Source organism: Cornus florida, unplaced genomic scaffold, assembly GCF_030987335.1.
Source record: "Cornus florida cultivar Cherokee Brave unplaced genomic scaffold, ASM3098733v1 CherokeeBrave_3.0.0_Hap2_Chr06, whole genome shotgun sequence".
Taxonomy (NCBI): Eukaryota; Viridiplantae; Streptophyta; class Magnoliopsida; order Cornales; family Cornaceae; genus Cornus; species Cornus florida.
In genome coordinates this window covers 96,943,741-97,015,829 of record NW_026775576.1, presented here as the reverse complement: position 1 = coordinate 97,015,829, position 72,089 = coordinate 96,943,741, and the positions used below count along the sequence as shown (strand labels likewise).

The following is a 72,089-nucleotide window of genomic DNA, read 5'->3' as shown; positions in this document are numbered from 1 at the left end:
GAAAGATTAAAGAGTTGAAAATTTTTAGAGGAAATATGATTAGACTTTAAAGGGAGAGAATGAGTGAGCTCTTTAATTTGTACAAGATTAGGAATTTAGGAGTTCTCTGTGCTTTAACTTAGTATTTGTTTATGACTTGTTTGGCTTGGGCCTATTTGGTTGGGCCTTTATTTTAAAATTATGGCTTAGATATTGGGCTTGTTTGAATGGGATAAAATTAGGGGGCTAATACTATTACTAATTTTTTCTTTTTTTAAAACATTGGGCTAAATATACCTATACTAATTTTTTTTTTTTTTTTTAGGGGGGCTCAAGCCCACCCAAGCCCCCCTTGGATCCGCTACTGAAATTGATTCACTTTCATACCTAAAAGACTAGAAAGCATATTTGTCACCCACTTGCCTTGGTGCTATGTACATAATAAATTTAAAATTATCTATTCCAGATATGTAGTATAAAAGAGTAACAAATAATAAAAAGGCAAAGTATAAAAAACCACCCTTGACTTGTAACCCTTTTCAATAAATCCTCTCGTCTATTTTTTTTACTAAAGAACCTCCCTCGACTTGTAACATTTTTTCAATAAATCTTCTTTGTCTAATTTTTTTTACCAAAGAACCCCCCTTAACTATCTAAAGGGGGTAAACTAGTTGATATTTAGATCAAAATGCACTTTTATTTAAATCTTAATTCTCTCGAATTTCAAAAATTCATATCTCACAAACCGTACAGTTAAAAATTGTAAATAATAGATGCATAACTTATGAAATAAGGATTCCAAAATTATAAGATTTGTACAACAAAATTTCATAACCAGAGAGAAATATGCAATCTAAAAATCTACTCCAACAATCTTCTTTTATTTTTTAAAAATAAAATACTCGGGTTATTTGCAAGGAAATTTTAAGAATTATTCATTTATATACGGAGCCAAATATATAAAAAAAATTAACCCCAATAGAGATCAAATATTCATTTTTATTTATTTTAAAATGGTAAGTCTATAAAAAGAACTAAAAGTATAATTCAAAAAGATTATAATAACCTATTATTGACCGTTGCATTTGCAGGATAATCCAAATATTGAATTACAATAGTCCCAAGGTCCTCAACTCTAGTGCTGCTCAATCTGGTTATTAATTGAACTTTTCTGAATACATATTACAGTATGATACACGCTATAAATAATGAAATACATGGTGTACACTTCACCATCATTATGACGGTGTTGACATATATTTTATTTGCAATAATTCCTAATTAACACATGTATTTATAGTGTAATCCAATAAGATTACAATAATCTCATATTAACAGTTGCATTTGTAGTTTTATCCAACTATTGAGTTATAACGGTTCAAAATTGATCGACTTTTCTGCCTTAAAATTTACAAAGCTTATTTGTTTCCCACCCAGCTACTTGACAATTAAACAAAGGACTTAGATCCTCAAAGTTAAAACTCCTCTAAATTATCATAAGTTGAATTTTCTATAAAATGAAATGTGTCATTTAAGACATATCTATGACTTATGTTAAATCACTTAAGTTAATTTAATAAAAGTTAGGAAACTACACCGTTTAAGATAGGCAAACCTTTACAATACCTTAACGACGTTAACTCTCTCTCTCCCCTCTTCTCTGCAATAAGATCGTTTGGTAACTCCAATTATTTTAGTAATTTATTATTATTATTATTATTTTGTGAGTCAAACAGCTTGTTATCAGGCTTTAAAATCGTTTTTTTACCCTAAATAAAAGAATGTCATCAATTTTCCACTTAATTATGATTTACACGGGTAATTCTATTCTTAAAATAATCCACGTTGTAAAGAAAATATATATATATATATATATATATATATATATATATATATATATTCTAGGCAGACTAGGTTCGATTCTCACAAGGCGTAAAAACGACTAAGGTTAAAATATATGTATGGTTTGCGAGTTATTGCACATACAATATTCAAAGTTTACAAACAATCCTAAAATTTAAAATATTTACTGTGTGAGTTGATTCTTCATTACAAAATAATAATAATAATAAATAAATGAACACCATATTATATGGTGTTCACTTATTTATTTGTTATTATTATAATAAATTACTAATATAAATAGAGTTACCAAGTAGAGTGGAGGAGAGAGAGAGTTAACTTCAAAATAGACTACATGTCTTGTCTACAAAAGAATCAAGGTGCCTTCATGCAACTATGATAATTTATACAATGTGAACATTCTAGCAAGTGTAATATACATAAAGAAATGCGTCCTAATGCCCATGGCCTCGACCGGACCGCAAAGATTGGTCTTTTTGAAACTCTTTGGACCAGTAGAATGAGCATTATTAGAGATTTCAATGCACCTCAGAGAGAATCTCAAAGTGTTTGGCAAAGGTTTAGTTCAAGGTGATTAGGAGATCCCTGAAGCTATAATATTTACATTTAACAAAAATGCTGGGGGCTTTTGATGGTCTACTCCACAGAGCGGGATAGACGCCATGATATCTCTTCTCATTTGTGAGGTTTATTACTTTTTCAAAAACTCTTGTTGTAACATGTCCCATGTAGTGATAAGTGCCTTGGAAGGATATAGAGACAGAGATCGCACCATGCAGTTCTGGTACCAATATGCAAGTTTTGGGGTATGATAAGCGCTGAATATTGCATATTCGAGCCTCTAAATACGCGGGGATACATGTGAGTCTGGTTTTTTGTAACTATGGTTACCCTTGAGTTGTGTGTGTTATAACTGGGGACAATTCCCACATATTCAAAAACACGAAGACATAATAATCGGCCCTAAATGATAAAATTTGTTCGGTCTTAAAGTATTAATTTAATGGAAAATGACCAGATAAGGGATCCCAAATTCGGAAGCGAAAGAAAGTGACAAGATCTCTAAATATGTACATTACCTCTAAGACACCAAAATGGCCTATTCATTTCGGCCGACCGAAGTAAAACTGCAATGAGAGCTTTATTTTGCTTAGAACTGCAAATGAAACAAGCTTTGTATTCAGTCAAATTGGAGCATGTTCAAGCATTTAAGACGAGAGATTCTAATCTTGTCACATAAAATCAATTACTCTATTATTAAAATGTAGGAGAGTTTGGAACAACAAGAGAGCATGATATTGAATCTTATCAGGTTCAGGAGCCATTTCAGCTAGCTGTGCCGATGGTGGCACGAGAGCAGGTGCTGGAGGTGGCTCGTGCTCACTCTCCGAAGAAGAAGTCCTTTCCCTTTGTTTCTTCCATTGTTCTTCATTTCTCCACTCGGTGCCTTCCATCCATTTTAAAAAGGAATAAGTTTAGCCCCAAGGGCAAAATGGTAATTTTTAGCAAGTTTTTGGTGTTAGAGCATAAAAATAATGTCAGTTGTTTAGGTCTATGGTATATTTAAATCGACAATGCGATAATTTTAAATTAATAACGCAACAACTAGGTTGATTTAATAATTATTGACCGAAATGAATGATGAATATGACCCCAATAAAATAAAAGAATATGGAACGGGGAAATGTTTCATGAGGCATGGGAATGGTTGAATGACTTGTTTAGGAATGTCTGGTTTTAAGCCAGAATTTTAAAATCGAACTTGCTGCTGAAGAGTAACAAGTTCTTCTTGAAGCTCTTCACCTAACTCTTTCTTATCTAGAGCCACGAGTTAAACTTATTCGAGTTCCACTCGACGTCACAAAGAGTGTTTTAATGAGTAAAAATTGAATCTTTGAATGAAAATACCTCAATCAAGGTACTAAAACTGTTATACCTATTTTTGTAGTTGGATTTTTTAAGCAAGGCTAGGTGCATTAGAAAGCGGACTTTGAACTCTTGACTTTAGACTAGGAATCTCTTGGACCAAATTCGACATAAAAGTCCGAAACATTATTCTTCATCCATTTTCTAAATACGGGTAAGTGCGAGAAAGTTGGTATGAGTGATAAGTCCCGATCGATCGAAGAAAGCTACAGTAAATTTGATTTCGAGGGTCACGTGCCATTTTAAGTGATCATATATGCTTTGTTGAGGTGTATATGGCAAAATTTTGTTTAGAAGCAATATTTTGCACATCTTTTTCCAAAACATATTTTGCACTTGAGTTTCACACGAGCAAAAAAGAATTATAAGAGTGTGAAATTTGGAAATCTGCTCCAATACTAAGTATAGGAAGAACAGAAACATCCTGACCCTCACTTGTCGGCCGCCGTGACGTCGACACTTCTTTCGGGCTTTTCTCCCTCGTCCGGATTCTGAATCAAGTAAACTATTTTTTGAACTTGACTATTTTTTTTTCGTCTATCGAACGGTGTCTTATAGGTATGCTTGACATCATCATCTTCAAAGAATAAATGGTTTTTCGACACATAAGATGCCTCATCCATATATTTCATTTTAAAGTTCTTAAAGATAAATTTTAGTTTCATATAATAAACGATTAAATTCATTTAAATCTAAACAATTGATCAAAATAATATATATATTTGTTAGGCGCTGAATGTTATACATTTTAACTCCTTAAATATCTGTATCAATAGTCACCTGAAGACGTCGTCACGTCTCTAGCCATTTGGCCCATTTTGGGTCCTAGTTTTTGAAATTGAAAACTTCGATCCACATGTGGTCTTGCTGACGTAGTATCATTAAAGGATAATTTTTTATATGACTCTAGGAAGTCTCACCAAGTAAAACACTCATGGAAGTAGGTTTGAAGTTAGGCTAGAAAGAGACTCTTTCGGTCATCATTGTTTCACCATGTTTGCATCGGGTGTGGGAATTTCAATTTTATTCTTCCATAGGGTCTCATTAATCATATATGAAGTGTGGCCAAGGGTCGTGTATCGACCAATACGGTGAACTATGTGTAATACCCCTAATTTTTAAAAGGATAGTCTCGGTATTTTGTTTAATTGTTTTCTGTTCATTAATTGTTTTTGGTTCATTAATTGTTTTGAATTATGTTTTAATATGTTTTAATTGGTTTTTTGTTATTTATTTGATTTCCTTGCCTTATTTGTGTTCTTTGAATTAATTAGTTGGTTTGTTTGTTTTCTTTGGGTTTAATTAATTTATGTGATTTGTTTACATTAATTATGTGTTTAATTGTAATGGTGTTATATTTAAATTGGTAAGTGTCTTGATTTAATAAGTAGGGTTTTACTTTTAATCAGTTTGTAAGCCGTCGTAGGTTTCTCAGTATGTTGGATGGGCCGGTTAGGTTTTCAGTTGGGGCTTAGGGTTTAGTAAAATCCTATAAATACATGTTAGATGTTTGGTTAGGATTTGAGAAACATAACAAAACCTATACGACTGTGGAGACAAAGGAAGAACAGAGAGGGTTCACGTTGGTTTTCATTGGAACTTTAGAGACGGCGTAGAGATTTTTGGACAAAGATCTCAAAGGCAAGTTCTAACCTTACTCTCTCCCTTATACTCGTGTTCTTTGCATACTCAATAGTTCCACGATGAATTACATGTTTAAAAAAATAAAAACGTTAGCTGTTTCATGTTCAGAGTTTCACTGAAACTGAATTTGTTTTAAAATTGTAAACTGTTTAAACTTTGAACTTTCTTGTTTAATTCTTGGTTTAATCCATATTAGTAGCATAATAAGGACTGAATTAAGGGTTGGAATCTTCTGGGATTAAGTTAAACTCTCTGAAAACCTATACTGTGAAGTATCGGAGGCGTAAACGGCGACCGGAGAGGAGAACACGAAGAAGAGGAGGGAGAGAGCCGGCTCCTATTGGATTGGAGCCGGCTCTCCTTGGACTGGAGGCGGCTCCAATGGTCTAGGAGCCGGCTCCAGGCCATTAGAGGCGGCTCCAATATTTTGGAGCCGGCTCCAGGTTGTTTGTTCGTGGGTTTTTGGTTCTGTTGGTTGTTTTTTCCACTTTTCAGTGGTTAGGCTTCCTAGTGATTGTTTTAATATGTTTTAGTGGAGAATGAATACTGTAATGGATGGTTTAGGAGTGGTCTAGAGTAAACATAAATATGCAAAGATCATATTAACATAGAATTGGACACAAAGCATTAATCATTAGGATTACATGGAGTTAATTACGAATGTCTTGTAGACTTGTGTGGATTTGGAGTTTCTAACTTCCAGATTATAATGTAAAATTTCTTGTGAGAGTTTGTGCACTGCTAATTGCAAATTCTTAGAGTATACCTACATACAAGGAATCTGTATTTTTGCTAAAGATTAATTGATGATTAAACTTAACATTTAATTCGTCAATTTTGTTGAATAGGAGCTTAACAGTATGATAAATTGTCTAGATTTATTATGCATGCCATGGAAATAAATATTATAACATTTGTTTAAGCTCTGTTAATTATGGATACCGGGAATAAACTTATATTTACAGACACAGTCCTGTGGGTGATCAGGTAACGGCTTATTGTTGGATTAATTAAGCATGTTTTTCTAGTATACTTTAATGTGCTTAGTTTGGAACTGTGGGTTTTGACACTGATACTGTTAGTACTTAATCAGTGGTTGGATTTATTAAAGCATGATGGTTAATATATTCTAACATGGTTAGGTTGGAATTGTTGGTTTTGGCATTTATAAATTATTTAAGTGCGTGGAATAGAGTAATTAATATTGATATTTATGTTTCCATTGTTAATCAATTTGTTGGGACTATTCAAGAACGGTTGGTACTTCATTCTGATATGCTTGATATGGACTCGTTGATATTGTTATGTACTTGTATATGCTTTATCAACTATCGGACGGATTGGATTGTATGTACCGGTATGGGACGGTGACATACTAGGTTTGGATTAGCTCAAATTGCTAAGTCCTACCTATTTTGGAGTAAGGGCACGGGTTATAAAATACAAGCCTCTTTATATATATAAGTCGGTACGGTTGAATACGCCGAGTGACTTACTGGATTTCTTGTGGATGGTTAGAAACGGAGTTTAGATATATTTTTATGTTACCGTGTCATGAGCTTGAGTCTCAGTGTCGACGGTTAGGGTGCGTATATGCAGTTGGATGTGTAGCTGACTGTGAAGGTTGAGGTATACCCTGTTTAGGTTTAGGTACTCATGCCCACTCAGGTGCGTATTGTGTGATGCCTTCTATCCAGGTTGAGACCCCCTTCATGGCCTAGCGAGAGTCCAGTAGTGTGGATATATTTATGTACGGATTATTAGTTATTGTTGAACTATTTAGTATGTACATGCGTATCGAGTCTCTGCTTGGATTGTAATAGGTTAGAACTTGTTCGTGGGCCTGACCCACTCCTATTTTTCAGGTGTACGTCAGTTCCAGGCTTGAGCTTGTTCGTGCTGAGCAGAGACGATCTTCCATTCTACCGACGATGTAGGGTTTCTTTCCAGATCTTGGATTTGGATTTTATCTTTCATTTTACTTTCATTCAGTGTGAGATTTTTATTAGGGGTCCACTAGAGATGGATTCCCGAGTTGTTCAAATTATGGATATTTGGTTTATCAAATTTAAGTATTTAATTATTTAAGGATTATCTTTTGGTTCTCTTTTCAGCTTTAAACTTTCATTTCTTAATTCATTTTGTATTCCGTGTTCGTTATAAAATATTAATTGTTTGATATTCCCTCGGGTTTGGGCCTGGGCCTGATCAACCCGTGTCTCGGATCCGAGGGGTATCACAGTTGGTATCAGAGCACTCCAGGTTCAAGTGTCTCTAGGATGTTTTCGTATTAAGTCTTCCGCGTAGCGTTCTCTTGAATAGAGCTTAAGTTAGGATTCATTGTATTCCTTATGGTTCGTATAGAAATGGTACTGATGTCTGTCTTTTCGGGTTAACAGATGGTTAACGCTAGAAATGGACAGAACATGCAAGGAACTAGGAAGGAAAGGAGAGCGGCACGTAGGCAACAATATCTCTTACAGCGTCAGCAAATGGAGGAAGAGCAACAAAGGCTTGGGTTTCAAGATGACATGGATCAGTTTCAGGAGGAACAGGAGAATGTTCAACAGACTCTGGACCAGGTCAGAGATCCAGAGATTCCTCCTCACCTCAATGACCTCGTTGCTCGGGCTATAGAGGCTGGGGTAACAGCTGCACTCCGAAACCAACCACAGGTTCAGCAGGCACTTGTACCAGCACCAGTGGTTCAGACGGATTCTTGGGGAAAGGCTAGGAGCTCTTTCACAAAGGGGAGTCCACCTGTATTCTCAGGCTCAACCGATGCGAGAATAGCTCACCAGTGGAAACAGGACATTGAGCGTCATCTTCATTTGGTTCAGTGCATGGAGGTTCAGAAGCAGATGCTTGCTACTTTCAAGTTAGTTGGGGATGCACTACAGTGGTGGGAGTCAGTTACCACCTCAGAGGAGAGGATGACATTGTCTTATGATGAGTTCAGTGCTCGCTTTGATGAGAAATATTTTCCCTATACAGTCAGGGCAGCTATGAAGACCGAGTTTCTAAGTCTGCAGCAGGGAAACATGACAGTGGCGGAGTATGAGCAGCAGTTCACACGCTTGTCTCTCTTTGCACCGGAGGAGGTGGATATAGAGGAGAAGAAGCGCAACAGTTTTGTCAAGGGACTGATGTGGTCTATCAAGGGAGCTATTATAGGTAGTCCAACCTATACTACCTATGCTCAGGTGGTAGACGCCACTCTACAACAGTATCAGTTGACTATAGACATCAGACAAGCTCGTGGTGAGAAGCGGGGAGATAAAGACTCTACTAATCAGTCAGCTGAAAAGGGGAATGGCAATGGTCACCGGCAGAATGACAAAGGCAAGTTCCAAGGGCAACAGCCTTGGAAGAAGCACAAGGGTGGTTCAGATGCTCACCGGAATAGGGCACCCATTCAGAGGCAACAGAATGGGGGACCACAGGCAGGACAAGGTCAGCCACAGGCTAACCGACAGAGGAGGCCATTTGGTACTTTCCAGGGTAGTTGTTACACTTGTGGAGAGTATGGTCATACTACCAGGCAGTGTCCTAAAGCAGGACAGGGACAGAGACAGGGACATAGACAGTATGTGCAGCAGGGACAGAGGGCGCCAGTGCCTCTACCAGCTCCACAGGTTCCACGGATTCAGGGATAGACACATCTGGCTTTACCAGCACCGCCGCAAACTCAGGGACAGGTACCACAGCAGTTGCATTATGGCAGGGTGTATAACCCCAAGCCACGGGATGTTCAGGCACCTCAGACTATTGAGGGTAAATTTCCTATTCATGGTTTACATGGACGTGTTTTATTTAATACGGGTGCTACACTCTCATTTGTAGCTAGGACTTTTGTTGCTTTATCTGGGATGAGGACGAGGGTATGCACTAGACCTCAGGGTATTTCTACACCATTGGGTGATACAGCTATTATACATGAGAGTGATGGGCCTGTGACACTAGATATTGGCAGACTCAGATTTCTAGCCAATCTATTGGTCCTGGATATGCACACTTATGACATGATACTTGGGATGGATTGGTTGTCTCACTACCATGCCCAAGTTGATTGTTTTGATAGATCTATTATTTTTACTATACCTGGTCAGGATATGTATGTAGTAGCCATGCCACGTTCTAAAGGGGGCGGTAGCACCTATTTGTTCCATGTGGAGGAGGAAAATAAGGAGGGGATTACTGTGTCATTGGTTAACATACCAATTGTACAGGATTTCCCTGATGTATTTCAGGAGATTCCAGGGTTGCCACCTAGTCGCGAGATCGATTTTGTGATAGACTTAGCTCCAGGCACTGCGCCTATTGCTAGGGCACCCTATAGGATGGCACCGGTAGAGATGAGAGAGCTGAGGGATCAGATTCAGCAGTTACTCAGCCAGGGTTTTATTCGTAGGAGTACATCACCTTGGGGAGCACCGGTTCTGTTTGTGAAGAAGAAGGATGGTTCGCTTCGTCTGTGTATAGATTACAGGGAGTTGAACAAGGTTACGATTCGTAACAAGTATCCTCTGCCCAGGATTGATGACTTGTTTGATCAGTTAAGGGGAGCCACATATTTCTCCAAGATTGATCTGCGTTCTGGGTATCATCAGCTGAGGGTTAGGGAGCAGGATGTTCCTAAGACAGCGTTTCTCACGAGATATGGTTCTTATGAGTTTCGTGTTATGCCGTTTGTGACGACTAATGCACCTGCAGTATTCATGGACTTAATGAATAGAGTCTTCCGGGCTTATTTGGATCAATTTGTTATTGTCTTTATTGATGACATCTTGATCTATTCTCGGTCGGAGGACGATCATGCTAGACATCTTCGCATAGTCTTGCAGACGCTTCGTGAGCACCAGTTATATGCCAAGTTCGGGAAGTGTGAATTTTGGCAGCGGGAGGTGAAAGTTCTGGGTCACGTGGTGTCAGAAAAGGGGATAGCAGTGGATCCGGCCAAGGTTTCAGCGGTGGTTGAGTGGGGACAGCCTACATCACCTACAGAGATTCAGAGTTTTCTCGGTCTGGCAGGATATTATAGGAGATTCATCCAGGGGTTCTCCAAGATAGCAGGACCACTCACTCATCTGACCAAGAAGGGTGTACAGTTCGTGTGGGATGAACACTGTCAGCGAGCTTTTGATGAGCTGAAAAGGAAGCTGACTTCTGCACCGGTTCTGGCTACTCCGCAGAGCGGGGTAAAGTATCTTGTTTACACGGATGCATCGTTGCAGGGTCTTGGATGTGTATTGATGCAGGAGGAGCGACCGATTTCTTATGGATCTCGGAAACTTAAGCCTCATGAGCTTAATTATCCGACACATGATTTGGAGTTGGCAGCAGTGGTCTTTGCCTTGCGTATTTGGAGGCATTATCTGTTGGGTGAGTCCTTCAGATTATTCAGTGATCACAAGAGTTTGCAGTACTTGTTCACTCAGCGGGAGCTGAATATGAGACAGCGCAGATGGTTGGAGTTTGTAAAAGACTATCATTTTTCCATACAGTACCATCCAGGGAAAGCGAATGTGGTGGCGGATGCACTCAGTCGCCGACCTGTTGGTAGTCTTTCTGCTCTATTCACTACTGAGTGGAATACTTTGAAGAATGTAGATGAGTTGTCAGATGCTTTTATGGCTTGCATGGTGGTTACACCTTCCATCATTCGCAAGGTTTTACAAGCACAACTCACTGATCAGCAATGTGTCGACAAGGTCACAGAGATAGCTTCCGGAGAGGTTCCATTCTACTATGTTGGGGCTGATGGAGGTCTAAGGTACAAGGGACAGTTAGTGGTACCTTCTGCTGATAATTTGAGGAAGGATGTGATGACTGAGACTCACCACTCTGAGTTCTCTGTTCATCCAGGAGGCGATAAGATGTATCAAGATATGAAGCGGCAGTTTTGGTGGGCAGGTATGAAGAGGGACATTGCTTTTTTTGTTTCTCAGTGTAGTACTTGTCAGATGGTTAAAATTGATCATCAGAGGCCGCCAGGAGCTCTACAGTCACTACCAATTCCGGAGTGGAAATGGGAGAGCATATCTATGGATTTTGTGGAAGGGTTGCCAAATTCTTTCAAGGGGCATAATTCCATATGGGTCATTGTGGATAGGTTGACCAAGTCAGCTCATTTCTTGCCTATTTGCACTGACTACACTTCGGAGCAGTTGGCGAGGCTTTACATTTCAGAGATTGTGAAGCTACATGGCATTCCATTGTCTATTATATCGGATAGGGATTCGAGCTTTGTATCTGGATTTTGGAAGAGTTTTCAACAGGCTTTAGGTACGGAGTTACACCTTAGTACTGCTTATCATCCTCAGACTGACGGACAGACTGAGAGGGTGAATCAGATTATGGAAGATATGCTTCGGTCGTGTGTTCTGGATTTCAAGGGCCACTGGGAGGAATATTTGCCACTTGTGGAGTTTGCTTATAACAATAGTTTCCAGAAGACTATTGGGATGGCACCTTTTGAGGCGTTATACGGTCGACCGTGTCGATCACCTGTTTGTTGGATGGAGGTTGGAGAGAATCGATTCTTAGGTCCTGAGTTCATCAAGGATACCTCTGAAAAGATTGCTCTTATTCGAGATCGCATGCGTACTGCCCAAAGTAGGCAGAAGAGCTATGCTGATCGTCGCACTCGTGCTTTGGAGTTTCAGGTTGGGGATTAGGTTCTTCTTAAAGTATCTCCTATGAAGGGTGTTATGCGTTTTGGGAAGAAAGGGAAGTTGTCTCCGCGGTTTGTCGGTCCATTCATGTTTACGGATCGAGTTGGAGCTGTCGCTTATCGGTTGGCACTTCCGGATACTTTGGATCGCGTTCACAACGTGTTTCATGTTTCCATGTTGCGGAAATTTCTGCGAGATGAGGATCGGTATCAGCATATCGATGTTGGGGAGATTGAGTTGCAACCGGATGCAACTTATTTAGAACCACCGTGTCGTATTGTCGACCGACGAGATCAGATTCTTCGTAATAAGGTTATTCCTTTGGTTCGTGTTCAGTGGAGTCATCACAATGAGGCTGAGTCTACTTGGGAACGGGAAGATGTCATTCGCTCGCAGTTTCTGGGAATTTTGGAAGAAGGTAAGAGCGAATTCCGAGGACGGAATTCCTTTTATTAGGGGGGAAGAATGTAATACCCCTAATTTTCAAAAGGATAGTCTCGGTATTTTGTTTAATTGTTTTCTGTTCATTAATTGTTTTTGGTTCATTAATTGTTTTGAATTATGTTTTAATATGTTTTAATTGGTTTTTTGTTATTTATTTGATTTCCTTGCCTTATTTGTGTTCTTTGAATTAATTAGTTGGTTTATTTGTTTTCTAGGGGTTTAATTAATTTATGTGATTTGTTTACATTAATTATGTGTTTCATTGTAATGGTGTTATATTTAAATTGGTAAGTGTCTTGATTTAATAAGTAGGGTTTTACTTTTAATCAGTTTGTAAGCCGTTGTAGGTTTCTCAGTATGTTGGATGGGCCGGTTAGGTTTTCAGTTGGGGCTTAGGGTTTAGTAAAATCCTATAAATATATGTTAGATGTTTGGTTAGGGTTTGAGAAACATAACAAAACCTATACGACTGTGGAGACAAAGGAAGAACAGAGAGGGTTCACGTTGGTTTTCATCGGAACTTTAGAGACGGCGTAAAGATTTTTGGACAAAGATCTCAAAGGCAAGTTCTAACCTTACTCTCTCCCTTATACTCGTGTTCTTTGCATACTCAATAGTTCCAGGATGAATTACATGTTTAAAAAAAATAAAAACGTTAGCTGTTTCATGTTCAGAGTTTCACTGAAACTGAATTTGCTTTAAAATTGTAAACTGTTTAAACTTTGAACTTTCTTGTTTAATTCTTGGTTTAATCCATATTAGTAGCATAATAAGGACTGAATTAAGGGTTGGAATCTTCTGGGATTAAGTTAAACTCTCTGAAAACCTATACTGTGAAGTATCGGAGGCGTAAACGGCGACCGGAGAAGAGAACACGAAGAAGAGGAGGGAGAGAGCCGGCTCCTATTGGATTGGAGCCGGCTCTCCTTGGACTGGAGGCGGCTCCAATGGTCTAGGAGCCGGCTCCAGGGCCATTAGAGGCGGCTCCAATATTCTGGAGCCGGCTCCAGGTTGTTTGTTCGTGGGTTTTTGGTTCTGTTGGTTTTTTTTTCCACTTTTCAGTGGTTAGGCTTCCTAGTGATTGTTTTAATATGTTTTAGTGGAGAATGAATACTGTAATGGATGGTTTAGGAGTGGTCTAGAGTAAACATAAATATGCAAAGATCAGATTAACATAGAATTGGACACAAAGCATTAATCATTAGGATTACATGGAGTTAATTACGAATGTCTTGTAGACTTGTGTGGATTTGGAGTTTCTAACTTCCAGATTATAATGTAAAATTTCTTGTGAGAGTTTGTGCACTGCTAATTGCAAATTCTTAGAGTATACCTACATACAAGGAATCTGTATTTTTGCTAAAGATTAATTGATGATTAAACTTAACATTTAATTCGTCAATTTTGTTGAATAGGAGCTTAACAGTATGATAAATTGTCTAGATTTATTATGCATGCCATGGAAATAAATATTATAACATTTGTTTAAGCTCTGTTAATTATGGATACCGGGAATAAACTTATATTTACAGACACAGTCCTGTGGGTGATCAGGTAACGGCTTATTGTTGGATTAATTAAGCATGTTTTTCTAGTATACTTTAATGTGCTTAGTTTGGAACTGTGGGTTTTGACACTGATACTGTTAGTACTTAATCAGTGGTTGGATTTATTAAAGCATGATGGTTAATCTATTCTAACATGGTTAGGTTGGAATTGTTGGTTTTGGCATTTATAAATTATTTAAGTGCGTGGAATAGAGTAATTAATATTGATATTTATGTTTCCATTGTTAATCAATTTGTTGGGACTATTCAAGAACGGTTGGTACTTCATTCTGATATGCTTGATATGGACTCGTTGATATTGTTATGTACTTGTATATGCTTTATCAACTATCGGACGGATTGGATTGTATGTACCGGTATGGGACGGTGACATACTAGGTTTGGATTAGCTCAAATTGCTAAGTCCTACCTATTTTGGAGTAAGGGCACAGGTTATAAAATACAATCCTCCTTATATATATAAGTCGGTACGGTTGAATACGCCGAGTGACTTACTGGATTTCTTGTGGATGGTTAGAAACGGAGTTTAGATATATTTTTATGTTACCGTGTCATGAGCTTGAGTCTCAGTGTCGACGGTTAGGGTGCGTATATGCAGTTGGATGTGTAGCTGACTGTGAAGGTTGAGGTATACCCTGTTTAGGTTTAGGTACTCATGCCCACTCAGGTGCGTATTGTGTGATGCCTTCTATCCAGGTTGAGACCCCCTTCATGGCCTAGCGAGAGTCCAGTAGTGTGGATATATTTATGTACGGATTATTAGTTATTGTTGAACTATTTAGTATGTACATGCGTATCGAGTCTCTGCTTGGATTGTAGTAGGTTAGAACTTGTTCGTGGGCCTGACCCACTCCTATTTTTCAGGTGTACGTCAGTTCCAGGCTTGAGCTTGTTCATGCTGAGCAGAGACGATCTTCCATTCTACCGACGATATAGGGTTTCTTTCCAGATCTTGGATTTGGATTTTATCTTTCATTTTACTTTCATTCAGTGTGAGATTTTTATTAGGGGTCCACTAGAGATGGATTCCCGAGTTGTTCAAATTATGGATATTTGGTTTATCAAATTTAAGTATTTAATTATTTAAGGATTATCTTTTAGTTCTCTTTTCTGCTTTAAACTTTCATTTCTTAATTCATTTTGTATTCCGTGTTCGTTATAAAATATTAATTGTTTGATATTCCCTCGGGTTTGGGCCTGGGCCTGATCAACCCGTGTCTCGGATCTGAGGGGTATCACACTATGTTCCATGGAAATCAACTCTTCAAATTCCGACGCCTTGTGCTCGAGGTTAAAGGCAGGTTGTGCAGAGGTTAAAGCTACTGAAAGGAGCCCTTAAATCTTTCTTTTAGTAAAAAACACGTAATAAATTGATAAATAGGTAATTTGTGTTTGAATTCTTCAGCGTCTTTCAATTTCAGCAATCACCATGCATGAAATATGAACTCATTCTGAAGTCGTGCTCTAAGCACCGCACAAATGCAACAACAAAATCAAAATGACTACACACCAAATAGGATAGTGCAACACAGTTACAGCTTCTTCTGTAACAGAATCGGGCTCTTCAAGAAAAAGTCGATCATCTGACGGCACCGCTACCGCCACAGGGCACTGGTATAGGGTTTATACCAGCGCTCGTCCCGGGGATTTTCAAGGTATTACGGAATCAAATTCGAGTTTAGGTAACAACCTTAAGATTTTCTCACAGATTAATTTGTTGGCTTATTTGACTTTACATGCTTTAATTTCACATTGATCGACTTTTTTCCGCTGGTCGAGCATTTTGTAGTTGGAGCTATTGTTATGTGCTATTCTTTTTAAATATTCCTTTGTTCTCGTAAACATTTTAGTATCTCTTCAGCTGTTTATTATTGGAAGATTACCTTTATGTACCATAAAGCAGAAGAAACTTGATTAATTTTTCTAAAACTCTATAACACAAATTAGCTTTTATTATGAGTTTCTTAGGAAGAAGTGCATGCATATGCCCTAAAGTTTCAAATGGTTCGAGCCTTCTATTCATGGCTCGAGCTTTTCATCAATAGTTTGAGCTTTGCATCCAAGGCTCGAGCTTATTTCCCAACTTCAACCAAAAAATTGTTGGCAGTTTTTAAAAACCGCCAGTGTAGCTTAAACAAAACCGACAGTTTTTGCAAAACCGCCAGAAATAACCGGGCAGTATTGTTTTTGTGATCCTGGGTGAATACTGATGTATTTGGATTTGCATAAATTGAGAATGTGTCAGCAGCCTGTGGTTCCTCTCCTCTCTCTCTCCTCTCACTATATGTCCTCCTAGTAATGAGAAAATATACAAGAAGGGATTGTCTCGGGACACATTATCTCTAAAAGAAGGATTGGGGTCAATAAGGCAAAAGTTGAATTACATGTATATATTAATATATGCATAGTGCATTTTTTTATGATTGGGATAGCACACAAACCTCGAGGCTTTCCTATTGGACCGAGACTAGGTTATCAATGTAAGGCTTAAGTCGCTGACCATTGACCTTAAAAAATAAAGCTGTGGTTATTTGGGAAACTGACAAAAGATTATAATTTAAAGAACCTAGTGATATTTTTTCATCTTCAAAGTAGAAGGTCGCGAGCGTCTTCCTTCTAAACAATTCTTTTTGTTTATAAAGAAATCTTTAACCACTTGATTAGATTTGTGATCTACATGTCTCTAGTATAACTTTAGGGCCATTGTCTGTAGTGCAGTGGAAATGGGAACAGATTGTTATGGATTTTGTGATAGGTCTTCCCAAATACTCCATATTAGTTTAAATAATTTTCCAACACCATCTCACTTTGAATGAAAATACCTCAATCAAGGAACCTATTATGTCACTAGACCTTTTTAATGTATAAAGATTGAATAAATAGAGGCATGGAGGAAAAAGGGAGGGGTATAGAAATTGAGAATTCTAGAAATCCAGAATTTCAAAGAGAAACCCACTTTATCTCCAAACTGGGTTTCATGTGATCGTTACAATCTCCAGGATCACAAACTGGCGTCGGGATGACCCATTCATTCTTGACACTGAGGCTCAGTCAGACATGCAAGATGAGTGTTATCAGGCATTGCAGGACCGTCATCATTGTCCTTGGCATTTCTTTTTTTCTTTTTATTAGCTGGTACCAAGACTTTGTGCTGTTTTTTTTTTTTTTTTCCACCTTTTGAACCATATTTTTTACGTTAATTTTCTTTTATGAAAGTTTAATTTACATAGTTGTAACAAGCATGAAATCAATTTCTAGGTCTCAGTCTTCACTTGGAATGCATAAGGTTGAAAAACTCTATGAGGTAGACAAATCTAGTGAGTTAGCTGCTCAAATAAAAGCATTCTAAAATATTAAAGAGTTAGTAACGTTTTTCAAAACAGAACACTTAATTAAAATTACCTAGCAATAACAACATAAACGAATTCATAACCAAAACCTAAACGGTTATTCCGGGCACTAACCCGTTGGGAATACCACCCTAGTGCGCACTACAAAATGCATAAGGTCAATAAAATATTTACAACACCAATCTCCCCTAATTACACTGTTATTCCCGAAATTCAAAGTCAGGAACAATGTGCGAAAGGAAATTTCAATAAAAACAATTTATTCGGTAAAAATGGAGGAAAAAAGGAAAGGAAGGAAATGACCGTTAAGGTATTCTAAATGTTTTCCTATCTTAGACGAAGTAGTTTCCTAACTTTTATTAAATTAGTTGAAATAATTTAACATAAGCAGTAAGAAATTTTAACTTAGAGGATTCAAGTCCTTGAAAAAATACTCAAGTCCTTGAAAAACGTACTCATTTAACACACATATATACATTATATATTGAATTACAACAATAAAATATACTCATTTAATAAGTCTATCTTTACACACACACACACACACATATTATATATTGAATTACAACGGTCCAAAATTCATTCAGCCACCTTGACAATTGAAAAAAAATACTCATTTAATATCTCCCTATATACATACATACATACATACATACATATATATATATATATATATATATACTGACATATTATTCATTATCTTGAGACATGAAACTACTACATAGGAACTTATATAATGAATTTTAATTCCATTGCAGTTTTATTATCATGGGATATCGAAAAAAAAATGTTTCGATCTTGCACTGAAATCGTAAGATTTATCCTCTACAATCTTCATGCACGAAGATCACATCAGTTTCATGCCCTGTTATGAAACTTACAGTTAATTTGTGGTCATCAGTGACGAAGATAACCCTTAAAACATTTTAGAAGACAATGAACAATGTGACCTTAGTTTTAGTTTGAGTGACTGATAGATCAGTTGTATTTCAAAAGAATTATCAATGGTAGTAGAATAATTGGTTGCAGATGCTTCTAGTTAAAGAAAATAACTTAAAATGCTTTTAGTGAGCCACGAAATCATATCTTGTTTTATTGAAAGAAAGAAAACGATGGTTAAATTGTGAGACAATCAATGCTTTCCTTTGATTTTTTCCTATCGAAGGACAACAGACTATTTTTATTTTTTTATTTTTATGGAATTAAATTTCAGTAACAAGTTGTTTGAATTTAGAAAAATGTTACAAAGCTTTAAATAGATAATACCAACAAATATCTAGCTCAATGTATAATCTTCCCAACTTAAAGAAGAGGGGAGAAGTTCGAACCTGTTGTTGACACAAAATGAGGGGGTGGGTGTGTTTTTTGCCACGAAATTAATATAATAATAATAACAAATTATGGAGATGCGAATTAGAACCAATCAAGTTACTAATTGAATTTGTCCAAATACATAATATTGATAACTGCTACTTTCTTAGTCCCAAAATATACGGTTCACAATTTTCAAAATAATCATGTATTTTAAAATGAAGAGAGAAATATGAAAGATGAAATATAAATAGTTACAATGCACCCTCTTTATGATGGTTTTATCCCTAATAAACAATTGCATTTAAAGTTTAATTCAAAATGATTTAAATAATCTCTCATTCACTGTTTCAGATAAGTTGTTTGAGTTTGAAATAAATAAATAAATGACGATTCTAGAGATGGCAAGAGGGAAAATGGAGGTTATTAATTGAATTTGTCCATATACGTGACATTATAAATGATGATATATATGGTATACAACAAATGATCTTGATGATGGTGTGTAATCCCCAATAAAATATTGTAGTGAAATCCAACAAGATTACAACAATCTCTTATTTGCCGTTTTTTGAATTTGAGAAGAGAAAGAAAATAAAATAAAAGAAAAATGTTACAAATTTTAGAGATGCCAAGAGGACAATCAGGCTTCTATCAATAGACTATATAAATGATAAAATATATGGAGTACAACAAACCATTTTTATGATGTAATCTTTAATAAATCATTGCATTTAAAGCATAATCCAACAAGATTACAATAATCTCTTATCAACCGTTTTATATATAAGTTGTTTGAATTAGGGGGTACAATCATCTCTTACCAACCGTTTCATGTATAAGTTGTTTAAATAGTTACTATTGATAGACCCTATAAATGATTAAATATGTGGTGTAAGACGCATCATCTTTATGATGATGTAATCCTTACTAAACCATTGCATTTAAACTTTAATTCAGCCCATTGCATTTAAACTTTAATTCAGCAAGATTACAATAATTCTTTATTAATCATTTCAAATATAAGTTGTTACAATTGGAAATATATATCTATATATATATTACAAGGTCCTAAATAAATAGTAGCAAATTATTGAGATGCTAAGAGGCCATGCAAGTTATTAATTGAATTTATCGAATATTACTTTCTTTGTCTTAAAAAGAGTGTCTCTTTTAAAAAATCGTGACTCGTCAATTTGTGAGAGTTAAGATTTAAAAAAAAAAAAATACTTATTTTTTTAAAACAGAGAATATTAGTAAACGTTAAAAATGATAAAATATATGGTGTACAAAGCACTATCCTTATGACAGTCTAATCCTTAACAAACCATTGCTTTTAAAGTGCAATCCAACAAGATTACACTAACCACTCATTAACCATTGCATTTGTTGGCTAATCCAACTATTGAATTACAACTGTCACGCCTCAAAAGCTTATTTGTCACCCATCCTGGCACATGCATCTACATAATAAATTCAAGGATTTTCTCTCCCAGCATCATCAACTTTACATATTTTCTTCGGCCACTTTTGACAATTCAAAAAAAAAAAAATATTCCGTCTGTCTAAATATATATATATATATATATATTAAGCACTGTAACTCACATTTATTATAGAAGGAATACTCATTTAATCTATCATGCACTCTCCCACTCTCTCTCTCTCTCTCTCTCTATACATTATGCTTAACTTTATTGACACAAAATTCATCATTTTGAAACACGAAACTACAACAATTAAAATGGAGGTGTAAATGACAAATCTTCGATAGATCACTCCAATTTAAATAAATTTTGTGTTTGTTTGGATTCAGATCAACCCAAACAAACACATGACAATAAAAATGGTGGAAATGTGTGAAAAAGTAGGAAAGAATGAATAGAAGTAGCAAAAACTCATCCCATAATTTTTGTTTCCAATTCTAAAGAAGAAAACAATTTTTCTGATACACCCATTAATGTATCATTTGTCTTCAACTAAAAATTTGACTAAACAATTATAACTTTTCTGATCCAGTTACTAGTGATATTACTTTATTTTTTAAACTTGAAGGACGAGAGTTCAAGTCTCTATAAAACAAAAATATAAGTTTGAATATATTTATTGTCAAGGTAAAATAATAATAATAATAATAATGATATGAGTATGTGATTAACTATTATCATCATCATTTTGAATTAATAAAGTCGTTTGAATCACCGGAGTATGGACCATTAGACCAATTATAACCTCCTCAAAAGGGAATGAGAGTTCGACACCCCCACCCACCAACCCAAAAAAAAAAAATGCTAAAAATGATATTAAAACTTGAGTTTTGATTTTTTTTTTTTTTTTAATCATTATACAAAGAAAGAAAGGTAAATTAGGTAGACCTCCCATGTTAAATGCCTAAATAATAACCACCTGGTTTCAAATTAAACATTGCCCTCCCTTATTCGTACGTGTTGACTTTGATTCAGAGGCGTTACAACAATTACACTTATTATATTTTTATTGTTATTCTCCATTATAGCATATGGACAAAAATATCAAGTCTTCTGGGTACAAAATTAAGTTTTAAGTAAATTTTAACAATTACACTAGCATATTGACGAATTTTATGATAGGGAAAGTCAATACTATTTTTAAAACTACATGAGAGTTCCTTGTTATTTAAGCATTTAAGAGAGGAAGTTAGTGCAATTTATTCAATAAATAACTATAAATGGCTAATTTTCAAATTAACCTTAGTCAATATATTAAACTATGTGTGTATATAAAATATATATACAATTTTTTGGAAATAATTATAACATCAACTTTTCCTCTGTTATTAATTTCACATTCTTCTATGCTGATGTTATGCTTAAAACTTACTTAAAATTCCTAAATATCTTTAGAAAGTTTAAAAATATTATTTTGTTAGTATATTTAACTGAGTACAACACTCATTTAACATCCACGCGTCAAAGTCAACACTCATTGAGGTTAATAGGTTCGTATTATTTAGGCAATTTAGAAGTAGATAAGTATGATTATTATTTATTAGGGAAAAAATCGCATAACCCCCCTCTATTATTATTTTCGATTAAATTGCCCCCACTAAAATTAAACGCCCTCCTCAACTATAAACCGTCATCGCATTGCTCCCTTTCAATTCAAACCCGTTAACCTGCCGTGAAATGACAATTATACTGTGATGCTTCCAATTTTCAGCATTTTTCAGTTTTCTGGAATTTCGTCGAGGCGAGGGTAATTTCGTTTTTTACCGTTTTGCGTACCGGACACTACGGGGTGTATCGGTTGTGTCTGAGAGTTATTTGGGACATTTCATTGAGTACAGGACTCTTTGAAATGTAAGGGTGATTATCTTTCCATTTTTCAGTTGTTCGGGCCGGAAGGTCCCGTGTGGGACCTGCAGCCGGTACGGTTGCATCCGGGGATTTTAGTTGAGTCCATTTGCATCATATGTATTTTATTAATGTATCTTATGTGAGTGAAAATTGTTAAGTGTACATATGTGTTTGTGGTGTAAATTAAAAGTAAAAGAAAAAGAGAAAAGAAAAGAAAATTAGGTGGGACCCGCTTCACCCCATTTAAGTGGTCTAGAGACCACTTTGGGTCTCAATTCTCTCTATCTCTCCCGTAGCTCTCTCTTCCCCTCTTATTCTTCACTTTTTCTTTTTCTTTTCCTTTATATTTCAATTTTAGATCTCTCTCTCAACTTTTGGAGATTTTGAGTACCGTTTGCGGCAAATTAAAGAGCGCATCGAGAGCTTCGAATTGATCGGAGCCAATTCCTTTTTGGCCATCATTTGAGGGATATCAAAGTTCTAGGGTTTGAGGAAGAAATTTGGGGCTTTTCATTTCTTTAAAGGTAGGGGTTCTTAATGCATGTTTTTCTTGCTCCTTAGTGAATTATATCTCATAAAATGTTGCAAGCATGTTTAATTTGAATGTTAATTATCTTAAAGATCTTCTAAGTGTTGTTTAGAAAATACATGATTATGTATATAAGTTGATAGTGTAAAAAACATGCTTAAATGTTGCTTATCTATGTGCATTGTGTTGATAAATTACTTGAGATGATGAATATGGAATATGCTTAATTGTGTAGCATAATTTCTCTAAAATTCTATGACATTAAAGGCATGGGACTTATACATGTGCATATATTGGGCTTCCATGAAGGGAATTGTTTTGAAATGAAAAAGGAAATTTTGGGGAAAATGTTTTTGATGAATCGGTTTTATGAAAACCCAGTCGCCGCGGGGGTATCAAAGAGGCAGAGGGTTAATACAGCCTAGAGGGAATTAGGGAGATTGTCCTAGCGCGGTTGAGTTAGCTGTGATACCCCTCGATTCTAGAACCACGGGTGATCAAATCCGGGCACAGATCCGAAGGATACCAGACAATCAATATGTAAACAAGCAGGAATAAAATTTGAATTAAGAATAAAATAACAAAACGCTGAAAGAATTCTAAAATAAAAAAAAAATCCTCAACTTAAAAATAATAAATTAATAACATTTAAATCCTTCAAATCCGTACAACTCGGGAATCCATCTAGTGGACCCCTAATAATTCCAACTGGTAAAACATTTACAAAATTAAAATCCAAAACCAAAATAAGAAAGAAAATCCTATGTAGTCGGAAGAGTGAGTGACTGTATCTGCGTCACCACGATCAAACCCTAAGCCTGGTATTCACGAACACCTGAAAAATAAAGGTGGGTCAGGCCCACATGCAAGTTCCATCCTACTACAATCCGTACATAAACCCGATACGCAGATACATCCTAGATAGCTCGGCAATATCTACAATAGTCCATAGATATATATATATACACTATAGGATGCTCACTAGCCTATAACATAGTTCAGCCTGGGTAGAAGGTGACATATAAAACACGCTTTTCAGCGGCCAAGTACCTAGACCTACCAGGGAACATTAGCTATATCTAGCTACTCAACCTTTGCAATATACGCACCCTAACCGTGATCAGGAGACTCAAGCTCGTATCACAGTACCATAAATATATATATAAATTCCTTCCTAATGCCGAAAGATAAAGCAAGCATCCATTATGTCGTTCAACTGTTTTAGTTGACAGGACATGTATCCATGTAGGAGTTAACTATTTTAGTTAATCCATTCCGTATGTAAGAAGGGGTAGGACTTAGCTTTTTGATCTAATCCATCCCTGATATGTCACCGTCCCATACCAGTACATATAATGCAAATGATCCATAAACGATGCACATTCATTAGAACATCAAATAAATCCAGAAACCAGCATAATAGAAAACAGATATTATTAAAATCCTATTATGCATCCAGTATATGATTATAATCATTAATCCTCCAAATAAATTGTTAAAGTATTGATAACCAATTTATATTATCCACATCCATACAATTGATAAAACAGAAGTTAAACAGTTCATCAATTAACATCCATAACCTGTTATAATGATCAGCCAGAAATATGAACTAAATACATTATACTAGATATCCCAAACCATCCTCTCATACCATATTATTTAAATTGCCAAAACAAAGACAAGTAATGAAATCCTCCATAAATCCTTAACAGCATGAAAGTTAGCGTTTACACCACATGACGTCCCTTTGATCCTCCACTCAAAACCTGTGCCTGATATAATATGACACTCTGAATTCCAAACTGCTCATTATATGAAACCCCAACAGTATTCCCATACTAGTCCATTTAGTTCGCTAATCCAAAACTAGCAACTAAAATTCCTACCACTCCTGACAGCATACCATTTAATATTTAAGTTAATACTGTCTATGCCCATATCCTACACCGAACTTTCTGGCCTCCATTAAAGTATATAAATAATTTATATAATATCCCAAAAGTAATTCGATACCAGTCAGTTTAAGTTATTAAAACAAACTTATTAACTTAAACATTCATCATTCCTTGACAGCATGCCTATTCCACGTTGCCCCTTAAGATTAGCACCCTAGCATAAACCAACTATTTAAGGGTCTTAATAGGTTAATTTTAACATATTTGAAACCCCCTTTAATTTTCAGTATTTGCGTTTAACCCCAGAACTCCGGAAAAATTGCAGAAAACACCCCGTAGGGGTTTTTTTCCATGGGAGCCGGCTCCCCTTTATTGGAGCCGGCTCCTAGGCTTCTAGAGCCGGCTCTCCCTCATGGAGAGCCGGCTCTCTCTTCATGGGAGCCGGCTCCCACCATTTAGGAGCCGGCTCTCACCCCTGAGAGCCCCTCTGCCTCGTCTCTACTTCGTCCGATGATTTTTCTGCGTTTCCGACGAAGTCCGACGTTCCTGTCCCAAGTATTTTAACATTCCTAGGGTTCAATTTAAATTCTTAAAGCCCTAGAACCTTCTCACCATCAAGCATGCATTAATTGACAAAAATCTAAAACAAAAACAAAACCGTATCCAAAAACGCCAATCACAGTTAACTGAACGTATGAACAATCTAAAGTCTGATCACATGTGTCAAAATTCCATTATAAAGGTTAACTAACTTCCTAACCATCCTAACAACACCTCACATTGCATTATAAATTAATTTACACAGATTTAATACATAATCTAACAATTTATGCAAGAAAAGCCATCTTCAGTTATTATACGGTTAACCAAATTTCAGACTAAACTAATATGCATAAAAATTTGTTTTAAACGTTTTAATTAAATTCCTGGAGTCTATTTAGAATGCACAGAACACAAGTTTACAGGAAGGAGAGAATGAAACTTGCCTTAAGATTCCGGTTTGAAACCTTCATCGCCATTGCTAAATTCTGCAACGAACTGTAGACTACCTGCAACTCTCCCACTGTTCCAGTTTTATTCCACAAGCCATCGACTCTTTCTTCCTTGATCCCACCTTCAATCCATGGCTGCAATCCTAATTGATTCTCTCAATTTCCCTCTGTTTTTCCTTCTCAAGAAACCTCTCTGTTTTTCCTCTCATAAACCCTTACGTGAATTGAGTTTTAATTTCCTCACCCTAGCAGACGTATAAGATTTATATATATACGTCCCAACCTTAAGTCAAATTATATAACCGTATATTTATAAGATTTAGTAAAACCTAATTTAAGTCGGCGACTACACGAAAATAAAACCCTAAATCTAAATCATAAATACAACACACCTAAATTATATAAGCTACCAAAAACTACACGTCAATTAAGTCACTAATAATCAAAACTTTAAATTAACCAATAATTAAATTAAAAACAATTACAATGAATTTAAACAAACACAATTATCAATTAAGCAAATAAAATTCTTAAACACATAACCAGATAAATCATATTTAAATGCACATAAATCAACTAATCAATAAATCAATAAAATGCACATAAAATAAATAAAGAAATTCCAATTATATCCTTTTAAAAATTAGGGGTATTACACTAGCTGGGCCCAAAATGACTCCGCGGGGGTACCAAGGGTCAGGGACATTAGCCAATCCTTCTCTCGTGTCGCTACGGAGTCACCAAAGGGCGGGTTATATTAACCGTTTGAAAGTGATGATTTTGAAATGTTAAAAATGGGGAGTGACATTGGCATACATTGCATTCCACGACATTTCCTTGTTTATATTGAGATTAACTGTTGTATTGAGTTGACCTGATATAGCATGACCCTGAGTCCTATTGTCCTATTCTTTGGTTGGGTTCACGGAGACACAAGAGGCATGTCTTAAGTACCACCTACTGAGCAATTTGCTCACCGTATCATTTAACATTTTTTTTTTCAAGGCCGGGAAAAGAATTATTAGATGCCGATCTTCCACAAGCATGAAGATGACTAACAGTCCACTATGTTACCTTTTGTGTATTCCCATTCTTTTGTAAAATTCTATGTTCTAGAAAAGAGTATTCGTTTTGTAAAATCATGACCATATAGCTATGAATTTTGATAGCACTTTTGTATGTGGGAAACCTTGGTAGTATGTTGTAATGAATGGGGAAAAAAAAATGAGTTATGTCTAGTTTTATCATTGAAGCCATTTCGTTGATTACAATTTGTTTTGATGATGTGAATTCGGAATTTGAGTCCATAATAGATTCAATGTGGGTTTTGTGTACATAGTGTACAGCCAGAATGCAGATTTCAGAGAGTTGGGTTGCATCCCAGGGCCTTTCGGCTGGTATCAGCCGACCGAAACCCTAAGTTCGGCTGATCGAACCCTCACAATCAGTAGACCGAAATGCCTATAGTGAAAGTCCCGAGAGCTTGTAAACTTCACCCTCGTTTCAGCCAACCGACCATGTAAGTCAGCCGGCCGATCATGCCTTGGCAGCCAGCCGATGAAGGCCTATTAGCTGGCTGACTGTTTCTTTTGACCTGTAATGTTTGATCATCATTTCGAGCCTGTGTTCTTGAGTTCTATGAGCCCTGGAGTGAATTGTATAACAATTTTGAACATAGGAAAATGAGTGTATGACCTAGTTGACCTCGGATTCGGGTCGTTACATATACCCCCCATAATATTATATGAAATTTAAATACAAAATAAATGTATTATTTAGAGGCAACAAAATGCGGTCGTATTATAACAACCCACCCTTTTCAACCCTTTGTCTCCCACCAAACCTTTTGTCGGAAGACTTGAAACCTCACCGGAATCTGAACCACATGGGTTCCTCTTCCGATCTTCCGGCAGACATAATCAGGCGTCTGATTGGTGGGACAAAGATTGGATTACAGTCAGAAGCAATCAGATTGAGGAAAACATCAAATTTCCCGAGGAGATCGAATCGCAATATGAATACAGATGATAGAGAGTTAATTACTGTCTTCAATTGTGGGTCTTCTTCAAAATCGCAATAGAATACAGATGATATTTTTTTTTCATGGGTATTTTTAAAGAGAGAAAGAGGGGTACAAGTTTTCTCTGCTATCTCTGTATATGTATATATAAGAGATTTCAACTTACATGATTCTCTCTCAATCATTTATCTCTCTGTATATATATATATTGATATTATATTGTTAATTTCTTCAATTTTGCGAAGGGTGTGCCGCTGTGCGATTGTTAATTAGTTTCGAAAAAAGGCCAAAATTTCTAAGATTAGCAAGGGAGATAATGTACGCCGGAATTTGGTCGGAGATTAATTTCCAGTTGATTTCGGCACCAATCACTCCACCTCGTCGCTCTATTTCCACCAATTTTAATACCGGCCATGGTTGCAAGAAAAACTAATATTTTCCATATACACAAACTGCGATAATCATGAAATAAATCTTAATTAAATCATTGACTATTGAAGCTCTGGACTTTGATGTTCTCTCTCAGCGCAGTGATTCATCTGTAACAGAGTTCTATACATTCGCGCTATATATATGATTTTCGACAAATTGGAGAGTTTCAGATCGAGACGGAGACGGTGGAATTGGGGTTGTAGAAGCCATAGTGCATGTGGTCACCCCTATTTGGTGAAGAAACCTGGTCAGACGATATCAAAAAGGCATAAAAATTACAATTTAATGTTGAATCTCCAACTGGGTATTAGAGTATTTTTTTTTCTCTCTCCTTCTCCCACTTTCTCTCTCTTCATTCTGGAATTCAAGAACTTCAATTTAATTCAATTCGATTCGATTTAGTTCAATTCAATCTAGGGTTAAGGTCTTCAATTAGTGAGTTTAATTCTATGGCTTCAATGGAACAGGTGGTGTCAGACTTGGGGTTAGGGGAATTAGGGTTTCGGTAACTGGAGTTTTAGGTTTTGATGTTTTTGGACTGATGATGATGGCTGCAAAATAACAATTATTTTATATTTAAATTTCAGATTATATTATATGGGTATATTTGTCCCTTTCCTTTGTACACAACACACACTTATATATATACAGTACACAACACACTCTTATAAATATAATATAATACATAAGAGAACAGGAAAGGGGTATTTTAGGGATTTTTTTTTTTTTTGATAAGCGCGTGTTGTTCACGCGCTACTACTCAAATGCTAAGTTAACGGGTTTGAACTGAAAAGGGGCAATGTAATGACAATTTATAATTGAGGGGTGCGTTTAATTTTAGTGGGAGTAATTTGATCGAAAATAATAATAAAGAGGGGTTACGAGATTTTTCTCCTATTTATTATTATTATTATTATTTCTAAGGAAGGAATATTATGTAGATACAGAGGTGTGGAATGCACGCGCCAAATAGGAGTATGTACGAATAGCAGGAGATGAGGCTAGGAATGTGGGAACCACCCGACAGAGCGTGTTATCCGCGCGCTTATAGACAGCAATATTGGATGTGCTTTTCCCTCTCTTTTACTTTTTCCCATAAAAATAATACTTAATGTGTTACTGCCTTCGTCTTTAAGTTCATGTTCGTTAATGGTCAAACAATACACACACTCATTAAGTTATCTCTAATGGACGTAAAAGAGCAAATATATATAAAAAATAGGAATTAATAACCAAATCAAACCAAGTGCTTCCTCACGCAAGCATCCATTCCATGCACAAATTAACACCTTGTGATCGAGCAATGGGGGAGCTGGAGTTCAATACCAAATCTACCACCCATGATTGATTACAATTTATATTTTATTTTTACACTATTTTTTTTTTTTTTTTAATATTCTTATTAGCCCCAAGCAAAAATTCTTGGATTGTATCTGTCCACAAAATATATAATATTTTAAAAATATTTTAACACGTGATATTCCTCTCAATGAAAGATAATAGAAAAAGAAAGAATTTACGAGAGATCAATATTCCTCCTGTAACGTGTTTTTTTCAAAAAGAGGAATTTTTAGTAAGAGAATACCATATATCAAGTGCTCTGGAGATATTGTATTCTTTCGGGTTCTGACAATATACGGTATATGCAATACTCTGTGTGCGTACGTGAAAAAGGGAGGGCAACATAAGATTTTGTCTTAAATATTGTTGTTCCATTAACCCATGCAGCGACTTGACAAATATAATTAAAAGGCAAACAGAATCAAGCCAAAATTGTTTTGCATGAAGAAGAAGACAGTCCACTTCAAAAAGCTTAAGCTTAGTACAAGTTTTAATGGAAAACCCAAACACCCACTATCTTTTAGTAAATATATATATAAACAAGAGACTCGAGCGATTAGGTGCTTAATTTTCTTGCATCTTAAAAGACACTCAAAACTTTGTGACTATTTTGATATAATTGTCTATGTCGACAAGGGTATTGCTTAGTGCAATACATATGTGTAAATACCTCTTTGTTCCTCGTATGGATGGTGTTAGATGTTCTTAATTTGTTCAATTACTAAACTTTATGTACATCTATACATTATTATTAAATTTGTACGGTGTGCAGTCTGCGACTATCGCAATTATACAACATCAACATTTGAATCTTAATCCGATAATAAAATTCATAAATTTGTGCAGTTGCCACTGTCGTGGCTGTCGCAACTACTCAATAGTTGCTCCTGGATTTTGTAAATTCGACCGTAAAATTTATAAATTCTAAGATTGTTGTTGTGCGATTACGACTGTGCTTAGTCATTTTTAAGCGATGAATTTACATTCAACATAAGTTAATGCACAGTATAGATCTTTGGTCTTTGGGTCCACACATCAGATAGGTAGAATGCCACGTAGGCTTCAAATAGCTCGTCTTTGAAAGGTATTGGTCAATTCCAATTTCCGTGGCTCTTTAAACAATGAAAAGGTAATATCCATTGGATGCTTCTCTCATCTTTCAAAAATGTCTATTCCCATTGGCTGCCGTTTTCAATGCCTTCCAGTCAACAACACTCACCACAAGAGAAAGTTCTCAATCAATAAATGCTACATTTTTCACTGATTAAACGTATTCTTATCGAACACAAAAACAATAATAATAATAATAATATAACTACGTAGTATGGAGTCAAAAAGTATTTTTCTTCTTTTTGCAAAAATAAGTTTAAAAATAAAATAAAAACAGTGATAGCATAATTTCTCTTTATATTTTGACATTTGTACTTTGATGTAAAATGATCAAAACCATTTACTCTGGTGCATAATTTTCTTTATAAAATTTAGCACCAACACATAAGTTTTTTGAAACGCATGTAGCAGAAAAAATTGTATTACATTCTTTTTTTTTTCAAGTTAAAGTAAACACATACACTTGTTATACACAATAAGTGATAGACAAATGCAACATTGTGTAAAATTATACACTGGTGCATAACATTACACATTCGTGTGTCATTGTAGTAGAAAAGATATTTAAGTCGTTATGAATAAAATGAAGAAGGACAGAATGGGTATGATAAATTTTTCCGAGATGATATATAAAATTTAAAATTTAACATTGTCACTCGTATATAAAATTTAAAATTAACACGTCATTTACTGTTATATGGAGGCAAGTATTGTTAATATTATCATAAGGACATCAAGATACAGATGAATCAATTCAAATTATCCAATCAAGTGGCACCATATATTAGTGAAGTTTAATTAGTATAAAAAATAAAACATACATATAAGAATTCTTTTAAATTAATCTGTTACTTCACTCAAACTAAAGGCTTGAACACTCAGATCTCCCATTTGAGAAGGAAGTCTTGTACCAGCTACTATATACATATACATATAATATATATATATATATATATATATATATATATATATATATATATTTGTGTGACTCCAAAAGTAAAACACATAGTCCTAGCTAGCTCCTAGATAAGGAAACTTAAAGCCAAACCGATAGATCTATTGAATTCTCTTTTGCCATTAAGGGAAGAAGCTTTTATATATAAATGATTTATGGTTTTATAAGGTCTAGCGAATTGATAGGGAATGGGAATCTAAAGCATGTCTATGATTGATCTCATTTGGGAGAACGTGAGGATGAGTGTATTCAGAACATCTTGGAATCTCAGTCTCTCTTTCTCCACCTGTAATTACGGGTATGTCATACACACACACACACACACAAAAAAGAGTATCTATTCCTATACATGGGCATATATAGAAGAGAAGGACGTTAGAAAAAGCGAAAGCTGCTGCTGTACAGACAGATAGAGAGAGATCTCTATTCTAGAGAGAGAATATCACACTCATACCGAAAGTGGTCACCAACATGTATAGTGAAGAAGGAAGATAGTAGATTTTGCTTGGATTTCGGAGCCATCCTTCGACTTCTTTCCTCTTCGTGTACTACTCTTCTTGACTTCCCTATATATGTGTGTGTGTGTATAATTATCGTCAATTTCGGGACGGATCAGTACAGTCAATAAACAGCCCACTGATTACTCAATAAATGAAGAGGACCAACCGACCAAGATTCAGATAATAATCTGAACACGTATGGGATATATACATGTACATATAGTCATATATATCTATCTATATATATAGAGAGAGAGAAAGAGAGCTTTTTGGAGGGTTCATTTAGTGGCTATTGAGTTGCTTTATTCCTTCTTAGTAAGCAGTCTTGGTTGTTGCAAAAGCGAATCCGCACACCTATAAGATTCCTTTCTTCTTTCATCATCATCAACCACAATTATTGGATTATATATATAGTAACATTATTCTTTAACACCAAAAAAATAAAAATAAAATGTTTATCTACGGTTCCTTTGATAGACTTACACACTTGCCTTCACTACCTACCCGTCCTACATATAACTATCGGCAACCTTCTTTTTTTTTTTTTTTTTTTTTTTTTTTTCGGAATATCTAACAATTATATATATATAGAGTAAAACAATTTCTCATTTTTATTTTTTAAAGCTTACCTATTAACCAAAAAAAAAAAAAAAAAAAAAAAAAAACTTCTTAAATGATGTGGGACTTGATATTTAGTCGTTTTAGACTTATTTGTTGGACTATTGAGTACATAGTTACACTTTTTTCTGTTTTTTTTTTTCTTTTTTCTAACATCAAAATACACCGGATTTTAAGTGGGACAAAAATTAAGATCAATGTATGTTCTCCCAAGTCTTAATCTCTTTTATTTTTCAGTGGTTAAGAATAGAAAGAAAAATTAAATATCAAGCGTTCTAGTCTAATGGTACTTATCAAACGTTTTAGTCCGTGTGTGTCTTGTCAAGATGTGTAAAAATAAAAAAGAAAAGCAATTGATAATAGATAGAGGCAAAAGTACAACTTCCAGAGTAGAAGGTGGGTGAATGGTAAATTGGTAATAGATAAGATACATAGTCCTGTAATTTTAAATTAATTGATTGCCACTTGTTAGCCATGGGCAAAATTGTCCTTTTATTTTTTGTGAAAATATATATTTTTTTAACATTAACAAGAAACTTACTTAAACACATTTTTTTTTATTAATACGAGCTTAAATACCTCTCATTCTTCTAAAAGATAGAGAGATTATATCATTAGATTAGATGTCTTTTGATTAAGTAAAAAAAAATATTAAAATAAAAATAATATTTTAATTTAGTCAATGACAAGGTAAAATAGATCGAAAGTCACTTCACTCGTAAAGGAACAAAGAGTTAGCAAAAGATGTAATTAATCACAAACTCTACATCAATTTTTTTTTTCAAATTTTTCCCATTATTTAAAGGACAAAGAATCTACTATTGTACTAGAAGTTTTTCACCAACCCTTCTTATTTTAAACCAAACACGAATAAAGTCAATATCACTTCTTCGGTCTTCTTTTCCTTTGAATTCCTTCAATGCAATTGCATTTCTAAGCGTGTCAAAAGGATGAATATATAATAATAGTAAAGAATTGTCTGCACTTGACAACAAACCAAAAATGTATTCTTAGACTGGACTTGTTGATCTTTGACTCTTTGTTTTGTGAATTTTCAGAAAACTTGGGAATTTTTAGTTTCCAAGGCGGTATGGTATTGTCTTGTTTGGAACTGAGTGCCATATTGGCGTTTTGTGCAGCTCTAAGTTAGGGCAAAGTTTAACAGGCCAACCCCATGCGAGTTAAGTAAATTTGGACCAATCTTAAATGAGCCTGGGTTATAGGTTGGTTTGACATAATTAATTTATTTAATTAATTGTATCATATTTAAGTTGAGGGATTCATTTCGTAGAATTCGTTTAACTATATGATTCATAAACATATTTTTATTTGATAAGTAAGTCATTAAACGGGTTTTACGTATCACCGTTTAATAAATAGGTAAGATTATTACTAAGAGTTCTTGATACGATTATTAAACGGGTCATATTCGAATTGATATATTTAATAAAATATTCTTCCATCGACACGACATGGTTAGACCTAAGTAAACGAATTGCTACCCCTACCTAGTTTCACTTACCCTACCAGCGTTTACTATCTCTCAAGTCTCGCCTAACATTTTAACTTAAAAAAAAGTCTCACCAAACATGAGATTTACACACTCATATATATTATATATATACAATAATTATTACATAATCAGGCATCGAAAATCTCAGTCTCTCTTTGTCAAGCAATAATGATTAAAGATACGAGCAACATATTTTCTTCTCGGAGACATGAAAGTACCTAGTAACTACCCACTAGGTGGATCTTCTGATTAGTTTCGGGAATAGGACAGAGTGAATATTTGAACTACAAGCTAAAGATGAAATTAACATCAAATCTGGCACCTCTAAACTGCTAAATTTAAAGCTATTAACTAGAGAAAGAGTCACCAAGATTTTTATTTGTTTATTTTATTTGCCGAGAAAAAAAAAAAAAAAAAAAAAAAAAAAAAGATTTTTCCCATTAAAATTGGGGAGAGAATGAAAATGAGGCTAAACCTTTCAAAAAAAATTTTTTTGAAAATGAGGCTAATTCCAAGAGCAAGACTTACAGATAATGTGTAAGATCAGAAAATAGAAAAATCAGCTAAAGAACCTAATTAACTACCTAGCAGTTCTATTCCAAGAGGTATATACATGGAAATCAGCTCTTGTATACACATTCATCAACCTTTACTTGACATCAATTTGTAGAACTTTTACCAATTATATAGTAACATATATAGTTACATGGGTAAATCCAAAAAAAAAAAAACTCAATTTTAGGAGACACTAACAAATTTACTATTGAGCTTTAGAAGCCAAATTTCAAGTCTCAATAGAGCAACTAATACCAAAATTAATAAGGTGACCTTTAATTAGCTTTGCATTCCAAGCAGTAGATCTTAGTAGTTGGCCATCATTAAGCTAGATTAATTAAAATAGTATAATTCTCGATCAATTTCAGAAATAGCATGAAAATCTAGAAAAGAAAGAGGAGGGACTTGGGAATTTCTTACAGAATTGAAAGGTGGTTGATAAATACAAAGAATTGAAAGCTGATTCAAACTAAAATATCCCATGGTTTTTGTTGAGAGTCCTCAAAAATAACAACTCCATGTATTTTTATTAAGATTTTCGGTTTCATCATTTGCTGGCCAGTTCAACTAGGTAGACCTGATTGGTTTTGCATCCCACCACAATGTGACAATTGCTTCCATTGAAGAATTAATTGAAGCTAATAATTGAGTTTTTGTTAGCATAAAATTCAATAGAAAACAATCAAACCCAATGCTTTTGACAAACTATGAAATTTAGACCTTCATGTCCAATATAGAACTACAAGAACTCGTACACTCCATTTAGTAAACAAGCTCGGACATTACACAAGAAAAACCAAACCAAATTAAAAAGAAAATATATAGGGAAAAGGATAAAATAAAATAAAAACCTACCATTTCTAGGGTTTTCAGTCTGTCTTAGAGAGTGAAAATCTTCAGTCCATCCTGTAAATTCTCCATATTCTCCTTCTTGGCCAACTCGATCATTTAGAACTTTCAAATAATTATGGGAATGAGTATCTTCACTCTTGAGGCTTTAATTACTAGCAAAAAAAAGGGGACTAATTAAGCTTAATCACCACTAAACTATAGAGATCGATCTCAAGAGAAAGAGAGTGAGAGAGAGAGATCGAAATCAATCATAAGGGATTACTAGTGGAAGAAGAGTTAAACCCAGAAAGATCTGTCCATGCAGCACTAGTACCCCAATACTGATCATTTCCAGCTGGGATGCCCAAGAACTGCCTTGACAAATTCAACTGATCTTGATTATTATCCTCCATCTTCACTGAAGCCAACTGAGATACTAGCCCCGAAGCCGACGTTCTCGGCCCGACCTGACTAGCTTCATCACCATAGCCTGAAGCCTCAAGACCACCTTGAAATGGGTACAATAGCCCAGATGATGGCCTCTCCAACCCACCCAACAAAGGGATCTGTGATAAATAGGAACCACCACCAAATGATGAACTGCCTCCAAACTGGAAATTCATGTCACTTGGTGCCACCACTGGTCCCGAAATTCCACTGTAATTTAATCCAATATCTCCTCCACCATAGTCACTGAGCTGATGCTGCAAAGGAGCCATGAAACGTAGTGGCGGAAACTGCGGCGAGAGGCCTATTAGATTAGGGTTTCCACTACTACTGGAAGAAATTGCACTTGTTGAAGCACTTAAGGTCTGGCGATCGCTGCTGACCGGAGATTTCGAGCTACTCCCTTTGCTTCTTTTGTTCCTCCGGCAGCCACCTCCCACCGGGACGTTTCTCAGAGCACCTCCTCTAGTCCAGTACCTCCTGCAGGTCTTGCAAAAGTGCCGAGGCTGCGAGAGGCTGTAGTTGTTGAAGTAGCAAAACTTTGTGTTAGTCGATTCGCATCTAGGGCATTTTAGGGCTGCCTCAGGCAAGGGTATGTTGGCCATCCGTGCTCGATCCGCCATGGAACCCGGCCTGATCGAGCCTGCGCCACCTGCCCCATGTGGCTGTGGAAACGGCGGCGGCGGTGGAAACTGAGGATTTGTGTTGCTACTTCCAGCTTGATGATTTTGTTGCTGTAAGAATAAAAATAAAATAAAAGAGAAAAGCAAAAAATGAGATATCTGGTATATTCAATTAGCTAGAAGAGATATAGAGCAAAGAGGTTCAAAATAAAGAAAAAGAGATGAAGAAAAAGGATAGGAATATTTATCTTTTGAAAATTGCTTTATTGGCAATTTAAAGAAGCTGCCATGGAAACAAATTAACATATATGGTTGAAAAAACCCTACCTGTGGCCAGTTGGATTGATCAAGATAAGCTGGGATGGAGGAAAAAACCATGGTTCTTAATCTTTCTCTCTTTTGTAAAGGTTGGTGGGTTTTTGAAGATGTAGTGGAGAATCACATCAACAAAAGGGTTTGCACAAGAGAGAGAGAGAGAGAGGAGAGAGAGAATTAAGAAGGTAAAATAAAGGAGGGGGCTTTATGTTATTTATAAGACTCCCTATTAGGTCCTTGTTTGTTTTCACTCTGTCTGGTTTTGTTTTTTATTGCTTTTTTAGGGTTTCGGGAGTGTGATGTTTCTTCGCCTTTAAGCTTCTATCTCATTGATGCTGTAGACTGTATATATATATATATATATATATATAGATTCATGTAGTGCATTGCTATGAAGAAAAGAGATTAGTGGTTCTTCTCTTGCATGAATAAAGTAGCTAGTTAGTGATTGTGTTTGTGATTGAGAGAGAGACTAGTAGTGGCTCACCTCTTGCATGAAAAGGCAAGTACCTAGTGATTGACTGACTGTGGTTGTGATTAAGATAGAGAGTACTTCCCACCAAATAATTTGGTTTACATGGGCATTAAGCAAACAAGTTAAACTGTAATTTTACAACTTTGGATATATATATATATTCAGCAAAGATCTCTTACGCACAAATTAGCAAAAAAGAAAATTTCACACAAAACACAGTGAATATGATTTATGTGTAAGAAAGGTAATTATCATAAAAACATAACAATAGTTAATATGATTTATGTGGATGAATTTGTTTTGTTTATTAATGAGTAAGATATCATTTATGTACATTTTATATACAAAAAAAAATGTTCACTTGAACTGTTATAACTTATAATATATGTAAATTTATATACACACACGTACACACACAGATATATATATATATATATATATATATATAATAATGGAATTTGTTACAAGACAAAGGTGAGATGGACATGGTGGTTTGATGGGGCAAAAGAGTCCAAGAGGTGTCCCGACCGAATGAACCTTTTACCCCCTCTGTTGTCTGTTCCTACTCGGACCCACTCCCACTTTCTCTTTTATAATACTCTGTATTTTGCATGGGAATATATATAGAGATTGCTGGTCCCACGCGTCCCTCAAAGCGCGTGATGTCACTCACATTCACTCCATTGATCTTTCACGGATCACGTTTTTTCTTAAAAGTCCTTAAAGAAATAAAATAGTTGCACCATCGAATTCTACAGATGCGTCAAAGGTAATTTTTAAAAGCCATGAAAGATTTGGGTTCTTTTTAGTTTATAATTTTAAGGAATAATAATAATTGTAATTAGTTATCTCTGTCAATAAATTATTTGGCATGGCCTCAAAAGTTGTAACTTTGTTTATTTATATTCAGACAGGAAAGCTAACATACTGCTTATATTCACACACCATGTTTCGTTAAAGAACGTACCTTGATATTCTCCATTAACTTCAAATCTGAAACCACAGAGAAAACACATTTTTTTTTATAATTTGGAGTGTACCCTCTTGTTTTGAATTTAGAGACATTTCTCTTTCAACCACTTGTATAACCTCCCAAATACTTGTACCTATTATAAGTAAGAGAATTCAGAGTTCAGTATAATATAGTACAATTTACTACTCACAAGTGTAATGATTTGGCCTTCCGTTGCAATAGATCTGCTATATTGCAGAGAATCCAAATTTCACTTTGTAACCACGTGTAGTGCAGTCACGATCACGATCACTTAATAACTCAATATATTTTTCTATAATTTTGAACAATTTTATACTTATTCACAGAAAAACTAATAAAAATATAATAAAAATTACAGATAATATGCTTTTCAAGCTCACGAACGGAGCCAAAACTACAAACAAACAACCTAAGCCTAAGATGATTCCATAAAATTTGTTATTTTTTCTCATTTTGGTTTATTAGAAGAGAAAATAAAAGAAAATATGGCATTAGTTATGAAAGAGAAAAAAACTATGGTGTTAACTTCTTCTTTTCATGTTAGTTGCTTATTATCATGTTTAAAAAATGATAGTGGATTGAAAAGAATATATTGTTTTATTTTTTCAGTAAGAAATTTTCTATAACAGATAACTAAAAATTCAATATTTGTACCGTTAAGCCACAAGCCTGTTGGTAACTCTCTTCTTTCCTTCCAAATCCTTAGGTTAGGCTATCCATCACTCATTTTCCTTCCCAATCCCATGTTTTTTTGTTTTCTCCAATTTCCTCAATCCAACTGAGGTATTAACCTGGCAATGAAACAAACTACAAGATCAAGAATCAAAGGAATTCACGTACTTTAAGAACAGTGACAAAAATGTAATTTTACTCTCTTCTCCTTTCCTTCCAAATTCCTTCCAACTCTCCCCTTTTAGGAGGAATAGCCAAAAACACTACTCAAAGAGAGACACTCCTTTTTTTCTTTTCCTTTTTCCAATTCCCTCAACCCAAACAAGGTGTGCTTGAACAATGGAGCACAAGCTTGCAAGATATCGCTCCTTTTCAGTTACTTGTTCATAACCAACTCAAAAATCATATCTTGATATCATCGTGATTCAGGGCGATGAAATGCTTTGTGACCACATTGTTGCAGTTCAATCTTCACAGAACCATGTAGCCTTTACACAGCTCAATCCGTCACTGAATAATATTCACATGATAGTACACAGACTAATAATCTACTTATCAACAGAGTGCAAAATATTTGCGGGGGTAAAATGAAGCCTTACAACATTATTTACACTGTTTAGACCTGAAATTTTCAGAATCAAGGAGTTTCGCTAAAAGTTTCTCAAGCCTTTTTGAACTTGCAGAGGGTTTAACTGCAACTGGATTCCCAAAAACTATACAAGGATCTTTACCTAGAGCAGAATTTCCCACACACCATCCACCAGGCGTAAATTGGCCAGATGGCTTCCTTAGGAGTTCCTCATCGATTTTGTCAAGAACTGGATCATCCTTGGCAAACTTACGGGCAAAAGGGGCACCAACCTCGACCATGTCATCAAAATACTCCAAGGTTAAAGTAATTGGATGCTGCTTTGGAGGATTATCCCATTTTATATAATGCAAGTCATGGTTTACTGTTGTGTTTTGGTAGTCTTTGTGATTGCAGACGACAGTGTGAAAATAGCCCTCGGGAGATGACATGAAGTTTGTGTAGTACATGAGGAGAGTGCGTGGGAGATTATCCCATCCCCAAACACAGAATTCAAGAAATGATCTTGTCAGCACCACCCATTCAGATCCTGGAGATAAAAATTTGGACTTTAAGATGGGAACCACATACTGGAAATAAATCCAATGCATTAACAGTTAAGAAGGAACCGTTTCATTGCATTATTGGAGTCAATGAAATAACACAATTCTCAATTATCTTCAGTTTGCATTTCTATGCTCTAAATCAAAGACAAACTCCGAGGAATCAAGAGTCTAGAGCACCATAAACACTATGCACTGTGTTAAACTTATTAAAGGTTGTAGCAATTGTAAACTATGCTACGGAATATGAATTATGTTATGAAAAGTTAACAGCCCATGAAGTATGATCACATTTCATTAGGTAATGCCATCGCATGAGAATTGTATTGTGAGTCTTTTAAAATGCAAAGGGGACTGAGTAAATATCATAATTAAAAGAATAATCATGGAAAAAAGTTGCATGACTTGCATAATGCAATCATCATGCATTGGTTTCTTTTTCTTTTCCCCCTTTTTTTTTAATTTTCTTCTTGTGCTTTTGTTTATTAAGATCTCTTTAAAAAGCTATGGTTAATTAGTTATAACTTTAAGAGTTATCAGAACCCTCTCAACATGTCTCTACATTATGATACAACATTTTAAACAGCATAATGTCACAGCTGCAAACAACTATGGATATGAAAATGCATTAGTAAGCAAAGTTGAAACCAAATGTGCCACTGAACATATTTTATATATGCTAAACCTATTCTTTCAATCCCTAACATGTGAAGAAATCATCTCCTGTTGGATTATTTCACAACCCCAACATCAAGGGTTCAAGGCTCGGTAAAGGAGGCGAAGGAAAATAAGATGTGAAGAAATCAGATATTGGAAATGGATATAATATTCCTGCAGATATAAACTACTGCTGCTATCCAAATCAACTTATACATCATATGAGATAAAAGATTTTGTAAAACAGGGTCTTCTGTGCTACTGGATGATTCTTACAAGAATGAATCGAATATTTTGGTTGAGAATCACTCGTATAATATAATAAACAAGCAATATAAAAAGAAAGTTGTTTTTCTTCATTTTGGTCAACATATTAGCAATCTGATACTGCAAAAGTACAAGTAGGAAGTTCACAAAATCGACCAATGGGCAATTAGCCCAGATGGTATTATCTCTCCTCCCTAAATGGAAGGTTGAGAGTTCGAGCCCTGCTAGGGGCAATATTGTGGGTGTGTGTGTGCCTGTGCTTGAACTTTCGGATATATATATTTATATACATTAAAAATTAAAAAAAGTTCACAAAATAATCTCTTTGGTATCCATTAACATATAAATCCATATGAATGAATCTTTTTCCAGCATTTTTCATACTAGGGTGAGAAAATAAACACAGATAAAGGGATGCTTCAATTACCAAAATAATAAATTTAAATAAAATAAAATAAAAAAAAATAAAAAAATAAAAAAAAATAAAAAGAGGAAAAGAAGAAGAACAACAAATAACTATATACATTGATGATATAAAGCAAAAGTTAAGGCAATACCAACAAATAACTTGAAAGAAGCAGGCACAGATCTCTTCTCTTTGGCCCAAAATACACCAGATTTCTTAGAATGGTACAAGCCTGGATCAATGATGATAGGCCTAGCTCTTTGAAACCTGCAAGCGTACAGTGAGAAAAATAAACAATAATGATGTTACCTCTACTGAGGAAATAAAGAAACTGAAAAAAAAACACATATGCTACTCTGTGAAGACAAGTTCAAATGCATGAAATACATGCTTACTCTTTCCAACCCATATTGCTTGTGTGCTCAAGAAAGTTCAGATCCCTAGGCAAGTACGAGAATATGTGCAGAAGATCTGTAACAAAATGAACAATATATACAGAAAGATCAATCAAGCCAATATGATACCCACTGTAAATATTTAATATTGTAATATAGTAAACATAAAACATAAAAATGCCAGAAGCCTCAATCATTTGCTTCTTTAAAAAGAAATAATTAGAGAAAGGGGTTCAAAATTCCAAAGAGATCACAAATAGAAAGACATGCTACAAGGGAATTCTTCAAATGTAATTTGGTATAGGATCCTACCAATCAGGAAAAACCTGATTTCCATTTTCAAAGAAGATAAAAGCTAGAAAAAGTATACAACAGCTCGGTGTTGCAAGGATAATATAAGAGAATTTCTTAGATGTGCATTCCTTCGGTGAAAGCAAAAAAAAAAAAAAAAAAGGACGGCAAGAACGTTCACGGTAGAAAAACGATCATTTTCTGCCAGGCAAGACAAGATAAAAAAACAAAATGGTTCTCATAACGCTCTCTGCAAACAGACCCGGTTCCTATTTACCCTAGATGATCCATAAAGCAACCATCAACATGTAATCTCATTTCTCTGTGGGACTCCAGCCAGGTGAGTCATATCTCTGCATGTAACAGGAAAATAACAGTCTGGCCTATAACATTATCAAACTAAGACAATATGCATTAAAACTTAGAAGTGACAAAAGAAAAAATATGTTGACTTCCTTTCCTCAAACAAGATAACAAAATAGTTCCTTTCATGCTCTTGGCAAACAGCCTCAGTTCTAATTGTCCTAGATAATCCACATAGCAACTACAGAAATATTCACTGGCCCATGGGACTCCGCCCATGATGAGTCACATCTCTATGGTATAAGAAAAATAACATTCCGGACCTCCCAATATCAGATAAGGGGGTATACATTAAAATTTGGAAGTCGTGAATGGTTAAACGGAATAAATTAGCTAGCCTTATTAAATTGAGTCGATTAAACCCCCACCCAAAAACACACACACACACACACAAAATAAAACAATAATAGCAAAAGTCGTAGTATTTGGTTATAAAAAGGAAAAGAAGATACTGAGATTAGTAGAACCATCTTCAACTTATAGCCCCTATTCGTCATGGTAATTTTTTTTAAACTATTTCACAAGATTCTGTCTAGTAATTAATAAAGAAATGGATATTAGCGAGGAATTTTTTGCGACAACTACAACAATATCATGATCCACTGCCTCTTCCCCTAGGTACAAACCTACAGTGTGCCAAGTGGGGGGCGTCCACCCCCACAGAATTATTTTTTTTTATATTCGTACCTATAGTTTTGTTAAAATCCTAAAAATGTCCCCGCTGGATTATGACAAAACTACTCTATATATACCTAGCCACACTGGATTTTTGGGGCCCTAATAAACTTTCTCTAACCTCTCGTTTTCTTGCTCTCGCCCTCATCCATTGTGTCCTCTCTCACACAAAGTTGTGAACATTGACAAATTCTACCAAGAACCACGGTTTTCATAGTCTTTACCTTCATTTCGGCTCTCAAATATTATCTCTATATATATTTGCGCTTATATATGATAACTTTGATAATAATGAAATTCATTTATCTGCTTTTTATAGTTCAGAATTTTGCAATCAAGTTGCATTTAAATCTAATCAAGTTGCAGCTAAATTTTGCACTCAAGCTGAATTTTACTCAACAAAATATTAATTAATATTAAATAGTTTTTTATGTTAGTTTGAAATAATAATAATAATAATAATATTGTTGTTCAATGCCACCCCCTCTCAGATAATTTTACACCCCTGGCAAACTACAATATTTTTTTAGATAAGTAAACTAATCTAGAATATTTTGTTTCACGAGTCATGACCAATTAAAAAATGTAAATTAGCAACGAATATCTACTGCAACTACAACAACATCATGAACCCCCCCCCCCCCCCCCTCTTTTTCTCCCTAACTGCCCCCCGCCCCCCCTCCCCAAAAAAAAAAAAAAAACCCACCCACCCCAAGCACTATGTGCACTATCTTGCTTACCTGCTCATTGAGCATATTTTGCTTCATCTGTTGACCAATTAATAAATGGATATGGGCAAAGAACATCTACGGCAACTACATTGATATCGCGATACACTGTTGCTTCCTCCCAGCACTATGTGTTGGTATTCTTTCCTGCCAACTACTAGAGCCCATTTTCCGCCACTTCTTTGAGTGGTTTCCCTTTTTAGGTAATTACCATGGCCTCCGTTGAAAATCCCTCTTCCATGAACCGTATTAGTTCAACCTATCTCGCGTGTTTGTAGCATATCCAAGTGAAAACTAATAATAAAGTCACCTAGTTACCGATCCTTCCAGCTAAATTCAACAATGTTTAGCCAAATTGGCTTTTATCACAATCCACTATCTCACCAGACTTCAAATACACAAATTCCCAACTCCTACAACAGTATTCCCCAATTCCTACCGCAGTATTCCCCACATCGGCAGACTGTAAAAATCAGACCACAAAAGCTCACATTTTCTAATATAAATAGAACAAAATGCAGAATAACATATTGAATGAACATATCACAGAAGCAAGTACAAATCATATAAATGCTGTTTATGACTAGATCTCCATTCAATAGCAAGTCCAAATCATATCAAACACATTTAAAAAAGAACTAACCATCTTGCGGCACAAGGGGATAATCCGAAGCACTGAGATTTATAAACCAATCCCACTCCTTCGCCTGCTTCAACAATATTGCGATCGCATGAAGCGTACTTGCAGTCATCGTCGGCCCCTTATACGTCACCAGATCTGCCTTACCAACCACCATTACATTCTTGAAATCCCTAGTGACCGCCTCCGATTTCACAAACTTAGCAAGCTCAAGTCTCTCAACGTCCAATGCTTCAAGATCAAGATGCAACAAGTAGTAGTTCCTCGGGTGATACACCGCCTGAAGCAGTCGCTGCAAACGCGGTCCATCTCCCTTCGTCCCCGATAACAAGTACGCGAACCTCGGCAACTCCGGCAGACCCAACCGATCACTTCCGGTACCGGAATTCGATGCCGAACCTGTTGATCTCGAATGAATTGAAGAAGAAGAACTCGAATTAGGTTCGGATGATAATTTGTATTGGCCTAGGGTTACTGTGAGAAGAAGTACGATACAGAGTGTGGAAGCTAAAATCAAAGGCATTAGCCATTTTCGATCGAAACAAACCAAAATGTGGGTTCGTTTCATTGTGAGTTAGGGTTTTGGATCAGAACGAGTGGATTAATCTAAAACCCTAAGAAAATTTATCAGATCAGATGATTATTGTTACAGAAAATGGAAGATCAGTTGGGATGGGAGAGGAGAGAGAGATTGGAAATTTGGGGGGACATTGAAATTTTTTAGGGGTTTTTCGCTAGATTTGGTGGGGTTGGTTGGTTCTACGCTTTTAGCTCAAATTAGTAGCTTAACTTGAACTTGAAGCTATTCTTTTTACAGGTTTGTTTTGAAAAGAGATTTGGGTTTAGAGGGAAATTGGGAGTGTATAAATGTTTGTTTTCCAGTTATCTCCCCCAATTTTTTAGCAAATGACTGATGGACCCTCTAATTTCTGAAATAGGCGAGGACTATCTATCCTCTCCAATCACCGACAATAATGAACCAGATCGAAGGGTTTTTTGTAGTCACCGACAACCTTGAGTCCTCAAGGTGTAAAAGGGCAAGAAGGTAATTTCCACATCTGAACCTGAAAATCATATGCGACCCGCATAAGTTAATTGAAATTATTTTTTCCTTGTTTTTTTGTAAGTTAGTAAAGCATAAACTAATTTTGTCTCACTAAAATTTGAGGTATCAACCTTACTCGTTAAAAAGGTGAATGTTACACCACTCAAATCAAGGGTCATTTAATTGTAACAGATGTAGACATACCAAAAGATCGGATAAGGGTTAAAATGAAATTCAAAAATCATTTCCGTGTTTGTTTTTGTTTTATTTAACTTGTTTCTTGTCTCAAGTCATTTTGTCCTTCAATATAACAATTCATAATACTCCCGTAATAACTTTACATTATTTATATAATAATTATATTATATTAACATGATGTTGTATTTTGTCACGAATTTGTTACAGCGTGTTGCACTAGTGATAAAGAATACAGCAATGAAGGGTGCTCCCACCACCGGATGCCCCCTCCACCGGACAGATCCGGATTGGAGCTAAACATATGGTGCATGACGTTAAATAATGATCTCTGTTTGGTACCTGACTCGACATTCTATTGTTTTGGTAAAAGGGTACATGGCCCAACAATTCACTAGCTTCTAAGCTAAAAAACAAACAGAACACTCATCAAACCACTAAGAAACTTAACACTCAAGAGACACAACAATACCATCAACCACCAAAATCTGGCATCCTCGAAAGCTCCGGTGGTGGATCCGGCAAGGACACCACCACATGCTGCTGCAGAGCCGTAGTCTTAGCCCGACAAAGCGGGCAACTTGGGTGCGAAAAGAGCCACATTTCAACACACAGCGCATGAAATTGGTGGGCGCATTCTGGCAGCACGCGCACCTCCTCGCCTTCCGTGAACTCACTCAAGCACACCGCACATGTGCTGCTCTCTCTACACTCTTTGCTATATCTATACACTGTGATTAGGTTCACAGTTGATGAACTGTTTGTGCTAGTACTGCTACTAGGAGCCTCTACTCGACGATTAATTCTAGCAATTTGGGGTTGGTTTGTTGAATTTGATGATTGTCTTAGTCTGCACCAACTCATAGTGACGCAATGTAGTGTTGCGACTATGATGGCACCGGCGAGAATCCCGACGAGGCCGATAAATAGGGGGCTAATTTCGGGTCCCCGGTGATGATCATCGTCTTCCATGAGAGAGAGAATCTGGGGCTTTGGGTGTGTGAACAAGTTATATATTATATTGTCCCCGTTGATTGCAAGGTGGGGTGACAATTCTTTGTATTTGGGGTGTTAGCCTATTTATATGTATATATACACAAATACAAAGATGTGACACAAAAATCTCTTTATTCTATTTCCATACATATTAACTTATAATGTGTGTATACCGTATACACACGCAAAAAAAAAGATACGTGACAGAAGCTCCTCATAATTCTATATATAAATAATATATAATATCTGCTTGGCTTTGTCTTTATTGATTTAACGTGGATCATACGTTTTTAGTTACATGAAATATAATAATCAATGTATATAAACAGAAGTTTGGAGTCAAATTAACACTGATATGGTTTTACTGAAAAATTGAAAGTTGCCTTCAAACTGCTATATATTAGGCTGAACATTTGCGGCGGCACGACATTAAATGGTACGGTTTTCATGAAAATCCAAATGGCCATTTTACACATGAGAATGCTAAGCATGATTAATATGTGTCTCACAGAGTCACACACATATATATAATATATACATATGTTTGGGGCATGTAATTTTGAAAAATTTAACAATAACAATAAAATAAGTTTTGCTTTTTCATTGAGGACCAAGAAATCTTAACAATTTTAACGAGACCATTAACTCCTACTTTTTTATTCATCTTTTCATATTAGTTTTAAATCTCTCAAACCTCCAATTTTATTCTTTGTACTTAATTTGTATATATATGTTTTCAATTTATTAAGTATTTATACTCAATTTTTATGTTCTCAAAAAGTTAGAATTTATTCTTTAAAATAGTAATGTTATTTTTATTGAAAAACATATGAATAATTTTCATATATTTTTTAAAAATAGAGTAATTATTTAACACTTAAAATTAGTAAAATTAACAAAATTTAAAATTCCAATTGCAAAAAAAATATTAAACATATATGTTTGAATAGCTAAATAAAGTAGTACGTAGTTGTTGTTTTTTTTTTTAAGGAAAAAAAAAAAAGTTAGATTTCGGGAAAAAGAATTATATTTATAAAATTTTAGTTCTAACTTAAAAATGGGATACATGGAAGATTAAAATATTTAAAATTTAAGTTAAAAAAAAGTTGCAAGAGTAAAATATATTGTCATATTGAAACTTTATAAGACTTATTTATCTTTAAAAGGAAAAAGTAAAATTTAGCAGTAGTCTTTTTTGTATAATTTTTAGTCTAATGGTTGGTATTTTGTCCCATTACGGGGAGCAAGTGTGCAAAACGTACATATAAAAATAATTAAATTACATATAATGAATAATGTAAATAATATTCTAGATTAAATAAGCCTTAAAATCAAACATTCAATTGTTTTGTTCCACAAAATAATAGTTTGCTTAATTGGGCGACAAAAAATCCTTTTATAATACATTTATAAGTCAGTGATGTACGTATATATAATAATATCAATTTGAATGGATATCTCTATATATAATAAAATGTTGTCATATGGAGTCACTTGCAATCTATTATCGAGTTCAAGATAAGTTTTTCTTGAAGTTAAATCATCACAGTTTTTTCACAAAAATGAAATATATAATTTAAAATGTTAGATCACATCTATATATATGTATTGAATACTTTCACCTCCTTTTCAAAGGAAAATTTGAGGTTCAAGTCTCCATAAATATATATTCTATATAACATAAAACCATTTCCATGTCACATTAATTAGACATCAAATGTTTCATTTTGCTAATTCAGGCCATAAAATCTGAAAAGGGGCCCAATGCGCAACAGCAACCATTGGGTTGACCAATCCAAATTGAGTTGGGTCAAGGTGATGTGGCCCGAGTTCAGCCCATGTGTAAATCTACAATGGATCCATTTTCTCATCCAAACAAAACTAGTCAAAAAGTCCCATATAGGTCCAATTAGCCGGCCATGTGGGCCCCACTTCTACACGGTCCGTGTACGAATCTGAATCAAGAAACTACTAGGTAATCATCAGAGAAAGAAAATGAGAGGCATTCCTTAATTCCATTTAGATATTTTATTTTATTTTATTACTTAAAAAAACAAAACAAATGTCACTTTAATTTGTTATTTCACTGAAATTAACTCCTCCCACTTTTCCTTGATTACAAAAGTGAAAACATACAAACAATGCCCAACTAATGGTTTGATGAGCCCAAATCTCATCTTTTTTACAACACCATGTAGGGTTTTTCAATACAATTAAATTTATTTTTAATACATTAAATATAATCTATCTATTTCAATTATATTTAATGTGTTAAAAATTAAAATTAATGTGTTGGAAAAATATTTGCTGAAAAACAAATTTAATGTACTGACAAATTACAGCACCACTATAACATAGAATCCGTGTGCATAATTTGATACTCAATTAATTACAGAATCATTTCAAAAGTTTAATCATATGTTATATTGAGTCGTCACCCCTTTCAATATCTAAACACACTTCCATATATATATATATATATATATATATATATTAATAATGTTGAGACATGCTTTGATGTTATAAATAAATTGAGAGTTTTGACTTATCATTATTCTAACATGTTTGCTCATTATTTAAAATTCAAGTCACACGTGTATAATCTTATATAAACTTGAATGAATATTATTTTTTCATTAGATGTATTATTATCAAAATTAAATTTGATTATCAATAAATGAGTTTGTAATAAAATTTTGTTTTTATTTTTTATTATCGATTCATGTGACAATTATTAAAATAATAAACGACCTTGAATACAAATACAGTATTTCCAGGACCATTGACCACAAAAAGCAGAAAAGCCCACAAGTGCACCCCACCGTCACCGTTAGAAACGGCGATGACCGTGTTAGAGTACAGGCTTTTTATTTAGCTCAGTAATCAACTCTAAATACAATACGGTTACTTAAACCGAACACAAAATCGCGTGTGTTTCTCTCTCTACATCACTCACTTTCTCTCTCTATATGTCTCCTTTCACAGAAACTACTGAGAAGATAGTGAGCGACAGTCGTGAATGGTGTTAAAGATGAGGATAGTCAAGACCATCGATTCTTCACGAAGTGGCGGTCTCTGTGGATTCCTGGTAGTCGAAGCTTATCCCAAAAGGTATTCCTCAAAGATCCCCTCAGATTTGGTTCTTTTTTTGGGCCTTGGCTTCATCGATTGGTAATATATTTCGTTATCTATAGATACAAGATTTTCTGTTCCTCTGTGTTAGAACTTAGAAAACTACTACTACAACATGGATTTGATGGGTTGGATTCAATTTTTATATAATTCTTGAGTTAGGATTAGAAGATTGATGGGTTGGGATATAAACATATATATACACACACAGGGATTAGGAGTTATGCTCTTTTAGTGTATCATGCTCTGTTCTTAATATTCTCTCTAAAAATCCTTTTCTTTTTTCTTTTTTCTTTTTTTTTTGAAACTTTTTTCTATTAGTTAGGCGTTTATGAATCAAGTCCCATTTTGTTCTTTTCATAGCCAATCCAATTGTTGAATTTTCTTTCTTAAACTAGGGTTTTCAAAATTCTGTACTTTTTTGCCTGTCTAATTGTGTGAGTTGTAGGGGAATATTTACCAAAAGGTAGTGTTGTGGGAAAATAGTTTTGTGATTGGGAAATCTAGGTCTTTGATAGAGATGGGGTGTTGTGTTGGAGATTGATGTAATGGTGGTGGTGTTCATGAGGTGGTTGTTCTGTTGAAATTTTTTTTGGGGATGAAAATTCCAATCCCACCTTGCCAAATTGACCCTAAGGCCAAGGGGAAGGTGCTTTGAAATTAGAGATTCTTTTCTTGCCATTTTCAATGGAGAATCATCACCCATCTACCCTCTTGTCCATGGATTCAAGTGCCTCATCGTCGCACGATGAACTGGACCTCGAGATGAACCGCCAAATTGTTCTTACTCGACCGCCTGATATAAATTTGCCCCTGTCAGCGGAGCGTAGTCCGCCTCCACAGACATGGAATTCGGACCCATGTGATATTCTTGACGTTGGGCTTGGTCCCCAAATGTACGAGACAGAGAGTTTTCTCAATGTGCCCAAAGTTGGTCGGAAATGCGCGAAAAGGGTTGATAGCATCTGGGGTGCCTGGTTTTTCTTTAGTTTCTACTTCAAGCCTGTTTTGAATGAAAAATCGAAGACAAAGATTATACGGGATAGTAATGGAATTTCTGGTTTTGATAAATCTGACCTTCAGCTTGATGTTTTCATGGTTCAGCATGATATGGAGAACATGTACATGTGGGTTTTCAAGGAAAGACCTGAGAATGCACTGGGTAAGATGCAGCTAAGAAGTTATATGAATGGGCATTCTCGTCAAGGAGAGCGTCCCTTTCCGTATAGTGTTGATAAGGGTTTTGTTCGATCTCACAGGATGCAACGAAAGCACTATAGGGGCCTCTCGAATCCCCAGTGTGTTCATGGAATCGAACTTGTTCCATCACCCAATCTCATGTGTCTTGATGAAGATGATCGGCGAAGGTGGTTGGAACTCACTGGAAGGGATTTGAACTTCTCAATCCCCATTGAAGCTAGTGATTTTAGTTCATGGAGAAATCTCCCAAACACCGATTTTGAGCTTGAGAGGCCACCAGCAGTGCCAATAGACAGCAATCCGAATTCCCACTCCAAGAAACTGCTCAATGGATCTGGGCTGAATTTGTCCACTCAGCCATCTAATATCAACAATGGTGACTCGATGGACCTATCACCTGTTTCTAGCAAGAGGAGGAAGGACTTTTTCCCACACGGGAACGATGATGAATGTTATTTGACCGTTAATCCTCCTGATCGTGTTCCAGATTTGGAAATTCACCCAAATGAGCCACATTGGTTAAATGACTTTAGTGGGGTAATGAGGAGTGCTTATGGGCCTGTTACAGCTGCAAAAACAATTTATGAAGATGAAGAAGGCTATTTGATCGTCGTCAGCTTGCCCTTTGTGGATCTTCAGAGGGTGAAAGTTTCTTGGCGGAACACTATTACTCATGGGATTATCAAGATATCTTGTTTGAGCACATCTCGAATGCCATTCATCAAGAGACATGACAGGACTTTCAAGCTTTCAGATCTATCTTCAGAGCACTGTCCTCCAGGGGAATTTGTTAGAGAGATCCCGCTTTCAACTCGAATTCCGGAAGATGCTAATATAGAAGCATATTATGATGGACCTGGAACTGTCCTTGAGATCATGGTGCCGAAACTCCGTGTGGGGCCAGAAGAACATGAGGTTCGTGTTTGCCTTCGCCCTCACCTTGGGGGCAATGATCTTATGTTGACCTGAGAACAGAATACTCTTTGAGGAATGTAAGGGTGGTTCCACTAGGTGGTGCTTCATTGCTTGCTAACTTTGTTTAATACTGTGTATTTTATGGAACAAAATAGGCTGTCTTACATTTCTCATTCTCAGTTTTAGCTCACTAATTGCTATGGTTTTTTTCCCCATGCATCTGGCTAGCTTTTTATTGTACTCTCTTCTGATATTTGAACTTGTATTTGCATCACTCATTCAAGCAAAGCCCGTGTTATATAATTTTATCGTCTGCACTCTTCTGAGGAAGAGAACTTTCTTGATTAGTTATTCTTATTATATACACTAGGGAGTAAGTTTTGTGTTTGTTGACATCATGTTTGACCTTGTGGATTATGAGCACCCACTATACACAATCTTCTTGCATTATTGAAATCATGTCTGCCTTGCAGGTTTCAGCCTGTCCAGACACAGTACTCCCAACCATAACAAAAAAAATTATAACTTCCCATTTTCTCACTTTGTTTCTTTTTTTCTTGAATTTCTTTTCAGAATATCTTTAAACTAATTTCATGTTTTGCCCCAACCATTTGCGCTGTTCTTCCACACTGGTTTTTTACTTGAACTAATTCCCAAAACTTGAATCTGTCTCTTGGAACTGCCCTCATCCACGCACACGCACCACAAACAAACACACACACACACACAAATGCCATATGTAATGCTCTGGTGTGACAATGTTTTCATTTGATTAGTGAAGATGTTCTTCCAACTCCACCTATCTATAATCCATGTAAACTGATTATAAGTGCACCTGGACTTGGTCATAGGTGAGTAATGTGGGAAAGATAATTTCTAGGAATATTATTACATCCTTCACTTGAGTAGAGATAAGAGAAAGCTACTTCTCAGGAAGGCTAGGAGCAGCTTTTGTTTTCCGCCACATGGTTTTAGGAAAAGAATAGAGAGCAGGTGACAAGGTTGATGTGTTCCTAAACAAGATAAGTCATGTCTGGATATGATCTTGTTCTTTTATTTGAGGAACCAATTAATTTTTTTCTAGTGCTTATCTAGTTTGCAACGGACCACATGTCCACATCATTACAACCAATGATGGTGTGACACTGTGGAACATTGAGGGTTCTTTTGGTAGGGGGATGAGTTGTTGAGATTTGGATGTTATTACTTTGAATGAGAAGATTTCCAAGCATTTGATGAGTTGAAATGGAGAAGTGACTCAAAAGTGTATTACCTTTTGCATAAAATTGCAGGTGGATGTGGTGATAGAAACCCTAGTGGTAGATGGTCAAGGTTGGCACTCTATTAGCGATATATATCATAGTCTGGAACAACAAAAACCAAATTTCTTCTTCTTCTTCTTTTTAAATTTTTTTTTTTTTTTGAATCATTTTGGTAGTTTCTTTTCTGCATATGATGTGGTTCACCATGTAACTCACGAGTGGTGAAGGTTGGGTAACCACTAGTCTTAGTTGAGGTGGATTGTGGTTCAATTATTGAGGCTTTTGTTAATGGTGGGGGTGTTGATGTCTACTAAATCATTAGTGATGTTGAATGTACAGACTCTTATATTCCATAATCCTCACTCTACCTATGACTCTTGACCCATAGTTTTCTTTCTTTTTAGCCCTTCATTTGAGATTTGGCCTTGTGGTTACCTCACAGTTTGTGGGGTTAGGGGTGGGAGGACATTAGCATTAACAAAATGTAAATGTCTGGTACAAGCAAGATTCTCATTAAGAGAAACTGAGCAAAGAACATACAAATGAACTTTTGGGTGCCAAAGAAGTTTGTATTAATCCAAGAGGCAAATCATATGTCAAAATGACCATTAGTTCATTAACTCAGCTGGTATAATCTCCCCTTCCCCAGAGTGAGTTGAGGGATTCGAAGTTACTTTGAACCTCATACTATACTCTGTCAAAGATGACTTCTTTCACATTTTGTTACTTGCCACTTAGTTTGCTGAGTTTGAGACAACCACTGGTGTGAAGCCTAGAAGTTAAGAGTAAAGATTTGATTATTTACCCCCTTAAAAAGGGAAACAGCCAGGAGGTCGAGAGTAGCTCTATTTTGACTGGGTTCGAAATGAAAAACAATCGGTCTTTGTGTATAACCTTTTATCCTCTGTAGAAAGGCTTGTGGATGGATACATAGCTTGAAAGATGTATTGATGCCTGATGGGAAGGTTCAGCATGAGAACTTAGAGAAGCCTAAATTCGTATGTTCTCTTTCAAAAAATACTGGAACTGGTTCCTTCTTTACATTTGAGCAAGTTTAGTAAGATGTATTATCCACGATGACACGACTTCTTTGGCATTGTTTGATGGGTTTGAAAGATTCTTTCTCCGTGCCATTGTGACACTAACAAAAAATGAATTCCAAATTTTCTAGTCAAAATGTTCATTTGAAAACCCCACGATGGAGGTCCTACGATGCCTTCTCTTTGTTATGGCTTAAGAGATTGTCAAAATCATTAGTATCAGACCCGAAATTTATATTAGCATCCCAATAATAAATACACATAAATAAGTGAAATGTTATATTCCTACGCTGAAACAAATTTTTGGTATAAGGAATACAACTCAAGGGTGTTAAAAAGCACTATCAAGTATCGAATCATGTTAAAAGCACCGAGTACTTGCTCAGTTTCGTTCCAAAATAAGTGTCATATTTTTTTATTTTATTTTTTTTCTTCCACTTTTTTTTTTCTCTTTTCATTTAAGTTTTAAATTTCAAAATTTAAAACTTAAAAAGAACACGTTAAAATTTCAAAAAAGGCAAGTTTGTCTGAAAAATTATTACTCCCCGTAAGTTTCCCACAATGCAGTCACAAGAGTCCAAAAACCTTTTAAAGTTTTTAAAAAGCACCAACTAGCTCCCCCCTCGACCAGCTGCGTCAATAAGGGTTCATATGGTGATGTGATTTAGCGAGGATAACAATCATATTACTCTTCAGTAATAATAATTGAGTGAGTTCAACTCCAAAAGAAAACCCATAGCCCAAAAAGTAGCCAAAAAAGCAGATTCCATCGGGAAAACAATACAAACTGTATCTAAGTTTTTAAGTAAAAATGACCGACCATGTTGCATGATGCATAATATTGAAAGGATAGCAATGCGAAAGTGTTTCCACTGAGTGGAGAAATTACCTTCAAACTCATAAGAACTAAAAATTGAAAAAAGTGCAAGAAACTAAATCAAACATAGAGATCAATAGGCGACCACGGGGTTAAAAAAACAAAACCAGGACCTTAGTCCACTTCCTCAATCTTAGGACCAGGGCCAGCGCTACCACTTCCACCAGCAGGAGGAGAATCATCGTCCATTGCACCACCCATGTCACCACCAGCACCTTGATACATCTTTGCTATGATGGGGTTGCAGATGCTCTCCAACTCCTTCATCTTGTCCTCAAACTCATCTGCCTCTGCAAGCTGGTTGGCATCCAGCCACTGGATGGCCTCCTCAATAGCATCCTCAATCTTTTTCTTGTCAGCTGGAGGAAGCTTAGCGCCAATCTTCTCGTCCTTCACGGTATTCCTCATGTTGTAAGAGTAGTTCTCCAAAGCATTCTTTGCTTCAACCTTCTTTTTGTGCTCTTCATCCTCAGACTTGTACTTCTCCGCCTCTTGCACCATCTTCTCAATCTCTTCCTTTGAGAGTCTTCCCTTGTCGTTTGTGATTGTGATTTTGTTCTTCTGCCCAGTGGTCTTGTCCTCAGCAGAGACATTAAGGATACCATTTGCGTCAATGTCAAAACATACTGTGATCTGAGGCACACCTCTGGGTGCTGGGGGAATGCCAGAAAGCTCAAACTTGCCTAGCAAGTTATTGTCTCTGGTCCTTGTTCTTTCACCTTCATACACCTGAATCAACACACCAGGCTGGTTGTCAGAGTAGGTAGAGAAGACCTGCTCTTTCTTTGTGGGGATAGTGGTGTTCCTGGGAATCAATACGGTCATAACACCACCAGCAGTTTCCAAACCGAGGGAGAGAGGGGTAACATCCAAGAGCAAGAGGTCCTGCACCTTCTCGTTACCCTCACCACTCAAGATTGCAGCCTGGACAGCCGCCCCATACGCAACAGCCTCATCAGGGTTGATGCTCTTACAGAGCTCCTTCCCATTAAAGAAATCTTGCAAAAGTTGCTGAACCTTGGGAATTCTAGTAGATCCACCAACAAGGACAACATCATGGACAGTGCTCTTGTCCATCTTAGCATCCCTCAAACATTTCTCAACTGGTTCCATACACTTCCTGAAGAGATCCATGTTGAGCTCCTCAAATCTAGCACGGGTAATGGTGGAATAAAAATCAATACCCTCGTACAAAGAATCAATCTCAATAGTGGTTTGGGCAGTGGATGAGAGAGTCCTCTTCGCCCTCTCACAAGAAGTTCTCAACCTCCTGAGAGCTCTGGGGTTACCAGTGATATCTTTCTTGTGCTTCCTCTTGAACTCCTGAACAAAGTGGTTCACCATTCTATTGTCAAAATCTTCACCTCCAAGATGGGTGTCTCCAGCAGTAGCCTTCACCTCAAAAATACCCTCTTCAATGGTAAGAAGGGAGACATCAAAAGTACCACCACCAAGATCGAAGATCAAGACATTCTTCTCACCAACACTTGTTGCCTTCTTGTCAAGACCATAAGCAATGGCAGCTGCAGTGGGTTCGTTGATGATACGCAACACATTGATGCCAGCAATGACACCAGCATCCTTAGTTGCCTGACGTTGAGAGTCATTAAAGTAGGCAGGGACAGTAACCACTGCATTCTTCACAGTGGAACCAAGATAGGCCTCGGCAATCTCACGCATCTTGATGAGGACCATGGAGGAGATCTCCTCAGCTGCGAATTGCTTCTCTTCAGCTTTGTAGTTCACGATAATCATAGGCTTGTCACCAGGTCCAGGAATGACCTTAAAAGGCCACAACTTAATATCACTCTGCACAGAGGCATCAGAGAACCTCCTTCCAATCAACCGCTTAGCATCTGCAGAGAACCACAATCAGTAATTTACCAGCCAAAAACTATAGAAGGTAAAAAGCACTAACTAGAAAAAATATGCCACTTTTGGATCAATGAGCAACAAAGCAAACCAGTAGCTTAGATTGACAAAAGCCTGTATTAAATCAGTATGCAATCCTCCATTCAACTAATACGAATCGATTATAAAGCCATTACAGAAACAATATGACGCCAAAAGAGAATAAAACAAATGTATAGCACTAAAGACAACTGATCCCACTAGGGAAGACAGATGCATGTACGAGGATGTTTAGGAATTGCCAACTCAGGGTTTAGAACATATTGTAATTGACACATCCAAAAAGAAGAGTTTATAATGATTAAAATAAAAAAGATACTAGTTCTGTTCATTGTTTTGCAAAGGGTCTTCAAATGAAAATTTAATTAGAAATAATTGCTTTTCAAATTTTAACTTGTGCACAAATACAGCGGGACCTTTCTAAATGCATCAAAAATACTAATACATTAAAATTGCATAGGCATATATTGGAGGAGTTAATAATTGCAGCTAAACTTAATTAAACTCTTTTTTGCAAAAAGGGTATTTGAAATAGTAAGTCCAACTAAAAGAACTAAAACTGCCCAAATAAATAACCAAAAGACATTAACAATTATGCCAACAAAGCAACATATATTAATTGGGGCAATTACTTAGAAATACATTTTGTGCAACAGCCCTTCCTATCTGATAGAAAAGGATCCCATGAAAGGTCCATACAGAAGTAATAGATCAAATCCGTACAACGAACTGAAAAAGAACAGCTGCCAATATAGATCTAGGAAGCTAGCAGTTGTAATATAGATCAGGCTACTAAAACTTCAAAAACAAAATTTTTTATTCAGTAATAATAATAAATAAAATAAAATAAATCATTATCAATCGATCTATGAATCCAATCAAAAGTGAAAACATGACAATAGGACCAAATCCAATTTTTAATTCAGATCTGACACAGCAGTGGACAAAACCAATCAACATAATCATGGATCTGTAACCATACAACATCTCGAGCAAATCTAGAGCTGCAATGTAGATCCAATAATATAAGTACACGATATAGTAATATACACACGAGCATGATTATACACATACATATACAAGTAACATACACGTACATGTACACCAGAATATGCACAAGTTCTGTATAATTATGTATACATGTACAAGTAATACACATATAGACGAGCATAAATCGTAAGCATACGATCAAATAACGTTCTATATACGTACGGATACATATATACAAGTAATACACACACATGAATGGGAATAAATCGTAAGCATACTAGTCAAATAACGTAGATCCAGTTACATATAATACAGATCTACACATATATGTAATCATATAACTATACACACATGGTACATGTACATAGATCGGAAACAAGTGCGAGAGAAAGTAGATCTTACCGAAGACGGTGTTAATCGGGTTCATCGCGACCTGGTTCTTAGCAGCATCGCCGATCAAACGCTCGGTATCAGTGAAGGCAACATAGGACGGCGTCGTTCTGTTTCCTTGGTCGTTGGCGATGATCTCAACACGGTCGTGTTGCCAAACTCCGACGCACGAGTAGGTCGTGCCAAGATCGATTCCGATCGCAGGTCCCTCTCCTTTTCCTGCCATAGTTCCTCTCTCTTCTTGTTTGAAGAATAGAGACTAGAGAAAGAAAAAGAGAGTGAGTTGAGCAAACTAGAGAGAAAGTAGAGCAAAACTAGGGTTTCCAGATAGATTGTTGTGCGGGGAGGCGAGTCGATTTATAGCAGCTTGGCTTTTGTGTTCCAGAATGTTCGAAAGCCGGAGAGATTTCAACCGTACGATCTTCTAACAATGCTTAAGATCGTTACCATTTTTTTTTTTTTTTTTTTTTTTCCCTGGAAAATACCTTCGCAATTTGTATATTGATTTATTTACAAATACCTTACCAGCGAAGCGAAGGACTAAAAGGGTAAGAAAATGAGGTGTTTTTCCAAGAACCATCTAAATTAATTTTATATAGCCATATTCTTAAAATAATATATTTGTTAAAAAGTTGTCAACAAAAGAAAATTTTGTACTCGCATAATATATCAAAGGAAGAATAATTTTTTATATTAAATTTTAGAGATAACTTTACTATACTTTGGGAGGATTGGTCAAATATCAATTTTAAACATCTTTCAAAAATAATTACTTCAAGTTTATTTTTATTTTTTCGTTACATCTAATTAAAAAATGAGAAAAGACATATTTATCCATAATTTTTTAATTTAGTTTGTTTCAAAATATTAAATAATATAAATGACTTCTATATCCTTACACACACAATTTCTCTCCCCTCTCTCCCTATTTGAAGGGACATTCTCTCTCCTCAAGGCACGCGTCTGTCTGTCTCTTTTCTTCTTCTCAAATTACTCTCTCACTCTTAACACTATCAGTCTCCTCTCCTACACCCAAAACTCACTTTTCCGGCAACCTCTATATATATATATATATATATATATATATATAAATCTAATCTCCAACAATACCAAAACCCATTATAACCCATCTTCTCCTCTTTATGGTTTGAATTTGATGGTGACCAAGCTTCTGGTTCTACTTTTTTATTTTTTATTTATTTTATTTATTTTATTTTATTTTGAAGATCATGAGGAAAATTCAAAAGGTTTCTCTTGTTTGAAGGGCATTGCCATTGGAGTTTTAGAATTGCAGTGATTGAATAGAACTTCCATTGTTAAATCTTTTTTTTTTTTTTCTTATTATTATTATTTAAATCTCCATTCACACAACAATACTATAAAATGTATACCAATAAAATATTTAATCCAAACTATATATATACACACACCAGAAAAGGAATAAGAACAAATTTTGGGAAAGAATCATACAAAACAAAATTACGATCCCTCCTTTATGATTCCAGGCCATTGAATTTTGGGAGAGAATCATGCAGAACAAATTTATAGTTTTTTTGTTCGTGTGTATTGTATATATATGATTATATATGTGTGTATATATATTATTTTGACGCTTGAATCTATCTATAACTAATTCACTTAAAGCAATTACTCTTATTAACAAATTACTCAAATACCGAAAGAAACATAATCAAACAGATATTGATTTATTTGTGTTCTTATTTTTATTTGGATTCTATTTGCGTTCTATTGCATTTATTTGGATTCTAGAAGCAGAGAAAGAGGAGCAGGCTAGCCACAGTGATATTTTTACTGTAGAAATTGGGTCACAAAATTTGGTGATGACGGTGGTTGTGGAATTAGTCTGTACTGAGAATAATATATGATAGGGAAAAATAACACTAGCCTATCTTGATTTAATGACAGAGGTAATTTAAGTATTGACTAGCCGCCAAACCTCTTCAACTTTCAAGCGATAATATCTCGTTATCAAGGATAACTATTCTATTAGATACGAATGATGACAAATCGTATCAAGGATAAGATTTGTCATGAGGTAAATTCAAATCTTATCAAGGATAAGATTTGTTATGGGGTAAATTCAAATCTTATCAAGTATAAGATTTCCACGAGATAAGTTCCGTGGACTAAGGACGATGAAATTCCCTTATCAAGAATAAGGGAAGTGACTATAAATATGAAGACAAAGATCTCCTATTAGGGAAATTACGATAAAAAAATTATTTCTCTCCTATTAACTTAATCGTCGGAGGGTCAACGGCCGGCACCACACCGGTGTTTGACTTTACCATCTTAGTTTTGTAAGAAATTGTGTCGTACCAGGTCGCGGCGAATTTCAGCCTCAACAGTTGGCGCCGTCTGTGAAAACGACAATTCCCTTATATTAATACTCAATTGGGTAGATACATTTGCGATCTGGTATGGTCACCGAAAGAACATCGTTACAGGGATCTGGTCAAAGGGAAGAGTCGGATAAAAACCTAGACATCCCAAATGATCAGGAGCGGCTTGCAGCGTTGGAACAACAGGTCCAAACTCTGAATCAAGGTATAGACCATTTGATCCAGCAAATTGCAGTAATCCTGCAACACCTTGTTCCACCGGTTCAACAGAAATTGCCACGACAAGATTTTTCGAACCCGAATAGAGGTAATGGGAATCCTGAAGGGCAGGATAAGCATCCTCCTCGACATGAGACAGAAGTGGAACAAAGCCAGATAGGGAACGGACATAGAGAAATGATCCACCCATCTCTTCCACAGAGTTCCCGACCTCATGAAAACACAACTGTCGTTCAAAAGGCAGAGGAGATTTCCCACGTTGACCTAGAGATACAAGATCTCAAGGCAAAGATAGAGGATGTGATGCAGGCCATAAAGGGAAAAGGTATTGCAGCTATAGATAGTTTGGTGCAGAAGACCAACTTGCCGTTCAGCCCCTCAGTTATGAAATGCCCCTTACCGAGCAAATTTAGAATGCCCTCAATTGAGAGTTTCGACGGAACTAAAGATCCCATTGACCACTTGGAGACTTTTCAAGCGCTAATGTATTTGCACGCGATGCCAGATGAGATCATGTACAGGGCTTTCCCAACAACTCTCAAAAGATCAGCACGAGTGTGGTTTAACAAGCTGAAGCCAGGGACCATCGAAACCTTTGAAGAATTGAGTAAGCGTTTCATGGGATACTTCATTGCTAGCCAGAAGCATAGAAGGCTGGTTACATACCTTCTTATTGTAAAGCAGCAGAAAGGAGAGTCACTGCGAGACTACATTGGTCGTTTCAATACGGAAATGTTGCAGGTGGAGGAAGCGGATGACAAGGTGGCTTTAGCCGCCTTTATAGGAGGACTCCAAATCTCGAGATTTCTCTTTCTTTATCAGAAGAACCCCTTACCAGCATGGTGAGTTACTGGTTCGAGCTAAAAAAATATATGAATGCTGAAAATGCAATGATGGCAAGAAAGGGGAAAGAATGGGATGATAAGAAGACAGACCAAAAAAGGTCGGCTCTGATAACCAAAGATGAAAAGGAAACTAAGTATAAGAAACCTATGATCAACCAGAATGAAAGGGCGTCTCACTATAAGAGTGCGGAGAGATATACCAATTACACTCCTTTAAATATGCCAATAGATCAAGTTTTTCTGCAGATCCAAGATGAACCATATCTGAAGTGGCCACCAAAATTAAAGTCAGACCCGGCGAGGAGACCTCGTGATAAGTACTGTAGGTTCCATAAAGACCATGGGCACGCCAGAGGATTGCTTCGACCTCAAGGATCAGATTGAGACTTTGATCCGAATGGGGCATATGCGAAAATTTATTGTGGGGAATGACAAAACCGACGTTAATCTACCAAGAGCAAGCCGAGATAACCGCCTCCCTGATCAACAACCAATAGGAGAAATCAGGGTCATAGTTGGGGGATGTGCAGGTGGTGGAAAATCAAGCTCAGCCCGTAAGGCCTATGCCAGGAGAATGCGAAACTCATCTGAAGTTTGCGAAGTTGGAATACAGAATCCACACCGAAAAATGCCACGTCTAGGTGATCCTGTTATCATATTCTCAGATGAAAATATTAAGGACGTGCAACACCCCATGACGACCCTCTCGTTGTCACCATGATGATCGCTAATTATACTACTCGACGGATCTTGGTGGATAATGGAAGTTCGGCTGATATCATTTTTCTTGATGCATTCAGCAAAATGAATATTGGTAAGGAGAAACTCAAACCTACTAGATCACCATTGGTGGGATTCACGGGAGATAAGGTCTACCCTCTGGGAGCGGTCATTCTTCCTGTCACAGTAGGAACCAGCTCGAAACAAGTTACTGTTATGGTAGACTTCCCGGTGGTGGATTGCCCATCTGCTTGCAATGTTATCCTAGGAAGAACTACCTTAAAACTCGATAAGGGCAATCACTTCGACTTATCACCTCTTGATGCGTTTCCCTACAGAGCAGGGCGTAGGCGAACTAAGAGGAGATCAGACCACTGCCAGAAAATGCTATGTTGCGTCTCTGAGAGAAAAGAAGCAGCAAGAGGCTTTGGTTGTCGAAGAAATTGAAGAACAGAAGCGAGATCGAGCCAAGTCAATTAAGGACCTGGTGGAGATATGCTTAAATGACAATGACGTAACAAAAAAGGTAAAGATAGGGTTTTTACTCCCCTTAGACTTCATGAATACTCTTGTACAGTTCCTCAGACAGAATCAAGATGTGTTCGCATGGTCACATGAAGACATGCCTGGTATTGATCTAGCTACGATCGAGCATCGATTAAACACGGATCCCACAGTTAAACCTATCAGGCAAAAACGAAGAACATTTGCCGCGGAGAGGAACATGGCTATATCAGAAGAGGTGAACAAGCTTCTGAAAGCTAATTTCATCCAAGAGGTCAATTATCCCGACTGGTTGGCCAATGTTGTTTTGGTAAAAAAGGCCAATGGAAAATGGAGGTTGTGCGTAGACTTTACCGATTTAAATAAGGCGTGCCCCAAAGATAGCTTCCCTCTGCCAAGAATCGACATGTTAATAGAAGGAACGGCTGGCCATGAGTTGCTCAATTTCATAGATGCATATTCTAGATATAACCAAATCTTAATGCATCCACCAGATAGAGAAAAGACCTCTTTTGTCACGGACAGAGGTTTGTATTGCTACAAGGTGATGCCTTTTAGGCTTAAAAATGCTGGTGCAACATACCAGCGGCTAGTCAACTTGATGTTCAAGAATCAAATCGGAAGGAATATGGAGGTATATATGGATGACATGCTGGTAAAAAGCTTGAAAGCTCAAAACCACCTAGCTGATTTACATGAGACATTCCAAGTCCTCAGGAAACACCAAATGAAACTCAACCCAGACAAATGTGCCTTTGGTGTCTCCTCAGAAAAATTCCTTAGTTACATGGTAAGCAGGAGAGGGATAGAGGCCAACCCCGAGAAAATCCAAGCAATTCTCAACATGCGGTCTCCAGCATCGACTAAGGAACTTCAAAGATTGACAGGAAGAATCGCCGCTCTGAACAGGTTGATTTCCAGGGCAACGGATAGATGCCTGCCTTTTTTCGTGTGCTTAGGAAAGTTTTTTCGTGGACACCTGAGTGTGAGCAAGCTTTTACAGAACTGAAGGAGTATCTCACTTCACCACCGTTACTATCACGAGCAATGTAATGAGAGCAGTTGTATTTGTACTTGGCAGTTTCTCCATCGACAGTAAGTTCAGCCTTAGTCCGCGAAGAGGATGGAATCCAGAAGCCAGTATATTATACTAGCCGTGCATTCAAAAGGGCAGAAGAGAGGTACCCAAGGATAAAAAAAAGTTGGCCCTTGCCCTAGTTGTCTCTGCAAGGAAACTCAGGTCTTACTTCCAAGCACATACCATAATAGTATTGACAGACTAGCCATTTAGGCAAGTCCTCTGCAAACCTGATACTTCGGGGCGACTCATGAAGTGGTCAGTAGAACTTAAAGAGTTTGATATCCAATACAAACCCAGAACGGCCTTAAAAGCTCAGGTGATGGCATATGTTATACTAGAATTCACACCAGAAGATAGGCACGAGCACGGCGTAGATGAACAAGAAGAAACTGAATCTACTTGGATATTGTATATGGATGGATCGGTCAACGCCCGTGCAAGTGAGGCGGGGCTAGTACTTGTTTCCCCAGAGGGGGAATGCATCAAATACTCCCTCAGGTTTGGGTCTAAGGCAACCAACAATGAGGCTGAATATGAAACCCTCCTGGCAGGCCTCAGGATGGCTAAAGCCCTAGAAGTTGAGCGACTAATAGCGTATACTGATTCTCAACTAATAACTAGACAAGTCCAGGGGGAATATGAAGCAAATGATGAGAAGATGAAGACCTATTTGTATAAGATAGAAGATATCAAAGGATTCTTTAAGAAGTTTTCCATTCATCAGATTCCCCGAGAAGATAATGGTCAAGTAGACGCCTTAGCCCGACTAGCAACCGCAGCAGAGGAAGATAAAGCTATACCTGTGGAACATTTGGATGAGCCTAGCATAGTTCGGGATTGGTCACCAGGTGATCCAAGGTATGGAATGGGCAGAACCCATTATCAGGTACATAGAGAACGAGGAGCTACCCCAAGATCGCATGGAAGCACGAAAGATCAGGATGCGTGCGACAAAATATTGCCTCATTGAAGGGGTTCTCTACAATAAAGGATTTTCTCTACCCTACTTGCGTTGTGTCTCCATAGATGAGGCGAATTACATTCTAAAGGATATACATGAAGGCCTTTGTGGAAACCATGTTGGGGGCAAATCACTAGCGCATAAAGCTATCCGACAAGGATACTTTTGGCCTACTATGAGAAAAGATGCGCTTGAGTTTGTGAAGAAATGTGACAAGTGCCAGAGATTCGCCAATGTCCCAAAACGACCAGCAGAAGAGTTAACCCCTCTTACAAGGCCGTGGCCTTTTGCTCAATGGGGGACGGACCTCATTGGCCTCTTACCCCAAGGGAAGGGACAAACTAAATACGCAATTGTGGCTATTGATTATTTCACCAAATGGGTGGAGGCTGAGCCATTAGCTCATATTGGAGCGAATGAAGTAAAAAAGTTTTTCTGGAAGACAATAATCTGCAGGTTCGGAGCACCAAGGGTAATCGTGACCGATAATGGGAAGTAGTTTGAAAGTGAGCAGTTCCTTAATTTTTGTAATGAACTTGGGGTCAAAATTCATTTCTCTTCTCCTGCCCATCCCCAAGCCAAAGGGCAAGTTGAGGTCACGAATAGGACAATACTAAAGATGATCAAGACACGCCTAGAAAAGGCCAAGGGCTTGTGGCCTGAACAACTACCCGGAGTTTTATGGGCCTATCGCACTACAGTAAGAACCCCCACTGGGGAGACCCCTTTTAGGTTGGCTTTTGGAAATGAAGCTGTGATCCCGGTAGAAACAAAGGTTGCTACCTTCAAAACCAAGTATTTTGAACCTCAACAGAACGAGATGGAACTACGGTGAAACTTGGACTTGATAGAAGAAAAAAAAGAGCAGACCCAAATCAAGGTTGCAGCTTACCAACGGATGGTATCCAAGTACTACAACGCCCGGGTTAAGCTAAGAAGGTTCGAGCTAGGGGACCTGGTGCTTCGCGAGGTTACCCCGGCTACTATGGTGAAGGGAGAATGAAAGTTAGCTCCCAACTGGGAGGGCCCCTATCAAGTAACCCAGTGCAACAGACCGGGGGGATATTGGTTAGAGACACTTGGTGGGAGCCAACTTCTCCACCCATGGAATGCAGAATATTTAAGGAAATATTACCGGTAGGTACAGGCTATGTCTTATTATCTCACTTTTAAAAGTGATAGTATGTTTTTAGATTCAATAAAGCAGACCAATGTTTAATGGATGCTGATGCTGGACTATCGAATATTGTTTTCGATAAGTCTTTAATAAAATTCGTATTTATTTCACGTGTTTCTACTACTGATTACGTTATTACTGAATTTAATAAGTCACGAGAGGACTAGTAAAGCATTAAGTCCATTTATTTATTAAAAGAAATATTCCTTTACTAAAGGGACGAGCTGGGTAAAGCTCGTAAAAAGACATTCCTTCAGAAGAAGGATAGGCTAAGTGAAGCCTGAAAAAGTAAAAGAAATTCTGCATACGGAAGTAACGAGTATGAAGCAATATCATGAAAGATAAAATGTCAAAAGAAAAGCAACTATTCTCTGAGTTGAGAGATGTCAAAAGAAGAACAACTATTCTCTGAGTTGAGAGATATTTTGAACAGTTCTAAGAGATCGAATGCTAAAAAAAAAAAACCCTAATATATATATAACTGTTACTATGGAGTTTAATCTTCCTCTTCACTCTCCGCCAGAATATCATACATAGAAAAATCTATGTCTGGACGATCTTTGCTGACAAGAGTTTTGAAGTGGTTAAAACCATCACAACAAGCCTTGGCTATGAGCACCTTGAACTCGTTAGAATTTTTAAAGCTCTCCACGGCAACTAACTTCTCAAGTTCCAGCTTATCGAAGTATTCTTTGGTAAGTCTAACTTTCTCATCTTGAAAGTTTAATTTCGCATTAGCCAAGTCATCTTCTTTATTTTTAAGCATAGAAGTAACATCTTTGTATTTAGCCTTGAGGGAAGCCATCTCTAGGGAAAACTTTTCATATTCTTTTGCAATAACAACAGAGTATGTAGTGCCTTATAAATCAATACATAAATAAATAAATAGTGGCAAATAGTTGAAAAAGAAAGATATGCACATGATAAGGGTAAAATCTCACCTGGCTAATTAGATGAAGAAATTTCCTTGAAAGCTCAGATGCTGGCAGGTTCTGCAATTTGGCAGCGTTGTCTTTTACTACCATTTTATGTAACCTATCATACGCGACATTAGCGTTATCGAGAATCGACTCCCCTTGGGAAAATGCCTGGTTGGTTGATACTGAACTAAAACTCTCGAAATTCTTAGGAACCCTGCCAAATCCATTAAAACCTAGAGATATAGGAGTGGGACCTGGTAACACACCAGGGTTTGAAGATTTACCATGATTTTGCTATCCTACCCTTCATAATTTCTTAAAAGCAGGAGTAGAGGGAAGATTACTTGACCGGACTTGGGCTAGGAGCCTTTTACTGAGTTTCTGGCCTACATAAAGAGTAGTAAGGAAAATATTTATTAACATATTAACTAAAATTAGTAAGTTTACGTATAAGTACCTTTGTTTTTCTTACCTTTCTCTGAATGGGTAAGGGATTCAGTTGAGCTAGTAGCTCGTACATACAATTCTAGAGCTTCCTCCGTCATAAGATCACTAAAGGTCTTCACTGGGTGTGCAAGGGCGTTACCAACATATTCTTTTTCTTGGGCTGAGAGAGTTGGTTTCGCTTTAAAGTTTGGAAAACGGAATTGTAAGTCGCAATTTTCTTATATATATATATATATATATATATATATATTTGTGAGTACTATTTACATGAATAGTACCCGCGGGTACTGTTCACAGTTTTTTTTTTTTTTTAATTGTGAGTACTATTCCGCGGGTACTGTTCACAATATAAAAAAAAAAAAAACTTTTTACCCGCTGGAATAGTACCAGCGAGTACTGTTCACAGTTTAGGAAAAAAAAAAAAAAAAAAAAGAGAACAAAAAAAAAAAACATATATATACATTGTTATATATCATACCTGCAGGGTCTGAATTACTCTAAACACTGGGAAATTTCCCGTATGCACCGGAAATAAAGAAGAAACGACTCTTCCAGTCTTTATTATTTTCAGGAGCTGCAACAAGGAGGAATATCTTCCTTGATCGACACTGAAAGTATCAAAAGTTATCCTTTTTCTTCTTGGGATAATAAAAATTCAAGAATTGATTTACTGTTAGACGACCATTGCCACACCTTCCCCAAACAATCAAACAGCCTATAATAATTCTCCAGGAATTAGGGGCAATTTGAGAGGGAGCTATCTTCAGATAAGAAAGAATTTCTTCTACGAATGGATGAATCGGAAAACGTAAGCCCACAGCAAAAGTCGACTCGAAAAAGCATACCTCGCCCAAACGAATAGAAGAACATTTATCTTCTGGCTTGGGTTTGTGAAGGTGAATAAATGAATGAATGGAATATTTGAATCTACAATTCTGTAAATTCTCATCCTTAATTAAGGATTCTCCTTCACGTGGAGGTTGCTTGGAAAAAGCAGTCCTTGGTCTTGAGGAATAATCAACACCAAATTCGTCAGCATAATCAGGATCAAGTTCTTCAACACTTTTAGAGGTTGAGTCTTCAGATTGGGATTCAATATTCAAGTTATTTTCCTGCACGGACATGATGAGATATTGGATATCGCGAAAATAGCGAAACCACTATAGAATTACACCGATAACCCGGGAGAAACGACTTAACCCAATTACGTGTCTACAACGATCCATAAGAAACTCACAGTTAGGATCCAGTTTAAAGGATTTCAGAAAAAAAAAAAAGGAGGTAAATAAATAAATTTATTTATTTATAGGAAAATTCTTTTTCAAGTAACAGTGAAGTTCTTGTAAAAAAGTCCTACTACAATATGGAAGGAGCTTGTAGTAAAAAGGAAAAAATAAAATATAGAAAGTATTTCCTTGGTCCAAAACGTACCCGGAAATAGGGGGCAACTGATAGGAAAAAATAACCCTAACTTATCTTGACCTAATGACAGAGGTAATTTAAGTATTGGCTAGCCGCCAGACCTCTTCAACTTTCGAGCGATAATATCTCGTTATCAAGGATAACCATTCTATTAGATAAGAATGATGACAAATCGTATCAAGGATAAGATTTGTCATGGGGCAAGTTCAAATCTTATCAAGGATAAGATTTTCACGGGATAAGTTCCGTGGACTAAGGACGATGAAATTCCCTTATCAAGAATAAGGGAAGTGACTATAAATATGAAGACAAATCGGGAATAAGGCACACACAAAAAAGATCTCCTACTAGGGAAATTACGATAAAAAAATTATTTCTCTCCTACTAACCTGATTGTCGGAGGGTCAACGGCCGGCACCACACCGGTGTTTGACTTTACCGTCTTGGTTTTGCAGGAAACGGTGTCGTACCAGGTCGCGGCAAATAATTTTAAATTTATATAATCTAATAGCAAAGATTGATGATGGATAATTGATTTAAATTTGTATAATTGATTAATGATGGATAAGAGAAGATTGGCGACGACCAATCGACGGCGACGAGAAATATTCAACGAAGGCTGACCATTGGTCAACGGCGATGGCTTGATTTGCATCGGTAACGGCTTGATTTATGTTGGCGATGACTTTATTTATATGATTTTGGGGCTGATTTGTGTTGGCAAAATTGCATTGACGTCGCAAACCCAGTATCAAAATAAATTTGCACCTAATATCCTATCTCAACCCAATCGAAATCGTCCCCCCCTCTCTTTCATAAAACCAGTCTCTTAGCAGTGAACCAAGCCGACACGTCGTGCGGCATCAATGCTGCCGCCGAGCAAGAATGTCAGTGTGGTTGTTTCACCGGAATGAACAGTATTACTGGTGGTGGTAGCTATAGGGGTGGGAATGGAATAGGGGTGAGGATAGTGGTGATAACACACAGGTTATGGTTACGGCCGAAATATACCGTGGTAGTTATGGATTTGGAGATGGAAGCGGTGGTTTAGGGTGAGGATGAAAAAAATGAAAAATAAAAATCAAATATAAATATAAAATGACTTTATTTATTCCTGTATATGGAAAAGGAAGGGTAAACATGTAATTTTAATCATTCAAGAAACAATTTAGTGGCGAAACCAAAGTCAAATGATAAGAATGTCTTTTTAGATGTAAAAAGTGGTTTACACATGTTAACTAACTTTTGAGGAGTAAGTGAAAAACGGAGCAAACGTTTATAATGTGAATGATAATTATTTTTGAAAAATATTTGAGACTAAAATTTGTCCAAACCTCAGGGGTGTTAGTGAAATTATCCCTAAATTTTATTTATTTATTTATTTTTCAGATGTTAATTATGTTGTGTTTGTGTTAATGTGTACGAATAGAATGGATTGCACATTCCAACTATTGCTTTGTTTGATATGCAATTTAAAGTGGGAATGGTCATTCCATTTGAATAATAATCAATTCCACAACTAAACCTATAGAATGGTCATACCATTCCCAAGTAATTTTTTTTTAAAAGTCAACTTCCCAAATAACCCTCGTGTTCCAAGTCTAAAAATCACAACTATCTTCCACCACAACCACTTCTGCCTTTCACCACCACCATCGTCAACTTCCACCGCCTTCCAGCATTACCACTGCCCACCACTTTCCACCACTATCATCGCCACCGCCTTTCACCACCGACACCACCTTCCTTTGTCGCAACCATCACCACCACTATCTTCCACCACCGTCGCCGCCATCACCTTTCTCCACCACCATCACCTTCCACCACCGCCACCGCCTCTCACCACCGCTACTGCCTTCCACTACCACCACCTTCCATCACCGGTCACCACCGCCACCGCTTTCCATCGTCACTGTCTTCCACCGCCACCGCTTTCCGTCATCACTGCCTTCCACCGCCACCGCTTTCCATTGTCACTGCCTTCCACCACCATTGCAGTCACCTCCATTGGCTTCAACAACCACCAGCTACACTACTATCTCTTTCCACCACCAACACCATTACCGCCTTCCAACACCACCACCTACACCCATTACCGCTTTCCACCTCCACCATTGCCACTGTCATCATTTATTTTTAAAAAATTATAAAAGAATGTCATTTTATTAATTTAATTTATTTGTTACTAAGAGAGGTATTGTAATACCCCTAATTTTAAAAAGGATATTCCTGGTATTTAATGGTATTTAATTTATTATTTAAGTGCATTTTATTTGATTATGTGTCATTATTTTTTTTATTAGGTGCTTAATTGTTTTCTTTTGTGGTGATTTAATTTATTTAAATGATATTTATTTTTAGTTATTTGATTGGAATTACTTGTTAGTGTTTTAATTATTTAAGTGGCATTAATGGTTTAAGTGTAATTGGTTTAGTTATTTGATTGGAATTACTTGTTAGTGTTTTAATTATTTAATTGGCATTAATGGTTTAAGTGTAATTGGTTTAATTATTCTATGTGTGTCTTATTTAGTTTAATTGGGTTTACTAATTATTATTTTGTTCAATTAGATTATTTGTTAAGTATTTAATGGTGAATAGGGTAATTAGGTAAATACATCTAACTAGGGTTTTAATTACAGTATAAATTAGGGTTTTATATTATAGCCGTCGTAGGTTTCTACGTTAATTGGATGGGCCGGTTAGGATTGTGAGTTGGACTTAAATGAACCTAGGGTTTAGGAAAACTCTATAAGTATAAGGTAGACGTCTGTGTAGGGTTTTTTTAAACAAAGCACACGTTTTGTGGAAGTGGAGAAGGAAAAACGTAGTTTTTCACATTCTTCCAAGGTTTGATCAAAGCTCCGATCCCGCTTCGTCCGTGGTCTAATCAAGCTGAATTTTGGAGAAGAGGTTCACGACTCAGTGACGCACAATCTGAATGATGGAGATCAGAGTTTGACCTCGGGAACAGTAATTCGTACTCATGAACAGTAACTGGGTCGCACAG

General features: G+C 36.3%; 7 protein-coding genes across 7 annotated transcripts; 3 read left to right on the top strand and 4 right to left on the bottom strand.

Moving 5' to 3' along the window:
* Positions 1 to 35,252: 35,252 nt before the first annotated feature.
* On the bottom strand, positions 35,253 to 37,064 carry LOC132313154 (dof zinc finger protein DOF2.4-like). Its single transcript, XM_059811832.1, has 2 exons — positions 36,786 to 37,064; positions 35,253 to 36,569 (listed from the first exon to the last, which is right to left on the bottom strand). The coding sequence occupies exons 1-2, from the start codon at positions 36,834 to 36,836 to the stop codon at positions 35,658 to 35,660; spliced, it is 963 nt and encodes a 320-aa protein (XP_059667815.1). The 5' UTR covers positions 36,837 to 37,064; the 3' UTR covers positions 35,253 to 35,657.
* A 2,274-nt stretch (positions 37,065 to 39,338) lies between these two features.
* On the bottom strand, positions 39,339 to 45,416 carry LOC132313153 (beta-glucuronosyltransferase GlcAT14C). Its single transcript, XM_059811831.1, has 4 exons — positions 44,471 to 45,416; positions 41,771 to 41,846; positions 41,527 to 41,642; positions 39,339 to 40,032 (listed from the first exon to the last, which is right to left on the bottom strand). Exons 1-4 carry the CDS (start codon positions 45,033 to 45,035, stop codon positions 39,518 to 39,520), a joined length of 1,272 nt encoding a protein of 423 aa, XP_059667814.1. The 5' UTR covers positions 45,036 to 45,416; the 3' UTR covers positions 39,339 to 39,517.
* Positions 45,417 to 46,181: 765 nt separating this feature from the next.
* On the bottom strand, positions 46,182 to 46,679 carry LOC132314674 (RING-H2 finger protein ATL51-like). Its single transcript, XM_059813506.1, has one exon. It carries the CDS (start codon positions 46,677 to 46,679, stop codon positions 46,182 to 46,184), a length of 498 nt encoding a protein of 165 aa, XP_059669489.1.
* Positions 46,680 to 49,602: 2,923 nt separating this feature from the next.
* Positions 49,603 to 52,343, top strand: LOC132313152 (uncharacterized). Its single transcript, XM_059811830.1, has one exon. It carries the CDS (start codon positions 50,523 to 50,525, stop codon positions 52,002 to 52,004), a length of 1,482 nt encoding a protein of 493 aa, XP_059667813.1. The 5' UTR covers positions 49,603 to 50,522; the 3' UTR covers positions 52,005 to 52,343.
* A 2,657-nt stretch (positions 52,344 to 55,000) lies between these two features.
* LOC132313151 (heat shock cognate 70 kDa protein 2-like) lies at positions 55,001 to 58,770 on the bottom strand. Its single transcript, XM_059811829.1, has 2 exons — positions 58,433 to 58,770; positions 55,001 to 56,985 (listed from the first exon to the last, which is right to left on the bottom strand). Exons 1-2 carry the CDS (start codon positions 58,644 to 58,646, stop codon positions 55,244 to 55,246), a joined length of 1,956 nt encoding a protein of 651 aa, XP_059667812.1. The 5' UTR covers positions 58,647 to 58,770; the 3' UTR covers positions 55,001 to 55,243.
* A 2,091-nt stretch (positions 58,771 to 60,861) lies between these two features.
* LOC132314673 (uncharacterized) lies at positions 60,862 to 61,848 on the top strand. The gene has a single exon (XM_059813505.1). The coding sequence runs from the start codon at positions 60,862 to 60,864 to the stop codon at positions 61,846 to 61,848; it is 987 nt and encodes a 328-aa protein (XP_059669488.1).
* An 8,763-nt stretch (positions 61,849 to 70,611) lies between these two features.
* Positions 70,612 to 71,229, top strand: LOC132314672 (extensin-like). The gene has a single exon (XM_059813503.1). The coding sequence runs from the start codon at positions 70,612 to 70,614 to the stop codon at positions 71,227 to 71,229; it is 618 nt and encodes a 205-aa protein (XP_059669486.1).
* Positions 71,230 to 72,089: the final 860 nt, after the last annotated feature.

Bases quoted from the DNA above. Each gene is read 5' to 3' on its own strand.
- LOC132313154 (XM_059811832.1), bottom strand. From the start codon at position 36,836: ATGGTTTTTTCCTCCATCCCAGCTTATCTTGATCAATCCAACTGGCCA. The intron at 36,570-36,785 runs GTAGGGTTTTTT...TTATTCTTACAG, and splicing joins ATCAATCCAACTGGCCACAG to CAACAAAATCATCAAGCTGG.
- LOC132313153 (XM_059811831.1), bottom strand. From the start codon at position 45,035: ATGAAACGAACCCACATTTTGGTTTGTTTCGATCGAAAATGGCTAATG. The intron at 41,643-41,770 runs GTAAGCATGTAT...GTACGCTTGCAG, and splicing joins AGCAATATGGGTTGGAAAGA to GTTTCAAAGAGCTAGGCCTA. The intron at 40,033-41,526 runs GTATTGCCTTAA...TTTTATCTCCAG, and splicing joins TTCTTTCAAGTTATTTGTTG to GATCTGAATGGGTGGTGCTG.
- LOC132314674 (XM_059813506.1), bottom strand. From the start codon at position 46,679: ATGGAAGACGATGATCATCACCGGGGACCCGAAATTAGCCCCCTATTT.
- LOC132313152 (XM_059811830.1), top strand. From the start codon at position 50,523: ATGGAGAATCATCACCCATCTACCCTCTTGTCCATGGATTCAAGTGCC.
- LOC132313151 (XM_059811829.1), bottom strand. From the start codon at position 58,646: ATGGCAGGAAAAGGAGAGGGACCTGCGATCGGAATCGATCTTGGCACG. The intron at 56,986-58,432 runs GTAAGATCTACT...GGTTCTCTGCAG, and splicing joins CCCGATTAACACCGTCTTCG to ATGCTAAGCGGTTGATTGGA.
- LOC132314673 (XM_059813505.1), top strand. From the start codon at position 60,862: ATGGTCACCGAAAGAACATCGTTACAGGGATCTGGTCAAAGGGAAGAG.
- LOC132314672 (XM_059813503.1), top strand. From the start codon at position 70,612: ATGGTCATACCATTCCCAAGTAATTTTTTTTTAAAAGTCAACTTCCCA.